This window comes from Cavia porcellus, unplaced genomic scaffold (genome assembly GCF_034190915.1).
Source record: "Cavia porcellus strain 051 isolate PalLab524CR breed Dunkin Hartley unplaced genomic scaffold, mCavPor4.1 scaffold_26, whole genome shotgun sequence".
Taxonomy (NCBI): Eukaryota; Metazoa; Chordata; class Mammalia; order Rodentia; family Caviidae; genus Cavia; species Cavia porcellus.
In genome coordinates this window covers 21,663,637-21,735,725 of record NW_026947509.1, presented here as the reverse complement: position 1 = coordinate 21,735,725, position 72,089 = coordinate 21,663,637, and the positions used below count along the sequence as shown (strand labels likewise).

The following is a 72,089-nucleotide window of genomic DNA, read 5'->3' as shown; positions in this document are numbered from 1 at the left end:
TGGTTAACTAAAAGACTGAAGTATACTGGCTAGGGGGGCATTTTCTGCTATACTTTCAAAGAACAAACTCTGCTTCATTGATCCTTTACATTCTTCTTTTAGTCTCAATTTTATTAACTTTTTTGACGATATTTGTAATTTCTTTCCATTAGTTTCAGATTTGGGCTGTTCTTGTTTGTTTAGGCCCTTAAGATACATTATGAAGTTATTTGGGATTACCGTATTTTTGTGTGTATGCATTTATAGCTATATACTTCTCTCTTACAATACTTTCATTGAGTCCATAGGTTTTGGTATGTTGTGCTCCCACTTTTATTTGATCATGGGAACTTTTTATTTTTTCTGTGATCCATTTACTATTCAATAATGTATTATTTAATTTCCAAGTGTTTGAATCATTTTTGTGGCTTCTTTTGCTATTGGTTTCTAGCTATATTCTACTATGATTCCATCATATGTAGGGGATTATTTCAATTCTTTCGTATTTATTTAAGCAGGCTTTATGGGCAATAAAGGATCTATTTTGGAAAAAGTTTCTTGTAGTATTAAGAAAAAATATATATTCTGCTGTTGTTGGATGACATTCTCTGTAGATATTTGTTAGGAACATTTGTTTAATTGTGTGTGCTCATTTGTTCAATGTTTCTTTTTTTTTTTTTGTCTGATTGACCTGTATAGTTGTGAAAGTAGGGTACTGAAGTCCCCCACCACTATGACTGTATTGAGGTTTAACTGTTCTTTAAAGGCCAGAAGTTTTTGTTTTATGAAGTTGGGTGTGCTGACATTCTGCACATTGTTATTTACAATTGTTATCTTTTCCTGTTGAACTGTTCCCTTTACCAGTAAGTACAGAAAGGCCATCTTTGTCTCTTCTGATCAGTTTTGGCTTGAAGTCTCCTGTGTCTGAAAATAAGATAATTATTCTTGATTGTTTTTGGGTTCTTGTTGGATAGAGTATTTTTTTCTCCAACCTTTCACCTTAAGTCTATGTATTTATTTCCTTTTGGATGAGGTGAGTCTCCTGTAGGCAATATATAGTTGTATTTTTTTTTTTTTTTTGGAATCAGGTATCGAATTTGTGACTTCGTACTTGCCAGACAGGCACTTATGCCGCTGAGCTAAATCCCCAGCCCAGTGGTTGCATTTTTAAACCAGTCTGCCAGTCTGTGTTTTTTGATTGGGGAGTTGAGACCATAGCCATTGACATTTATAATTACAAGGTGCTTGTTGAATTCTGCCATCACATTATTCTTCCTTTATTTTTTTCCTTTTGTTTACTCTCTTAGTAAGATACATAATTTCCTTTGGGCTCTTTGGTGCTGGTGTCCTCCCTGTCTCTGTCTGGGATTCCCCTAAGTATTTTCTGCAGTTCTGGTTTAGTGGTCATACATTTATTTAGGATTTACTTGTCACAGAAAGTTTTTACTCTCTGTCAATTTTGAAGGCTGAGTGGACAACTGTTTTCTTTTAGGGTTTGAAAAACTTTGCTTCAGGCTCTTTTGACCTTCAAGATTCGTGTTGAGAAATCTGAAGTTATTCTGATGGGCTTCCCTTGTAGATTACTTCTTATGTTTCTCTAAGAGCTTTTAAAATTTATTTTTCTTCTACATCTATTTTATTTTAAAGAGATAAAAGCCCCAAAATGTCAAAATACAATACTTAGGGGATGACAATGGTATACACATTGCATTATATATATATATATATATATACACACACACATAGTTTCTGTCAGCTTCTCACATCTAACAGCCTTTTATATCTTTTGTTTAGTTGAATTTCTGGAATTTTCATTATGATGTATCATGGTGAGGGTTTTTTTGGTGTGTGTGGCTATTTAGAGTTCTATATTCATTGAAATTTTCCTTTATATTTGGAAAAAATTCAGTGAATCAATTTTCAATAATTTCAGTGAATAAATTTTTAATGCCGTTTGAATCATCTTCCATTTTTGCTTTTATTTCTGTTATTCTGAGGTTGGTTTTTTGAGTCTAGCAGCAGTTGGTACCAAGCTTGCATGGTGCCTTGTCAGTTTTAGGGTATTATTGAGTTTATGATCTACTATATCCAACCTTAGCTTTTATTTCTGCCCTTTGTCCAGACCAAATCTGTCTGCTCATGCTTTCCAAAAAATATTTCATATCTTGTATTTCTGATTCCTTTATTTTCCTACTTTCTAGTTCTTTACTGAAGTAATCATTCATTTGTTATATTGTCTTTATTTTTAAAAACCATTTTTATTAGTACATATTTGTCATACATATTGATTGCATTCATCATAGAGAATTTGTATCTGTATATAATGTCTCAATTCTTTATTTCCATTCCTCATCCCACCCTTCAACATCTTTCCCCTCCCCATTTATAAATGCTTTGTTTCTATTTTTCCTTTCATTTTCTTTTTTCCTATGCTCCTCCTTCCCTTCCCCTCCCCATCCCTCATTCCTCTTCCTATATAACATTTTCTTCCTACTTCTCAATACTGTCATCCATTTTGCTTCTCATTTATGCTCTTGGTTTCTCACATAAAATAAACATTGTGATATTTAAACATTCGTCTGATTTATTTCACTTAAATGTATGGTCTCAAGTGTATCCACTTACTAAAATCGTTCCAAGTTTATCCTTCTGTATAGCAAAGTAGTATTTCACTGTATATAAAAACCACATTTTCTTTATCCACTCATCTGTTGATGGGGATCAGGGCTATTTCCAAGACTTAGCTATTATAAACTGTGCTGTTATAAACATGGATGTGTTGTGGTATATTGCTGTAGTATATAGTTGTGGTATGATGCTTTCAACTCTTTTGGAACGATACCATGAAAGAGAACAATGAGTCAAATGGAACCTCTAGTTTTAGTTTTTTGAGGAATCTCTATACTGATTTCCCTGTTGGCTATATTAATTTACACTTTCACCAACAGTGGAGAAAGGTTTTTCTCTACAGCCTTGACAGTATTTGCTGTTGTCTTTCTTATCTCAATCAGTTTATTGCTTCTTCTTCTTCTTCTTCTTCTTCTTCTTCTTCTTCTTCTTCTTCTTCTTCTTCTTTTGGTACTAAGGATTGAACTCACAACCTCATGCTTGCCAAGTAGGCACTTACCTCTGAGCTAAATCCCCAGTCCACTGTTTCTTCTTTAAGATCATAGTACATTTACTGTAAAAAATCCGTTATCTCTTTAATTAAATTCTACTTGATCTTGTTAAATATGCATTTGTTTATGTATTTCTTCATTTATCTCATTAAATAATTTGACAATCAGGTTTTTAAACTCTTTGTCTATAGCTTTCATTACTTTGATGTCTGGGAAGTCAGCTTTTGGGTAGAGACTTTGGAAAGTATTTTGTTGCCTGGTTTTCTAGCACTTCTGTTGTTTTTGAACTGTGTAATGAAGATCAACTGGGTTAGAGAAACTCTCATTACTGTGAAGATCTCTCTCTCTTTTTTTTTAATCGGTACCGGGGATTGAACTCACGACCGCCTGCTTGCATGGCAGGTGCTTATGCCACTGAGCTAAATCCCCAGCCCCTAGATCTCTTTAATTAGATTCTGTTTCTTCGTGATGTGTCTTTGTGTTTGGTTGTGTTTTGGTGTTTATAACCCTTTCTCAGCCTACTCAGCATAATATTTGAGGGTCTTCTTAGTGTCCAATCTTCTTCTGGGGGACTGATCCCCAGCACCACTCCGAGAGGAGAAAATAAACTACAGTAATGTAGATGGCCCAAAGGCAAACCAGTTAATGGCATTGGTTAAAACCAATTAAAAGCAACAAGTATGCCATTATTAACAATAGAAAGGAAATCACCAATAAGAACCAAACTAGTTAGTGACACACTGTAAGAACCAACAATAGCTACAGTTATATCATTCTAATAGTCAAGGAGAGATTTGCAGTAATAATGTAGACACAAAGACAAACTAAATGTTGACATATAGTAAATATCTCCTCAAAGCAACAATTATGACACCATTAATAATAGAAAATAATTCAGCAATAGTAGCAAAAACTCAACTAAGTAGCTAAAAATTAATAAAGCTTTAATAGTACTAATAAAAATCGAGCAGGTAGGGAAGGGGAAAATGAAAGAAGTAAAATTTGAAAATGAAATAAAAGGAAGAAAACAGATAAAAATCCAATTAATGAATAAAAATGTTAACAGAATTAAGTAGAAACTAGCAGGAAAGACAGAAAAGAAAAAGATAAGAAAGAAGAAAAAGAGCAAAACAGGAAAAAGAAACAAAAACACCCCTCCTTGAGAAATAAAAAAAAAAAAAAAATGAATAAAAAGATCCTCTCTGTGTCAGCACCTGAATTCTGGAAGAGACATATTCAAACCACTCAATGGGAATGACTAAGGTGTATAAATGAATAAATGTATAATGAATAAATCCTTTGGTGTGGCTTCTTGCCAGCTTTGGGGTGAGCTGTACAAATCCCCTTGCGAAGCAGACTTTCCTAAGGTCCTCCTGCTTTTGCCTCCTTTTCAGTCATGTTCTTTCCTTTTTTTCTATAACCACCAGTTTCACGATGCATGGGCATCATTGTTGTGTTTTCTATCTTTTCCAAAAGCTCAGGAGTTGCTTTCATTTCTAAATCTTCAGCCTCTAGCAGTGAGCTAGTGCCAGGAAAGTCCTCAATGGAGGTTTTTTGAATAAATGAGTGAATTCTTCTGAAGGTGAGGTGGGGTTGTGGATTGCTCAACAGAGATGCTCTGTGGGCTCCATTGCTAGTTAGGTGCTGGTAGCAACTGTTGACTGAATGTTTATTCTGAATCAGGTACCGCCCTAAGTGTTTCTCAGGAATTCTCTCTTTTCAAGATTATAGCTTTTCTTGTGCCTTTTTGGGTGTGGGGATTTGAGATTCCAGAAAAGAAAAGTCATGTGCCTGAACAGCTCCAGGGAAGCCTGTTTGGACAATACATAAAGAAGTACAGAAGCACAGGGTTAACACAGCAAGAAACAGGAGCAGGCAGGCATTGGCTTCTGTCTCGCAGGTGGAGAAAGCTGGAAGATCTTTTGGCTGTGTCCCATGGGGTCCTTCTGGAAGTGAGGCCTGTTGCCCACGAGCCCACTCCTCACTGTATCCTTATGCCACCTCCGCTTGCTGGTCTGCTCATTCTTTCTGGGGTAAGATGGAATCTCAGTGTTGTTTTAAATTGTATCTCTCTAATGAGTTAAGCTCTACTTTTGGAGGAATCTAATAAAGATGGTTACACTATGAAATAACTAATAAAGTCAGATTTTGGATCCATGCATCTGATTTTCTTTTTCAGTACTGGCTATTGAACCCAATACCCTTACACTAAGCTACATCCCTAGACTTTTTTTATTTTTTGTTTTGAAGCAGGTTTTACTAAGTCACTAAGTTGCCCAGATGGGTTTAAACTCAAGATCCTCTTCCCTCAGCCTCCTTGAGTGTTGCTATTTTAAGTGTGTGCCATCATATCCAGCTAGATTAAGGCCTTTTTGATTTCTTCTTGGTGAGAAGCCCCAGGAGAAACCCAGGATCAGTGGGAGGAGGCAGGCTGCCCTATTTGAGTATGGCAGTGAGTGTGACAAAGTGTTTGCTCTTGGGTTGGGCCACTAAGAAGCAAGCAGAGACATTGGGTATTAGAGGTAAAATTCTCTTGTGGTGACATCACTCCCAGCTTTAGTGCAGTAGCATTTTAAAAGAAATCACATTGCTGGGCTTTAAAAACAGGAATTGAATCAAAACAAACTCTCTTTAGAATTCGAGAGTGGAAAAGTGTCAAGAAATGCTTTGGAGCCTTTTGTCACTCTTGCTTTTTTTTTTTTTTTTTGGTAAGAGTAAGAAGCACTGTTTCTTGACCTGCCTGACTCGAGTTTAAAGTCTGATTTCCTAGGGGGAAAAGAAAGGCTGATCTGTTATTAGTCATATTCAAGCAGGCACAATTTTCTGATTCTTCTTGGAAAGCACGTGAGATTGGTGGACACAAAAGGCACTAGATGTCCAAGGAAGGTGAGGAGGTGGTTCCTGCCTATGAGGAAAAGTTAGGAAACACAGTTTTCTGGAACCCAGCTCACCCTGATCCAGTTGTGCAATAATGTTTTAGAAAGGGACTGAGAGGCTCAAAAAACTCCAGTTGTCTCCCTGCTGTATTTAAGCTTGAGCTGTGCTAAAGACTTGCAATTTGAAAGGCAAATACAGGGGGAGGGTAGAGAAATGTCTTCTAGACACTGTGAAGTCCAGCACAGATGTATTTGTTTTGCTGTCAAAGGCCCTACAAAACACAATTGTTTTGGGAAAGGGCTCTATTTTGAGGGTTATGAGGCCTCCACCTGATGGGGAGGTGACCTGGAGTCAGATCAGAGTGGGAAAGAGGCCAGTCTCTGAAGACTGGGGAAGAGGGGTGAGATGCCCGGTGGGCAGGAAGGTGCATGCTGTGGATCATTGAAAGAGCAGGTGTTCTGTGTCTCAGCTATGCTCTCCTGACTTGCAGTTTTCACCTGGTATAGCCAGGAATATGGAGTTGGCGTCTGCTACAGCTAAAAGGATGATGAATTCTCTTGTTAGATAAGCTGAGCCTCCTATGCCAGTGCAATGGCTGAGGAAACATGTCTGTCACCAGCAGTGACACTCTTATGACCTCCTCCCCTGTCAGAAGAGGCTTATTTCCCAGGAGTACTCCCATAGGCTTGTTTCCAAGGCCAAATGTCCTTTCTGCACAGATCCTTTTTATTGCCATGGAGACAATCTGCTGCTCTGTCCAATCAAGAGTTTGAAGCAGCAAGCACCATGACAACCTGTGAGGGTAGCAGTGATGCCTGGAAAGACGGCTTCAAAGCACCCCCAAGACCACAGCGAAAACTGAGACTAGAGACACAATGGTTCTCAGAGGTGTGGTTGATGAAGGGAAGGGTGGGCTCCCTTCCTATCTTTTAGAGTAAGCTAGGGATGGTGTGATGAGCAGAGCCTGGGACTGGTGTGGTTAGTCTTGGGCTGTCAAAGTCAGTGGGCTTTATTATTTTCTTAATGCATGTTTTGCTTGTCTCTGCTCAGGCTGGCTACTAGGTTCCTAGAGACAATGCAAATCTGATTAGTCCTGGGTGGGGAGGAGAAAGAAGCATGACCCCAATATGTATTTCACAACTGAACAAAGGTTTTTATAGAGAGAGCCCCACAACCCTCCCAGAAAGGCGGAGAAGGACTTGCTTTCAGACTGAAGTGCAAAGTGCTGATTTCTGCACTGAAACATCTGTGTCATCCAGTCAACAGAATTTGTTTATGGTAGGAACTCAAAGGCTTGCTACAACCTCCCTGCCTGTCCCCAGTGTTGCCTGACTCTTGCTGGAGCCCACTCAACACAAATGGATCTGGTCACCTCTGTATTCTGCCCATAGCTGTGCAGAGCTGGGTCAAGAGCTTTATTCTCTCCCTTCTTTTTTCTTTGGCCGTCTTGCAATGGCAAGATCTCGCATTCACTGTTGACCTGGGCTTTCTGACTCCCCATCCGATGCTCTTACTCCACTGCTCTGGCTTGTGTCTCTTCTATAGCCCTTATCTAGGAGGACTGGAAAGAAACAGAGTGGTACTAAGATCTACTAGTTCCTGGGATGGTGTTGAGCAGTGTAAGAAAGGCATGGGTAAGAAATAGGGCCATATCACTCTGCTTGGGGCCATCTTTGTGAAGACCATATCTCAGGGGACAGCCAGGAAGTGTTCACCAGAGTTGACTTTGGGAATCTGAGTCTCACAGGACAGAAAGAAGAAGTGTCTAGTAAAGACACTACGTGAGGAAAGGCCTTGGGTGGAAACAGTGAGGGTCAGCAATCCTCAGCAGCAGCAACTTGCCACTCCTTTCCTGCTGGCCAATTTCTGGGACATCGGCAGTTTCAAGCTGCTGCAGTAGAATCCGGTGTGGGACTTTTTATGCAAATGTGTCTTGAGACAGTTCTTCTAGCCGGTAAAGGAGCAACCTGAGTTCTCTGGGGCAGGAGTGGTTCTATTCTGCGTGTGTCCAATACCGCAGTTTGTTTTCTTCAGACCTGTTCTCCCTTGAAAGATAGGCACAGAAGATTTGTATGACTGATCTGTTTTTGCTATCAATTATATACTTCCCTATAAAATATGGATAGATTTCGCTCTGTTTCAGCAGGGAGGGAACAAAGCAGGGAGCTGTCACTGAACCAGACACTTGTGTAAGAAGGTGGATCTGAAGGACCAATGGGCTGTGGCGGTCATGCTCCCACCAGAAATGAGAGACTCAACAGTGTGCTGTCGGATGACAGGCTGAGAAAGAGGGCTGAGTGTGCAGCCTCTCTCCCTGTCTCCCAGGCAACGAATTCTCCTGATGACCCTGCCAACAATAATGGCATGAAAATGAAGAGCACTTCAGTATAATAACCATGATAAAAATAGAGATGTTGCTAAATAATGTGTCAGCTGTGGTGGAAAGGCAGGAGAAAAAGCCATCCCTAGAGAAGTGGACATGACTTCCCTGTCTGGCCTCCACCTAGTCCTCTGCTGTGTCACTGTGACTCAATTAGTCCTAGCTACTTCTAAGTCCCTGGGGTATCAGAGAGAAGGTGGGCCTGAGTGGTGGCCCCAAGCAAGCTCTATCTTGGGTCACTGTACTCCGGTCCAAGTTGGGGATGGGGGTCGTAAAGACGTGGCAAACACATGTTGCTAGTATGAATATTTTGCCTGCCAGTGAGTGTGAGAAAACAGTTTCAGAGTTAGTACTTAACACGTTTGCAGAATATTGAACCCCTTGTCTGGATAGGGCAGAGTGGAAAACACTGTTAATTATGTCTTTCTTCCTTGGTTTAATTGGTAGTTTGAAGTATTTGCCAGGAAAGACAGCCATTGCTGGGGAAGGTGCCATCCAGCGCCACAGGAACAGCTGCTGGTGAAGTCTTTTGGCACCAAGTTCCTCTGTATCTTTGCTTTAAAAAAATTAAGGGAAGGGGAACAAGAGATGGAGGGTAGAGGAGGGAGAAGGGGAAAGGGATATAAAAGGGATTAAGATGTGTCATGTGTATTCACCAACTCCCTATGAGGAATATGATCATTATGTACTGCAAACATGTACTAATAAAAATAAAAATTAAAAAATTAAATTAAAATTCTTTGAATAAGTAATGCATATATATGTAGTATAAAATTCACAAGGAAACTAAATAGATGCAACAGAAATAAATACCTATTTTTCCCACCCAGTCACCTAGTTTCCTTCCTCTGAGGCAACTACTACTAGCATTTTCTTGTACAGTTTTCCAGAGGTTTGCTAAGCATGAATAAATGCACACATGCACGTGCATACACATACACATTTTCTGTATCGCTCTCACTTTTTTCCAAACACAAATACTAACATGCTGCACCAGCCAAAGCCCTGAAGAAAACAGATGGAACACTTCAAGTGAGTCATCGGAATGAAGTGTAGCACATGCATTGTTTGCAGAAGAGTGGGCAGGCTGTAGTCAAAGCACAGGGCCAGGGCAGCACCTGGGGAGGGAGACAGGGCATGGTGATTTTGTGTGAGTCATTTGGCTGGTGAGGGGCATGGCAGGGAAGAAATTCTCATTCTTCTCCTCTTTTCTTATCTCCTGCTACAGGACCCCCTGTGCTGACCCTAGCCTGAGGCAGAGGATAACACAACCAGATTGTGTAGTTAACAGAGGCCTTTCTCAGGGAAGACCAGGTGGGTAAGGTGAAGTGAATGGGGAAGACAAACTGTGGGCATCCAGCACTCTGCCCAGCAACAGGATCTGCATTTTACCCTTTTCCATTGGCAATCTTTCTGCACGGTAGTCTCATTCTTTTTGCTGGCTTAGAAGAGTCTATCATACATGCTCTGTTGTGAAATACTAAATGCTACTCCATAGGCTGAACTGCTAATGCCAAATTTGGTGGTAGGATTAAGGAATTGTTAAGGTTACGTGAGGTTGTGAGGCTGGAGTTTAGGATTAGGCTCTAATGGGGGGCATCCTGTAAAAAGATACACCAAAGAACTCCAACAGCCATATGAACACAGCCAGAAGGTGGCAGCCTATAGGCTCAGAAGAAAGCCCTTACCAGGAAATCCAATCAGCAGGCAACTTGATCTTGGATTTCCCAGTCTTTAGAAAACAAGTGTCTTTGTTGAAGTCACTTAGTGTATGGTATTTTGTCTTGGAAGTCTGAGCTAATTTAGACACTACATATAAAATATGTAAATCACATATATAATAATATATACCACCATATATTTAAATAGTTCATCATTAACGGACTTTTGTATGATTTTAAGATGATTTTAAATGATTTTAAGATCATTTCAATTTTCTGCTATCACAAACAATATTTCAGGCAGATCCTTTTATCAAGTCATTTCACATGGCAAAGATATGAGCAGAATAAGTTCTCAGGGAATAAATTGCTGGCTCGAAGAATGTATTTAAAATTTTGATAGAGATGGCTGCTGCACCGGGCATAGAATTTACACCAGTTTCTATGTACATCAGCAATGTAGGAGATTCCTGCACAGTTTTTAAACATCTGGATTACAAATGTGTGAATAACTTACTAGAGTATCTTTCCAGCAATGTCTGGAAAGATACAGAACATAAGCATTTTTTTCACTGAAGTTTACAAAACTATGTACTTTTTGCTTTTTTTTTTTTTGGTCATCTCTTTTAGGGATAAGATTCCTTCACTCCTGATGAATGAAATTCTTCTGCTCACTCTTTGGGAATAGTCCTGTGTCAGTTGAGTCACAAATAGCCTGATTTTGGGAGTTAAGTTTCCAATGTATCTTTCTGAATTCATACAAATAATTTGTTTTACAATTTTTTTGAGATAAGATTTCACTATGCAGTTGAGGATGTCCTTGAACCCACTGTACAGCCCAGATTGGGCTCCAATTTTTGGTGATACTCCAGCTTCAGCCTCTTGAGTGATGGGGATTATAGGCATGCAGCACAACACCCAGCTCTATTTTATAACTTTGTGGAAAATGGTTGTGTAACTGTCGGAGGGAAATAACTGCGGTCATATTGTTTTAATCTGTTACCGTTTATGTCTGGATGTCCCCCCAAAGCCTCATGCAGTCATGGGAGGTGGACTTTCTGGAGGAGGCTGAATCTAGAGTTTATGATTGACTCATAGTCCAGTGCTAGAATTAAGGGTATGATTGCCTCACTCATCCTAGGGTGAGTAGTCTGTATACAATATAAAGGACAGAAAGAGGATTGTCCTTGTTGTCTGTCCTTTGATTTTGCTGTCTTCTGCCACCATGAACTGTTGCCCCTCTGCCATTGCCACTCTGTGTTGGAGCCAGCTGATTATGGACTGAAACATTTACAAACCATGAGCTGAATATATCTTTCCTCCTCTAACCTTCGGTGTCGAGTATTTTGTCTCAGCCATGACAAATGTCACTAGGACATTACCCAACATGGAGTTTGCAAAGGAAGAAAATTTTGTGTAACACTTTTGTTTGTGAACCAGATTCTTTGCAAACAGAAGCATTTGTGAACCTAGGTATTACTGTATATGGTAAGTCCATGACTTACCAGTGAGTTCTACTGGAAAAATTGTTCATAAGTCAATATGTTCATAAACTGGCAGAACGAATCTTTTAAAAATTAATTAGTTAATTAATTAATTTTTAATACTGGGGATCAAGCTCATGACCTGGCACCTGCCAGGCAAGTGCTTATGCTGCTGAGCTAAATCCTCAGCCCCCAAAATGAATCTTATACAGTACACCTGTGAAAGTTTGCAACTTGAATGTTTGAAAGGTAAAGTCTCTCCCTCTCTCCACACACACACACACACACACACACACGTGCGTGTGCGTGCATTTTGGAGACATTTAGGGAAGCTACATATGTGTCAGGTAGTACACAAAACTTTAAGGGATCCCCACTAATCCCACAGAGTTGCTGTGGCATGTATATAAAGGTCCCTATTCTGTGACGTGGTAGTCTGAAATATCCAGAATGTGAAATGCTACATGTCCTCAACCTCTTTTAAACACCAGAAAAAAAGAAACAAATAGAGTAATACCTTGGTTTGTGAATGCTTCTGTTCAAGAACAATTCTATTTGCCAACAGAAATATTTGTTAACATTTTGCTTCTCTGCTTGGGTGATGAACACGACTGTGGCCATCTTCCCCAGAATTGTGGAATGAATGAAGTTTGTGAACTGGGGCACCACTGTATGCAAATATTAACAGTTATTGCATTTTGATGATGAACACCCTTCTAAATTCCTCATAATAAAAAAAATCTATCCAAGATAGTAATCAGCACGTCGTGCTTGAATTGCAGAAGAGGCTTCTCTCTTCTCCTCGTCCTGCCTTTCTTCCTCTTCTTTGTCCCTCTTTTATTACTTGCCTGGGCCCCAGTGGTAACAGAATCTGTAGGGTGAGAAGGAGATTGCAGTCTTCTTGCCGGCCAAGGTTGAAGAGTGGTGGCTAGGGGACAGGATAGTTCTTACTTGGCTTACTCTCTGAGCCTGGCAGATGTTTAACAGACCCCTGGGTGACATGTCTTGGGTCCATCAGAACCTAACGTGGGCAATGGATTCTGTTCCTCCAGCTGCCATCTGCTTATCGCCACCTCCTGCCCTAATCTGGTGTTTGAGAATATACCGGTGACTAGAGTCCTTTACTCTTCATGTGGTCTTATTGGGATGAACTTAAAATGTTTCCAGCCTGACTTGGCTGTTTGTAGAGTGAGAAACATTCGCTCTCCAGAAAACCCTCAACTCTCCAAGAAATCCTAGAAATGTAGGTTCTGTGTCCTGCAGCTGCCAGCAGCTTCTACTTTCTCAGGCCTGAGTTAGAGCCTCGGATCCCCTCCCCATTGAGTGAATATACACCGACTCTCCAGAGGGTCCTGGACACTGTCTCAATAGGTGCGTGTTTTGTTTTGTTTTTTTTTGTCTTTTTCATTTTTATTGGTACTAGGGATCGAACTCACGACTGCCTGCTTACAAAGCAGGCGCTCATGCCGCTGAGCTAAATCCCCAGCCCCAGGTGCGTGTTTTAAAGGCGCTTCCTACCATCTTCCTGGAAGAGTGGGAATGAGAAAGTATAAGTACTCTCCAAAGATATAAACCTTCCTGATATATTGCGTGGATGATTCGCTTTCCCATGATATTTCTTGGTGGTATTAAACACTTTCTTTCATTATATGCACTTAGAGTTTTATTTATATTTAACAGTAAAATTTACTCCATTAAACTCCATAGTATTTCTAGAATACTATTTTATTAGTTATATATTGCTACAATGGCTAAAGATAACAGCAAGAGTGTCCACATTTTTGTCATAGGAGAAGTGAACCCAAACACTGGGAAAGACGGAAAGAAGGAAAGACATCAAAAGTCCACCCCCAACTTAAGACCTTCATAAAATTCACAGAGTCAGGGATGGACCTGATTTCCACCGTTAGGACTTACTCTCCCAGAAGGAAGGACCAAGGACAGGGAAAACTTCTTTTGTGTCTGGAGAGGAACTTTATACTTGGCATTTATACTTACTGAAGAAGACAAATAAATTATGTTTGGATTTCCACATCAGTTCCTTGTAGTTTTGGTTGCTATAAATTAGCAGATCTTCTCTTGGTAATTAGTTACAGCTGCCATTTAGTTCTGGCACTGTCATCTAATTTAGCCTCTTCTCAAGCTCAGTCCTTTTGTTTCAGAGATGAAGAAATGTACCCAGACAGCATAACTTATTTATGTTGTTTCTCTAAAACTCGAGAGGATGTTCAAGACAAGATGAGGTGAAACTCACAGTCTAACTGCGCTGGTAAATTGTCTCGCAGGTGCTGGAGATGGATGTTAGTCACGATTGCCATTTTCTTCACAGGCTGCCAACAATTGTCCTCCCTCAGGAACATCGTTCATGTTTTTCTGTCCAGAAGAGAAAGCCTCTGCGACCTAACCAGGGGCTAAATTGGCAGTTGACATCCACTAGCAGCAGGCATAGTCCTGCCAGTCTGTTGCTGCAGATACTGGCAATGGTGTGGGCTCATCACAGGGAGTCAGTCCCATGGAAGATAGGGGTAAAGCAAGAAGAATAAATGCGTGTTTTCTTACTTTCTTTGTGTCTTCTTCTTCTTCTTCTTCTTCTTCTTCTTCTTCTTCTTCTTCTTCTTCTTCTTCTTCTTCTTCTCCTTCTCCTTCTCCTCCTCCTCCTCCTCCTCCTCCTCCTCCTCCTCCTCCTCCTCCTCCTCCTTCTTCTTCTTCTTCTTCTTCTTCCTCTTCTTCTTCTTCTTTTGTAGCTCAGCCTGGCCATGAACTCACTATGTAGTCAGCTAGCCTTGAACTCTTGGCAATCCCACTGCCTCAGCCTCCCAAGTGCTGGGATTACAGGCATGTGCCATTATACCCCGCTTGGATGATACTATTAAAATAATTTTTTGTGTGTGTGTGTGTGTTTTTCAGACGGAATCTCTGTATGCAGTTCAGGCTGGACTCGAACTCACTATGTAGCTCAGGGTGGCCTCCAGGCTGGGTTTGAACTTTTGATCCTCCTGCCTCAGCCTCTCTAGTGCTGGAATTACAGGCATTTACCACCACACTCAGTGTGATTTTTAAAAAATTAGTTTTATTGTTATATTTTATATATACGTAATGATAACATGATTCATATGGAATTTGTACCTACGCATCACATATTTTGATTCTTCTTTTTCCCTTCCCCTCCCCTCCTTTCAACGCCTCTCCTCATTTATAAAGGCTTTGTTTCCACTTTTTCCTCCTAGTTTTTCCCTTTTCCCCTCCATCCTTTCCCTTGCTTCCTTCCTAGTTCCTCTTTCCATTTCAACATTTTCTTCCTATTTCATAATATCCATTATACATTTCAGTCCTTATTTATACTTTTGATTTGTCACACCAGAGAAACATGCAATATTTAAACATATGTGTCAGATTTATTCCATTTAAGAGTATGGTCTCGAACCAGCGCTCCCAAGATCCAGCGATGGTGGGACTTAGGCAGCTTATTCGCCCGCTATCTTGGTAAGCACCCCGGGCGTGGACCAGGAGGACAACCAGTGGCTCCTGTGAGCCTACCAGCGCATGGGCTGAAAATCAAGCACCCTCCCCCCACCCTGTAGCAACTGGGGGTAGATGTCTCAGCATCTCTTGGGAGGATGACCATATGCAATATAGCAAATATGGGGGATTTCCTTCTATCTTCTGTTTGAAGGCAAAGATTGTTTTCACTGTTTTGTTTTGTTATGTTTCTTTTGCTCTATTCAGTACTCTCAATTGGTTTTATAATGTTCTATTTTTGGTTTGATTTTGCTATACCCAATTGATTGGACAACTATTGTGAAGATAATGAGATATACCGTAGTATCTATTACTACCATTGCAGTATCCGACTGTGAAGTTCTGTACCAATTTCACTGCATTGTCTCAATTGTCTTTGTTTTGTCTTGTTCGGTTGAATTTTTACTACTTTCAAAATAAAATTAAACAAAAAGAGTGTGGTCTCAAAGTGTACCTATTTACCTAAAAATTCTTCAAGTTTATCTGTCTTTATGGCAGAATAGTACTCCACTGTATAAAAAACCCCTACATCTTCTTTATCCATTAATTGATGGATGGGCATTTGGGCTGTTTTCAAGATTTAGCTACTACAAACCATGTTGCTGTAAACATGGGTGTGTATATATCATTGTGCTATGATGCTTTTGATTGTTTTGGGAAGATATCAAGGAGGTGAACATCTGGGCTAAATGGAGCCTCTAGTATTAGTTTTTTGAGGAATTCCACACTGATTTCCATATTGTTTGCACCAGTCTACACTCCTACCAACAGTGGAGAAGGATTCCTTTTTCACTTACAACCTTGTTGGCATTTGATGTTGGTTGATTTATTAATACTAGCCATTCTTTCTGGAGTGAGATGGAATCTCAGTGTTGTTTTAATTTGTGTCTCTTTAATGAACAGTGAAGTTTAACTTTTTTTCATATATTTATTTGTCATTTCCTCTTCCTTTTCTGAGAAGTGTCTGTTCATTTCAGATGCCCATTTTTGGACTGGGTCTTTACCTTTTGAGAGATCTGACTTTTTGGAGTGCTTTATATATTAGTCTAGATATTAGTCCTTTGTCTAAGAAACCGCTAGCAACAATATTTTCCTACTTTGTGGGTTATCTATTCACTTTGTTGGTGATTTCTCATTGTGAAAAAGCTTTTTAATAAGATGAGATTGCAGTTATTGATTCTTTGTGACATTTTCTGTGCAATTGGGGCTTTGTTAATTAAATATTTGCCTACACTGATGTTTTCAAGAGCTCTCCCGATTTTATCTTATAATAGATTTAGTTTTTCCTTTTTAATATTTGGCTCTTTTATCTATTTTTATTTTAACCTAGGTACAGTGAGAGATACAGATCTACTTTTAGTCTTTGGCACATGGAAAGACAGTTGTTCCTGCACCATTTATTAAAAAAGCTATCTTTCTTCCAGTGTAAGTGTTTAGTTCCTTTGTCAAAGGTAAGGTGGTTGAATGTGTTTGTTGTTGTTTCTCTATCTTTAGTCTGTTCCATTGAGTCTTGGGTCTTTTGTTTTGTGCCAATATCATGCTTTTTTTTTTTAACACTACAGTAGCTTTGTAGTATAATTTCAAGTCAGGGATTGTGGTGCTCTCTGCCTTGCTTTTGCTGCATAGAGTTACCTTTGCTAGTCTATGTCTCTTTTGGTTCCAAATCAATTTTAGGATTGTTTTCTCTAATTCTGTGAGATGTGCTGTTGGAATATTGATCAGTCTCCCATTCAAGTACTAACCAAGCCCAATCCTGTTTAGATTCTGAGATAAAATGAAATCAGGCCCATTTGGGGTGGTATGGCTGTAGACTGGAATTTTGACTGGGATTGCATTAAATTTGTGTAGCAATTTTGGGTATATGAGTATTTAATTTTTTATTTTAAAAAACAAAACAGAAAAAAGAATAGAAGTGATACAGAATTTCAATAAAATAGAAAATTAAAACTAGTTAACATATTGCAGATATATTAAAAGTGGTTACAAGATCTAGGCACAAAAAATGATCAAACAATCAGACAATGACAGCACAAACTGTTCTTTTTGATGAATTAACAGAGATTGGTAGATTACTGTATGGTCATTTTTGCCATTTCATTCTTCCTCCCAAGAGCAAGGGGAGTCAATTTTATTTAATCTTTTAAGGAACCAATTCCTCAATTCTTTGATTCTTTGTATTGTCTTGGTCTCAACTGAATTAGTTTCTGCTCTGATATTTATAATTTCCTCCTTTGGGCTTGACTTGCTCTTCTTTTTCTTTTCTTTTCTTTTTTTTTTTTGGAGTTTTTAAAAATATTTTTTGAGTGTTTATTTAAAAAAGTCAAAAATTTCAACATAGACTAGTTTTTGGTGTACAAAGTCTGAAAAAGAACAGCAGAAATAAACTCCCTTATGAACTACAAAGAAAACACCAGTAGCACTCTGCAAAAAAATTCGTTACTTCAATTATCACACCTAAGGCAGTCTGCACACATGACAACAGTATATTCCACACACATGCAACCTTTACACTGGCAGCACATATCATTTGCTTTCCTGGCATATTTGACATCTCAGTGGTCTTGCTGTATTGTCAGGAGGTTATTATTATATTCTTGTAATTAACAGGAACATAAGATATCGATAAAATATATTATTAAATTCTCAATATGTATTGTGTATTTAGAATAGACATCATATTTTCACATCAAATGTGTACTTTGCTTAAAAAACCTAAAAGATAATGTCACAAATAAATTCCTTTATGAACTACAGTGAAAATACCAATAGAACCCTACCACAAAAATAAGCTTTGTTTCGACTGTCATACTCAAGGCAGTTTTTATAAATGACAACTGCATATTCCGTACACCAGTATCACTTACACTAATAATATGTATGTTTTGTCTACCTGTCCTTTCTTTTTTTTTTTTTTAAATTTTATTTAAGGAGAAAAAGAAAAAAAAACAGAAAAAGGGTACAAGTTATACAGAATTTCAGAAAGAATAAACAGTAGAAAATCACTAGTTAATAGATTACATATTGTTATCTTAGAAATAGTTGTTCAAGTTACAAAATTAAAGCATATAAAGTGGAATTTCAAACAGTGAGACTGCAAACAGTTTTGTTCAGTGATCCCACAAAACTCAGTGATAAGGTTATCTATCTTATACACTTAAATATAAATGCAGTTATATCCTTTAGAGCACTTTCTTTTCCTTTCTTTTGTACAATGGACAATTACACATTTTGGGTTTTATTACTCCCACAGTTCTTATTACAAGTTTTTGAAGACAGTAAAACCAAATGTGACATAACGGAACAGAGTCAGTCAAATCAAAAGGATGGACATAATAGATAGTGTAAAAACAAAATACAAGGTGATCAACAATGGTTACCATATTGCCTCTTGCTATCTTAAAAAGAATTGCCTATATCATCAGTTATAATAAAATTGAGCAAAACAGTAAAGAATAAAACCAAAACATTGGAGACATTACAGGACTTTAAAAGAAGATAATAGTCAACCAGAATGGGCGTCATAATGAAACTTATTGTCTTCACAGTTGTTGCCTATACTTTCAAACTGGGTACTATCAAGCAAAGCAGAATAGGGGAAAATCAGTCAAAACAAGATGGTGAGGGCAATACAGGGTTTCAAATCAAGTTAATAGGAAATCAAAGTGGGTTAGTATAATGTATCCTGCTATTTTTTAAATTTTTCCCTTAATTAAAAAGAAAAAAATAAAAAAGTAAATAATTTTAAAAAAAGGAGACTGAGATAAAAGAGGGCATAACAACAAAACAGCGCAGGTCAAAGCATAACCATTTAAGCAAAATAGTGTTTCACCACAAGATATCCTGACATAAAAGTAGTTACCATAGTGTCTCTTTCCTTGAAATCTTTGAGTATAACTTCGTATACTGTAGCACCAAACATATCAAGACAATGTAAAACCATTCAAGAGAATGACAGTATTACAGGGTATTTAGAACTAACTATCAGAAAATGAACAATGGGTTCCTGTCAGACGAGGGAGTCCAGTGGAGGCAGGGAACCCCGCCCCAGCCCAGTGAACTTTTTTCTTCACCTGGGGACCAGGCTCCAGCTCCCTGCGGGGATGAGTGGGTTTGGTGGAGGCCCATAACTCTTCTTCACCTGGGGGCCAGGCTCCGGCTCCCTGTCAGACGAGTCCATCAGAGACGGGGAACCCCACCCCAGTCTGGCGAACTCTTTTCTTCACCTGGGGGCCAGGATCTGGGCTCCTGTCAAGTCGAGTGGGTCCAGAGGAGGTGGGGAGCCCCGTCCCAGTCTGGTAGAGCTCTCTTCTTCACTTGGAGACCAGGCTCGGACTTCCTGTGGAGATCAGTGAGTAAGGAGGGGGCAGGGAACTTCGTCCCAGCCTGGCTGACCTCTCTCCCTCACCTGGAGCAACACTTGAAGCTGGAAAATACAGGAAAATTACAAAATGAAAGGCCAAAACGCAGTCTCAAACATCCAGCCCATCCCAAGACAGCCTAGGAGCCATGTGCATAGAAGAAAATACATGCCACATAACTGAAATACCTGAAATAATAGTAACTGAAATAAAGAAGCAACTCTGGGAAGCCTTAAAGGAATTCAAACTAGAAATAATCTCTCACATAAAAGAAGAAATGATAAAAGAAATGAAGGAGATGCTGAACATATCTAAAGAAAACACAGTTAAAAAATTGGAGGAGATAAGAAGATAGAATCCCTGGATGAACAATATAAGAAACAAACAGAATATATAAAGGAGATGCAAAGAGATATACAGGAAATCAAAAACTTCATCGAAAGCTGTAAAAACCGCCTCAATGAATGTGAAGATACAATCTCAGACCTCGAAGACAAGATTGCAGCCAGTGAACAGGAAAGAAAAGGTCTTTTAAAAATAACAAGAAATCAGGAAATAACAATTCAACACCTGCAAGACGACGCAAAGAGGAACAACATAAGGCTAACAGGGATAAATGAAAAAGAAGGGAACAACATAAAGGATGTCAAGAGGATATTTAGAGAAGTAATAGCTGAAAATTTCCCAAACATGAGATTGGAAACTGATGTCAAGATCAATGAAGCATATAGAACTCCAAATAGCCATAACCAAAATAAAACTACACCCAGACACATAATAATGACCATCCCAGAAATTGAACAAAAGAATAGAATATTAAAAGCTGTCAGAGAGAAAAAGACAGATAACCTATAAAGGAAAACCTATCAGAATCACAGCAGACTTCTCAGCACAAACAATAAAGTCAAGAACAGCATGGAGTGAAGTATTTTAGATCCTAAAGGAAAATGATTTCCAAACTAGACTGATATATCCTGAAAAACTGTCCTTCAAAATGGATGGAGAAATAAGATACTTCCATGACAAAGAACAGCTGAAAAACTACATGATCACCAAGCCAACCCTGCAAAGAATACTGAAAGACAGCCTAGATACATTTAGGAAAAAACCACTGAACAAAGCAGACAATTAAACAGAACTGAAAGACAAAGATGCAACAGCAGAAAGATAACATGTCAACAATAAACCAATATATAACAGTGATAAACATTAATATAAATGGTCTCAATGCACCAATTAAATGAAACAGACTGGCAGAATGGATCAAGAAACAAAATCCAACCATATGTTGTTTACAAGAAACCCATCTAACCCAAAAGGGTACCCACAAACTGAAAGTCAAAGGATGAAAAACAATACTTCATGCAACAGAAACCCCCCCAAAAAGTGGGGGTGGCTCTTCTGTTTGCAGACAATGTGAACTTCCAGCCAGTAATGATCAAAAGGGATAAAGAAGGTCACTACATACTGGTTAGGGGAAAACTCCAAGAGGAAGAGATAACTATCTTAAATATATATGCACCAAATTCCAGAGCACCTAGTTATATAAAACAAGTACTAACAGAAATGAAAAACCAAGTTAACAGTGACACAATTCTAACAGGAGATCTTAATACACCATTGACACCAATGGACAGATCAACCAGACAGAAAATCAGCAAAGAAATAAAAGAACTGAATCGCACCTGTGAACAAATAGGCTTAATAGACATATACAGAGTATTCCACCCCAAAACAACATAACACACATTCTTCTCAGCAGTGCATGGGTCGTTTTCTAAAATTGACCATATATTAATTCACAAAATATATCTAAATAAATGATGATTTGAAATCATCCCTTGCATGCTTTCAGACCACAGCACTATAAAATTAGAAATTAATGATAAAAGATACTACAAAATTCCCACAAACACATGGAAACTGAATAACACACTCTTGAGTAATCAGGGGGTCACAGAGGAAATTAAAGAAGAAATTAAACACTACCTACAAGAAAATGAAAACACAAATATGACTTACCGGAATCTGTGGGATGCAATGAAAGCTGTCCTCAGAGGAAAATTTATTGCACTGAGTTCCCACATCAGGAAAACAAAACGAATACAAATAAATAACCTGATGCTACATCTCAAACAGTTAGAAAAAGAAGAGTAAGTCAAGCCCAAAGCCAAAAGAAGAGAGGAAATTATAAAAATCAGAGCAGAAATTAGCGCAATAGAGACTAAGAAAACAATCCAAAGAATCAACGAATCAAAAAGTTGGTTCTTTGAAAGAATAAATAAAATCGATAAGCCCCTAGCCAACCTTATTAAAAAAAGAAAAAGCTCAAATTCATGCAATAAGGAATGAAAGAGGAGAAATCACTATAGACCCTATAGAAATACAGAAAATCGTCAACACCTATTTAGAAAACCTCTACTTTCAAAGGTTTGATAACACAGAGGAAATGGACAGATTCCTAGAAGCATATGAAGTACCAAAGCTAGATCATGAAGATGTAAAACTACTGCAGAACCCAATTTCTACTAATTAAATCAAAAATGTAATTAAATCCTTACCTACAAAGAAGAGCCCAGGCCTAGATGGATTCACTGCAGAATTCTACAAGAAATGCAAAGAAGACCTAATGCCAACACTCCTCAAACTCTTCAATGAAATTGAAAGGGAAGAAATCCTTCCTAAATCGTTCCTAGAAGCAAATATTACTCTAGTACTAAAACCTGAAAAGGACCCAACTGAAAAAAGAACTACAGACCAATCTCCCTAATGAACATAGATGCAAAAGTCCTCAATAAAATATTGGCAAATAGGATGCAGCAAATCATCAAGAAGACCATACACCATGACCAAGTGGGATTCATCCCAGGCATGCAGGGATGGTTCAATATATGTAAATCAATAAATGTAATCCATCATATCAATAAAGCCAAAAGTAAGAATCACATGATCATTTCTATAGATGCAGAAAAAGCCTTTGGTAAGGTCCAACATTCATTCATGATAAGAACTTTACAGAAAATTAGAATAAATGGTCTTTACCTCAATATAATAAAGGTTGTCTATGACAAACCAACTGCCAATATCATACTAAATGGCCAAAAATTGAAGGCCTTTACTTTAAAATCAGGCACAAGACAAGGATGTCCCTTATCACCACTCCTATTTAATATAGTACTGGAAATGCTAGCCAGAGTAATTAGACAAGAGAGAGAAATAAAAGGTGTAAAGACAGGAAAAGAAGAAGTTAAGCTGTCATTGTTTGCAGATGACATGATACCCTATATAGAAGATCCCCAAAACTCCATTGAAAGACTGCTAGATATAATAAATAAATTCAGTAATATAGCTGGATATAAAATCAAAACTCAAAAATCAATAGCATTCCTATACACTAACAACAAAGTCACAGAGAGAGAAATAAGAGAAACCACACCCTTCACCCTAGCAACCAAAAAAAAAGAAATATCAGGGATTACTCTCACGAAAGAAGTGAAAGACCTGTACAAGCAAAATTATAATACACTGAAAAATGAAATTGAAGATGATCTCATAAAATGGAAAGACATCCCTTGCTCATGGATAGGAAGAATAAATATTGTGAAAATGGCCATTCTCCCAAAACTTTTATACAGATTCAATGCAATCCCGATAAAAATACCATCAACATACCTCATAGATCTAGAGAAATCACTCCTAAAATTCATCTGAAGTGAGAAGAGACCTATAATAGCAAGGACAGTTCTAAGCAGCAAAGGCAAGGTAGGAGGCATCACAATCCCTGACTTCAAGTTATACTACAAAGCAACTGTAGTAAAATGTGGTACTGTAACCAAAACAGAGCTGAAGATCAGTGGAATAGATTAGAAGATACAACCACAACTACAAACACACTCAACCACCTTATCTTCGATAAAGGGGCCAAACATGTCCACTGGGAGAACGACAGTCTCTTTAATAAATGGTGCTGGAAAAACTGGCTCTCCATACGCCGAAAACTAAAACTAGACCCATGCCTATCACCATGCACTAAAATAAAATCTAAGTGGATCAAAGATCTAAATATTAAAACAGAAACACTAAATCTATTGGAAGACACATTGGGTAGAAACCTTGAAGATATAGGAGTAGGTAGAGAATTCATGAATAGGACTCAAACCTCATGGGAAATACTTCCCAGAATCAATAACTGGGATCACCTCTTATTAAAAAGTTTCTGCACGTCAAAAGAAATCTCCAGCATAGTGAAAAGAAAACCCACAAACTGGGAAAATATCTTAGTGAACTGCCCCTCAGACAAAGGACTTCTGTCTAAAACATATAAAGAATTAAAAAAAATCAGACCCCCAAAATTCAAAGACCCAATCCAAAAATGGGCATCTGAGATGAATAAACAATTCTCTGATGAAGAAATGCCAATGGCAAATAAATATATGAAAAAATGTTCATCATCATTAGTCATTACAGAAATGCACTGAGATTTCATCTCACTCCTGAAAGAATGGCCAAGATCAAGAAAACCAACAACAACAAATGCTGGAGAGGCTGTGGGGAAAAAGGAACTCTCCTGAACTGTTGGGGGGAATGTAGACTAGTGCAACCATTGTGGAGGTCAGTCTGGAGATTTCTCAGAAAACTGGGACTGGAAGCCCCATTTGACCTAGGTATACCACTTCTAGGCATATTTCCAGAAGAACTGAAAGCATCATACCACAGTGATATATGTGCATCCATGTTTATAACAGCACAATTTGTAATCGCCAGATCTTGGAAACAACCTCAGTGTCCATCAACTGAAGAATGGATAAAAAAGTTGTGGTATTTTTTATACAATGGAGCACTACTCAACTATAAAGAATGATCACATTGAGATATTTATAAATAAATGGGTGCAGCTTGAGACCATACTCATAAGTGAAATAAATCAAACTCACATGTACAAATACTAATAGTTTCCCTAGTGTAAGAAATGGTAAGAATACATAAAAGTATGTGGTAATGCATGATTCCTAATCATATTGGTTTGAAGCCATATAAATTTTCACTCATTAACTGCAATAGTTTTAACCTGGGTTGTCTGATTTTAGTATCTATGATAGTACAAATAGCTATTTTGAAGAAAACAACACAACATAAAAGCTAGTGCTGATTTAATATCATCTTGTTTTGAAGTCCCATCAAGCTGTGGTACATCTGTTTCCACTGGTTTTAACATGTTGTATCTTACTATATTTCACTACATGCTATAGTATAAACAAAATCCTTCTCCTTTGCATTCAGCTTTCCTGGATCAGTGTTCTCAGGATTGGGGCCTGAGGACCCTTTCTCTTTGCTTCCTCTTCCCATACTTTTTGTTCCTTCCATACCAGTGAATATAGGAGGCCCAGTTTTTTTTCTCTTTGTCTGTTACAGTTTGCTTGAATTGCACCGGCTAGGTGTTCCCGCCCACTGCAGTGTACTAGGGAGACACAGACCTGGATAGCTTCTGCTGGGCCCGTCCCTCCAGGTCAACCTACTGAAGGCTTTACTGCTAGGGTGCACCTCCAGGTGCTGGGACCTGGTTTGGGCTAACTTACTGGGTCTTAGTCAGCAGCGTCACGTAGGCCAGGCACTCCCACCAATCCTGCTTGAGAGGGGAATATGCGACTAAAGTTACTGCAGCGTCCTGTTCCAGCAAGTCTGCCCGGTCCCAGTATGTCTTTTGCCAAAGCCTCCTACTCTATGTAAGGGTCCCCGATCCACTCAGTCACCGCAGGTCAATGCAGAGCTCTCTGCCAGTCCCCTTCTTAACTCCATTCACCCATTCCCACTCTGAGTTTTTGCGCATCTCTCTCCCTGCCGTGCTGATTTGGATGCAGCAGCAGCAGCAGGAAATTCAAATCGCGGCTTCCAATGGCACGGGATCCAGCTTCTGCACTGAGATTTTATCTGTTCCCGTTATAGCACCGGAATTGCATTTCCAGTTGGTTTCTCTAGCTTAATTCATTCTTGGGTTGGCAGGGTGTATCTCCCCTTGCTTAGGACTCCTCGCACCGCCCCATTCCTGGATTCTAAGTGGGGTATCTCAGAGAGCCTCTGTAGCTGCTGCTATCTATCTGCCATGTTCTTACACGTCCTTTCTTGTAGAGCACAGCTGACATCTTTTTTGTTTTCTTGTTGTAGTAGTTTTTGTGACACTGTGCCTGTCTGCTCACCTGTCAGCTCACTAGTGTGCTCCACAATTTTTTGTGTTGTTCTCCAGACAGAAACATTTTGTTTTTCCTCTGCTCCAGTCCCAATCCTTTAAGAAAATTTCTCTGTGATATTTTTCATTTGTTATTTTCTTTGTAAACTATCAAACTATGCCATGCCTGTTTAGCAGTAAAACACAGCCATTGGCCAGGGCTTTGTGTTTCAAGTGACATCATAGTTGCTTTATAACTCATCAAAAACATCTACTACACTTGGTTTTGTTGTAGAAAGTTTCCATCTAGGCTTCCATTTTGTCAAGGCTTCCCTATCAATGTTTCCATCCTGATGAAATGTTGACAAAAGCGGTACCAGGTTTCGAAAAATTGTTTTTGCTGTATATGAGGCCAACATTATATTTTTCTGAAATTCAAAGATTGTACTATACAAGTCTCTGCTTTGAAACTGTGACATTTGATTTGGAATTTCTACTTTGTTCCTGTGTATAGTTTCTGTGTTGGTCAACTCGTGCTCTGTTAGCAAGTGTACCATCAATTGGAAACTGGTAAACCAATTGTCCAGTGTCACATCCAATTAGTCTGGGAGATGGGAGAAACATGTCTGCTCACAACATAATTTGGTTTACTACTATATGAATGAGGAATGACTTGATGGCTGAAGTCCAGGATAAATGTCTAAATTGGAAGCATAATAAATCTTTGCATGTACAAGGGTATAAATTGTTATGTCATGTTTTGACCACTTTTCTGTAGGTCTTTTATATACCTGTGAATATCATGAGAAATCTGTGCTAAGTACCAAAGACCTATGAATGCTTTCAGTTCAGCTAGTAATAAATACATTTTTGAATATGGCCATTGATATATATAGTGTTTTACTTGCATTTTAGTCTCTGCATATTTCACAGCATTTTGTAGCATTTTATCTGTTACAGTTTCCAACACTGAATGGCAGTGTTGGCATTTTGTCCAATACAGTTCACCCCTGTGAAGACTCTCACTATATTTTCAGACTTAGTTCTAACATTGGATCTCTGCTATGCCTTTCACCATATTTTTAAGCCTAGTTTTAATGGAGTATTGCATTTGGCGCTGTGGTTATTTTGCAGCATTTCAACTGTAATCACATTGCTGTTTTCTTCATGATCTGAATCAAGAAAGTCTGTATGCCATATGTCTGCATAAGTTGATTCTTGCTCCATTTCACGGTCACAGGAACTTTGGCTCACATGACCAACATCAAAGTCATCACCATCATTATCATCACCCACCTGTACCACTCTTATAAGGTTAGTGGGCTTCTTGGATGCTGTGCAGTGCTGTTTATATAGAAAGAAGTTTGGTTCATTGGTAGCATTTTCCAATGTGAAGTAAACATCTATGTTTTATAACAATCCTTAATTTGACCTCTAGGCTGCTCTTGAGCCCAGCGCACCTCCTCAGAGCCAGTCAGGGATGAGTCCACTCTGCCCCATGCCTGCTTTTCTTTTTCTAGAAGTTTGAGGTTGAACATTAGGTTATTTTAGCCTGTTATGTTTTTCTGATGTGAAAGTTTACCTCTGTAAATTTGTCTCATAAGACTGTTTTCATTGCATCCTATACATTTGGATATGTTATATTAGCATTATCATTTAATAATAGATATTGTTTAATTCTTCTTTAATTTCATTTGTAACCCATTCATTGTCAGGAAGGTGTTATTTAATTTCCATGTGTTTATGTAGTTTTTTTGCCATTGATTTCCATTTTCATTGTACTATGATCAGATATTATGCATGAGATAAGTTGCATTTACTTAAGCACGTCCTATGGGGTAGTATCTAGTCTATCTGTTTTGGAGAACATTCCATGTTCAGTTGAGAAGAATGTGTACTCTGATATTGTGGGGTGGAACACTCTGCAGACATCTACTAAATCCATTTGTTCATAGGTTTGGTTCAGTTTTTTGTTGTTGTTGTTGACTTTTTTGTCTAGTTGATCTATTTGTGACAGTGGTGTATTAAGATCTTCCATTACAATTATGCTAGTGTTTATTTGATTTTTCATGTCTGTTAATGTTTTATATAGTTGAGTGTGCCAGTATTTGGGGCATATATATTTATGATTGCTATCTCTTCCTCTTGAAGTTTTCCCTAATAGGTAGATAGTGATCTTCTCTTTCTCTTTTGATCAATCTTGGCTTGAAATTTACTTTGTCTGCAAATTGCATAGTTGCCCACAATTTTTTCCTGATTCCTGTCATACTAAATATTGTTTTCCATCCTTTCACTCATCCTTTCAGTCAGTCTATGAATTTCTTTTTGAGTTAAGTATGTGTCTTCTATGCATCATATTGTTGGATCTTGTTTCTTGATTCATTCTACTAGTCTGTTTATTTTGATTGTGAATTGAGACCATTTACATTGATGGTTATTACTGATATATAATGGCTTATCCTTGTCATATTATTTTCCTGTTGTTGGTTTCCTGTCTTTTCCCTCTGTTTAATTGCTTGCCTTGCCTGATGGATTCTTTCTACTGGAGTTTTTAGAATTGTGGTCTTAGTTATCTCTTTCTAAAATATCCTTCAGAACATTTTGTAGAACTGATTTGGTGGTCATGAATTTTTTTGTTCTTTGTTATGGGAGTATCTTATATTTCCATTGACATGAAACATAGTTTTGCAGGGTACATCAATCCAGGGGAGAGTTTGTAAGTGATTTGTTTCTTTTTTTCTAACTATGTTTAATATTTTGTTCTTGTATTGAATTTCTGGAGTCGTAGCTATCATATGCATTGGAGTAGATTTTTGGGGGGTGATCATGGTTATGGACTTCTATATACCTCACTTATCTGTATGTCAAATTCTTCTTATATGCCTGAGAAGTTCTCTGCCATGACTTCTGTGAACAGGTTTTTATGTCATTTATCTCCTGCTTTTTTCCCTGACTGTGATCAAGCTTATTTTATTCTTCTTTGCCTTGTCTGGCATCTGTTGGATTTATTTTTTGTGGTCCCTTACTATTTTAAAGAAATCTTTCTTTTTAATGATTACTAACACAATACTGTCTTCTATATCTGATATTCTATCCTCATGGTGGTTCATTTTGCTGTGTATACTTTCAATGGAATTTTTTTAGTCTCTTAGATATCTGATTGAATCTGTTTCATGGATTTTGTTTCTTTCTTATGTTGGGAATTCATAGTTTCCATAATTTCCCATGTTCCTCTATTTTTTTTGCATCCTTAGCTGCTCTGAAATCACTTAGTGTGTCTTTCATTTTGGTCAGCATCTCTGAAGATATCTGAGAAATTACATCTGATTTTGATTTTTTTTATCTTATTATTTCCACTGTTAGTACTTTAGAGAGTCCATGTGAATGACTTTCAAATTGTTCCACATGTTTGCACTCTGTGTTTGCCTGGAAAACTGAGGTTGCATCTTGTTTAAATGTCATCTCATTTTTTATTTTTTCAGTTAATTTCTGCATTGATGTTTATAAATTATTTATGGTAGATATCTTTATTGGTAGTCCTGAGAACAATTAGGAAATGGCTTACTTCTCAGAGATATCTTACAGGTGTAGCTGGCTTTGGGTTTTGAGACAGTTACAAAATATTACCTCTCCAATTTATTGGGGATGAGAAGTTGCCACCTACTTGGCCTAGCCCCTGGTTGTTTGGCACTGGCCTATAGTATTTTCTTTTTATGACTCTCAGGAAATCTCAGTCTTGGCATACAAAGAAGAAAAACTGATTAGAACAATTAGGTCACTTTGGCTAAAGTAGTACAATCAGTAATAGCAATAGCATCAAATACCCTCTAAAAATAACAAACTGTAGTGACTATTAATTGCCATTTTTAACTATATGAATACGATTTTCAGTTATATAACTAAATCTAGAACAAACCAGCAAATTGTGTACATAATCTTTCAATATAGCGATTTTATCTTCAAGGGAGAAAAGTTAAAAGGGGTAGGGGGAAAAACAAAGAAACAGAAGAGAAAGGGATTAGAAGGAAGGCTGAAGGTCAGAGGAACATTATGTAAGCTTTGGGAACTGAAACACAGGAGGGAAAGAAAGAAGGAAGAGTTTCTACAAGAACAGAACAAAATAAACAAAACCCAGAAAACTAGAAACAATGTTCTTGCTCATATAAAAACAAGAACAAACAAAGAAGAAAAAAAGAGAGAGAAAAAGAAACAGAGAAAGGAAGAAAAGCAGGAAAAAAAATGACCACTTTAGATTTGTTTCTGCTGTCACTGGTTGACTGAGGTGGCAGACAGAGCCCAGATCCGTTTTGGAAAGCGAGGAGTAGGATTATGATGGTGGTGGATAATCTGAGTAGACTGGGCTTTCAGTTCATCTCAAGTTCAAGCTGCTTCTGCTTTTTGTCTGTGAGGCTGGTGCCTGAGTTATTCACCCCACAATACTCCAAGCAACTCTTGCCAGTTTGAACTCAGCTCCTTGACCTCTTGCAGACTTGAGCCTTGGTTGTGCCTCTCAGTGACATTAGGAGCCACTAGATACAGCTGGACCACAGCTGTTCTCAGTCCCTAGTCAGTTGGTCCCTCTCCAAGATGGCTATCAGTTAGTTGCCCTTTCCTGGGGGATGTCCGAACCCAAATAATTCACCAGCCACTGCAGTCTGTTGCATCACTGCTCTGTTCCACGGGCGCACTTTTCTGTGGAGGCCTCGTGAGTCACCAGTAATCACTGTGCTGAAGGTTCAAGTCCCCCTGCCACACTGGGAGCTGGAGCTCAGGAGGAAAGCCCCACTTGCCGCCTCCCTCCTCTGCACTGTAGTCCCTCTTTCTGATTTCCCTGTGGGCTCTAATTCTCACTTCAGATCCTTCCAGAGTCTGGGGGAAACCCACTTTGCTCCTCCTCCTCTTCCTCATGTTGCTATATTCTAGCTTCTCAATTCCAAATATCAGAAAGGCTGTTTCCCTGATGCTCACCATTTTGTTATCTTCCCAGAAGTCCTTTGGAATACTTTTTAAAAAACATGCATATAACTTTTTTTCTGTCAGAATCAGAAGTTAATTAAAATGGTAACACTCCTCATACTTTAAAGACATAGAATGTATTAATTTCCTCCTGCACCATTTTTTCATAAGTTCCACAGCACAGTTGTCTAGAATTTTAGTTCCTCCCTGTTTTTAACTTCTCGGTAGAGTCATCCAGCCTACTTTAAAGTGTTTTGCCAATTCTTTTTTTTTTTTACTTTTTTGTGGGAGAAATATTTTGTCTGCAGTTCTTCATTCTGTAAATCAGAAACACAGGAATATGCCTACAAAATGTTTTATAATGTAAAGCTTCAGATAAGATGTCAATAAAAATTTTGAACCCCATAGGGAAGCTGTCTATTTTTTTCTGTCTATTTGAGACAGGGTCTCACTCTGCAGTTCAGGTTGGCCTTGAACTCACTTTGTAGCTCAAACTGGCCTTAACTCACAGAAATTCTCCTGCCTCAGCCTCCTGAATGCCGGGATTACAGGTGTCCACCATTGTGCTCTGCCATTGTGACTTCAATTCTTAAAAATTAGAAATAAAAATAGATAATTATATTAAACACTTAGGAAATGTCAGGCACTGATCTAGATGCTTTAAACGTATTGAGACATTAAGTTTCCCATGAGATAGATACTATTATTGTAAGTCAGACTCAAATGAGGAGACTGAGGAGGATGAGGAGTGCCTTACTCCCAGCTCATCAAGGAGTCATTGGTGGAGCAGGGATTCAGTATTGAATAGTGGTCTGACTCTACAGTACTAAGTAATTCAGCAAAGTGATAGACTGGAAAAGATGACATAGGAAACAAGAAGCAATGGTACTCAATAAATTATGTAAAATATTTTGGTAAGTATTAAAATTGACAGCTCCTTGATTTTTTTTTGAAATCAAGTTTTGCTAGTTCAGGCAAGCCTTGAACTCACTATGTAACCAAAACTGGCCTGGAACTCAGTGTGATCTTTTTGTCTCAGCCTCTCAAGTGCTGGGATTATAGGCATGCATCATTGCACCCAGATCCCTTGGATTATTTTGACTATATAATAAGATCTCTAAACAAGTGCCCTCCAAAATGGAGTGTGTAAACCCCAGAAACTTAGTATAATGATTTCTTGGTATTCAGAAGAAATTATTAGAACTTTTGTCTTTTTATTTTATTTCTCCATCTGCATATATTTTATGTTTTATAATTTATCTAACATGTTGATAAGTAATGCATGTCTATAATTTGTACTTAAGTGATTATGAATGTACATATATTACACAGGGCTTCTCAAAATCTATTATTTGGATATTGAATTTTTTTTCTTTCTTTTTTTTTTGGTAGTACAGGTGATTGAATTCAGAGCCTTCTCATTGAATGACATCCTCAAATTTTCTTTTTTGTTTAAATTTTGAGACAAGGTCTTACTAAATTGCCTTGGTTGGTCTTGAATTTGCAATCATACCAGCTCAGACTCCAAGAGTGCTGGGACTATAGGCATGTGCCTGCCTGGGTATTAGAAAGTTTGAAGACCGCTGTAGTAAAAATAATAAGACAGGTTGGGCTGGGACTAAGTCATTGAGTAATAAGAAATGCTAATTTTTAAATCATTTTTAATGAGAGAATAAATACTGAAATTTTTGGATTTTATTAGAAATTTTATGGATATTTATATATTATGATATATGAATACTTAGTAAATTAATGTAAATTTACATATCTTTTTGTTGTATAAATTTCCCAGAGAAACATGAAAGACTTAGACAAGTCCAGCTTGGTGAGTGAAGAGGAGTTTACTTGGGAGTCCTTACAAAGTTAGTGTGTGACTTGTGGGCTGTGGCACTACCAAAATCACTGAAGTCCCTGTGTTGAACTTTTGTTTTTTTTTTCTTTTTTATGCAGTACTGGGGATGAAGCCAAGGGCCTTTGAACTGAGCTACATCTCAACTCTTTTTAAAACATTTTGAGACAGGATCTGGCCAAGTCACTAAGTTATCTGAGCTGAGTCTGAACTTCTGATCCTCCTGCCTCAGTGCTGGGATTGTAGGCATGTACCACCACATATAGTTTAAACTATTTTTATAGAGCACTAAGTAAAACAAAAGCTGGGTCATATGAGGAAGAACTACTCAGCCATAAAGAGGATAAATTTGAGTCATTTGCAGGAAAATGGATGTACCTTGAGACTGTAATACTAAGTAAAATAAATCTAACAGGGAAGATCAATTATCACATGGTTTCTCTTATACAAGGAACTCAAAATATAAATAATTTAAAGAGTAAAATAAAAGATATATGATAGACATTTTAGATACTTTCTTGTTGCAAAGACAAAATTCTCAACCCCCACAATTTAAAAAAAGAGAGGTTTGTTTGAGTTCATGGTATTTAGAGGTTTTGATTCAAAGTTGGCTAGTTTCAAGACAGAGATGGTGTGGCAAAGAGGCGTGGTGGCAGAAGCTGCTCATGCTATGACAGCCAGGAAGCAGAGAAAGAAAAGAGGTGAGTCCACCCGTACAGGGAGTGCACGCAGCGCGGATTTCTGACTGCTCCGCACCGTGCCGCGAGTGCACGCTGCGCAGGTTTCCGACGGTTCCGCACTGAGCCGGGGCTGCACGCAGCGCGGATTTCTGACCCCTCCACCTGTACAGGGAGTGCACGCAGCGCGGATTTCTGACTGCTCCGCGCCGGGCCGCGAGTGCACGCCGCGCGGGTTTCCGACGGTTCCGCACTGAGCCGGGAGTGCACGCAGCGCGGATTCCTGACCGTTCCACCCTGTACCGGGAATGCACGCAGCGCGGATTTCTGACCACTCCGCACTGTACCAGGCGCTGCGCGGATTTCTGACCATTCTGTGCTGTACCGGGAGTGCACGCTGCGCGGATCTCTGACCGATCAGTGCTGTGCTGGGAACGTGGGAAAGGTGGGCGGCGTGGACCCTGGTGAGTACTACTGCGACCCTGGTGCGACTGCCGGGGTTGGCCAGAGAACATCTTGGAACGGGACAGTGCCCGCCACCACGGGGACATCAATAACACAGAGTCTGGTGGCAGCCATTTTACAGTTGGGCAGAACCTACAGCTCAGTGGCGTCACTGAGCCCCCTGTAGGGAGGGCTAGTGGAAGGCATCTTGGAATTGGGCAGAGCCTGAGTACGTGTTGGCTTCAGCCTCATACAGAGTTTGGGCAGTTCTGCTGTGCTGGTGCTCCTGACACAGAGAGGTCTGGGAGAGAACAGCTGAGATTTGGGCAGGACCCTGTGCCATAGTGACATTAGTCAGCTGCTTCTGGTACAAAGAGAACTGGCAGGAGATACTGGGGCTAACCCAAGCCTCTGCTTGGGGCCCAATGAGCGGATACAAAATAGTCACAACTCAGTGACAACCAGAAAGTACAGCCTAATTTAGGAACTAACTGGCACAGAGGCTAGAGACTAGCCTGTACTGCCCCTGCAGCCCAGTCTACCCCAGATAACAGTAAATTGGGGAGGACAGCAAAAACTCAAACCAGCACGCTTCTGAAAGGGCCTAAGCAATTCGGAGAGGGCCAGAGAACTCCAGGACAGTCTAAAAGAAACCAGAAACATGACAAGAGATAAAAATAAAAAAAAATCTCCAGCTGCCCAACAGGAGAAAATAAGCCCAGGAGAAGTAAACACCGAAGAGAACAAGCACAGTAACCATCCATTGCTCAACACAGCATCAGCCGAAATTAAAAAGTACCTACATGATCTCATAGAGGAATTTAAAGCTGTACTCCTGATCCAAGTGAGGCAAGATATAAAGAGATTAATTAAAGAAATGACAAGCCCCGCCCAAGAGAACACAGATGGAAGAACTGAGGAAATCAGAAAAGAAAGAGAAGCATCTGAAGAAGAATTTAAGCGTAATCTAAAATACATGAAACAGATCCAAAGAGAATATCAGGAAACTAAAAACTCCATTGAACATTGGCAAAATGCCTTGACAGAAACTAAAGATAGCCTTCTGAAACTTGAAGAGAGATTTAGGACATATGAACGTGAAAGAAAAAGCCTCTTAAAAATAACAAGGAACCAGAAAGAAGCAATTCTAAAACTGGAAGATGACAAAAAGATACATAACCTAAGAATAAAGAATGTGAGTGAGGAAGCAGGAACATCCAAAAATGAAATACAAAAAATATTCACAGAGATATTAAAGCAAAATTTCCCATGTATAGCAAAAAGAAATGATATCCAGATAAAAGAAGCATACAGAACACCAGCTACCTACAACCAAAACAGATTTACGCCTAGACATATAATAATCGAGATCCCAGAAATCCACCAAAAAAACAGAATATTAAAAGCAGCCAGAGAAAAGATGCAGGTTACCTATAACGGGAAATCTATCAAAATAACAGCAGACTTATCAACACAAACTCTTAAGTCAAGAAGGGAGTGGGGAGAAATATTCCAAGTCCTGAAAGAAAAAAATATGCAACCAAAGTTCATATATCCATCAAAACTCTCTCTAAAAATTAATGAAGAAATAAGATACTTTCAAGACAAGGAGGAACTGTGGGAGTTCGTGACCACCAATCCAACCCTACAGAGAGTGCTGAAGGACATTACAGAGAAAGAGAGGAAGAGATACCAGGATTCCAGCAACAGTGGCAGAGAGGCCTCAGTGAACGGGGCAGACAATGGAATGAGGGAATAAGGTGGACAAATTATAGCAGAAAAGTGTAGTAGCAGACATGAGGCAGGGACAGTAAGCTAGTCTTTAGTATAGACAGCTCTGAAACTATATTTTTTTAAAAAAAAAGCAGAGGTCATTGCTAATGGTGTATAATGATTTAAAAGACACAGTAGCCCTAGTGCCATATTTAGATTGAATTTAATTTGTTCTGGTCTGTCCGCTCATGTCAGATTTGAGGACACAGACATCTTGACCCAAAAATAGCAGGCTATACCATGGTAACTATCCTTACTTTCCTATTAACTTAAACTGAAATCCTATAATACTTACATTGTCTTACTATGACTGATCTTAATTGAATCTGAATCGTAAGACTATGGGTTGGCCATGGCTGATTTTATTTGAAATTGGTATGCTTGTCAGTATCAACCCTAAAAGTAGAGGCAACTACTCTGAGGATGACAAGTTGTAAAGAATATCCATACTGGTATTAATTAGTAACAGCTTCCAAACCCTACAATGCTGCCAAAGTTAAGTTTTTATAAAAATAATTGATACTATATTTAACTATAATAAGCCAGTGTGGTGGTCAAATCTATTGAAAATAACAAGAGGAAACATAGTAACTATGGAAGATCATCTATATTGTGGTCTTAAATGTTTTATCCATTGCATGTTTTTCTAGGAAATTGTTTTGCTGGCTTGCTATGACTTGGTATTCCCTATAACACAGAGAGGATAGATATATATGTAGAAATTCACACATGGGTTCTTTTTTTCTTTTTAATTATTTATGGGAACAGATTATATAATGTAAGATGTAATGAACAGATACTCTGAGGAAGAGACACTAGGAAACTTGAGGCTAATTTAGTAGCATTATGATAGAAATTCTAGCAATACTAATGTTTGCTGATTAGAATGACATTGGACTGGTTTCTTGAGTTCAATTTCAGCATATGTAGAGATGGGGACAGCTATCACAAAGAGAAGGAGAGATGAGTTGGTAGTTACTATTGTCTTCCCTAATTTGGTACTTGAGGACCTAAAAAGTCTTCAATGATTTGATTAGTTCTATAATATAAACTAAGTATATAAGGTGGATGAAGATGGGGACAACTATTTGTAAAAAACTAGAGACAGTTAGGTAGACAATCAAGATCTCCAGTGGGCTTCCTATGAAATCTGTATTTCTTTAAATTGTTTTTTTAACTGCTATGTTCTGTTTTGATATGTTTAATCTTACCCTCTTTGAGAAGTAAAACAAATGTGTAGGACTGATAACCATGTTACTGAGCTCTTGTTCGATCATAGAGCAGAAGGGTTTGTAGTGTCACTTTATGAATGTCATTCTAAATGCTTTAATTCCATAACATGAACAGCTACCTCTAAGATGACAATGTGTAACTTATCAACCAGCAATTTCTTACCGTTTGTTTTTCTGTAAGTTTGTATCATTTCTACCCTTTTTTAAAATCTCCATGTATTCTTTTGTTTCCTTTTCTTTAAATAAAAAATTAAAAAAAAAAACACAAGAAAGGAGGTGAGATATACCCTTCCAGCAATATCCCTTGTTACCAGTTTCTTTGGACAGGCTCCCGCATCATAATATCATAGTCAAGATCTAATCACCTTTCCAAAGCCCTATCTCTGAGTGCATGAAAACTTTGGGGGACAATTTAGATCTAAACTACAACAGGAAATGGGAAGGTAGACTTTCTGGAGATAGGCAGGGGATCTGGGAATTGTGGGGGAGACAGAAGGGGTGAGGAGAAGGAGAAGTAAAAAGAATTAATTTGATATGTACATATATCAGTTCTCCAAGATGAATGTAGTTATTATATATCACAAACATATACTAATAAAAAGAGCAAGATCAACAGTAAGAAGGGGTCCTTGGGAAAAATGTGTACTTTTCTCCCATCTCATCCTTATCAGCAGACTCCACCAGCCTCAGCCATCACTGCCTAGCCAAAATGATAGACGACCTTGTATGGCAGCCTGGCACACAGCTTCAGCATCTGGCGGGGGTCCCATTGGACAACTTGATGGGGAGATGAGATCATAATGTGGAAGTATTTCAGCTAGCATTTGGAGGACACTGTTGAACAAACAGCAATAAACCTTGTCAATAAAGGAGAAAAAAGAAACAGAGAATATGGAATAAAAATGTTACATTGTCATGAGTTCAGTAGTGCCTTTTGTTTCCCAAATATATCCAAAACCTCATCCCTGAAGTGTACAAATACTTTGCACATGTAATTAAGAATTCTGAGGTGGGGCTGGGGATTTAGCTTAGTGACAAAAGGGCCTGCCTGGAAATGCAAGGTGCTGAGTTCAATCCCTAGTGCAAAAAAAAAAAAAAAAAAAAGAATGCTAAGATGGGCAATTATTTCAAAGATAATGAGATATATATTATGGTAGGCATTTTGGATTTACTATTTTCTTGTTTTGAAGTCCTGTATTGCATTCTTTGTTTTGTTTTTATTGATTCTATTCTGTTCTGTTTTGTTTGATTTTTACTATGTCTGAAGGTATCTGTAGCGGTTTAGAAGACAAAAGGCATTGTAGCAACCATTGTTGATTTTGTATTGTTTTGGAGTCCTGTATCACTTATACTTTTTTTTTTTCTTTTGGTACTGGGGACCGAACTCATGACCTCGCACTTGCCAGGCAGATGCTTATGCCGCTGAGCTAAACCAGGCCCACTGGTTTGTTTTCATCAGATTTGTTCTGTTTAAATTTGCTTGCTTTTATTCTCTTTAAAATAAAAATTTACATAAAAAAGAATTCTGAGATGAAAATGAACCCTGGGTCCACCAAAGCTGCATGCTGCTGCATCTCACATCTAGCACTTGGGTCCCACTGCGGTCGCCACGCCCAAGAGAAAGGCTGAAGGGGAAGCTAAAGGGGATAAAGCCGGGGTGACGGATAAAACCCAGAGAAAATCTGCAGGGTTGTCTGTTAAACCAGCTCCTCCAAACCAGAGCCTAAAAAGTCCTCTGGAAAGAGGGGAGAGACGATACCCAAACGGAAAAAGTGAAAAACTGATGCTGGCAAGATGGGAATAACCCTGCAGAGAAGAGAGAGGCCAGAACAGACCAGGCACAAAAAGCTGAAGATGCTGGAGATGCCGAATAAGTGTGTGGTTTTTGGATAACTGTGTACTTCTGGTGACTGTACAGTTTGAATTACTATTTTTATCAAGTTTTATAAACATGCAGATTTTTTTACTTTTCTTAAAAGCTAGGTTGTCAGCATACAGAACACTTCATTGTTTTTTGGGGAAGGTGCATATGTCATTGGTACAATGTCTCCAATGCTGGATTGAAGTTGGGAAAGCACTTTTCCTGCTAGTTTTCAGAGACTTACTCTGGGCTCACAGGAAAAGGGATTTCCTGATGTTGACACATGGCCATCTTGACGTAAATGTCTTGTGGTATGGGACAACTCCCAGTTCATTTTATGTCCTCATTTACTCTGCCATCCACATAGGCTTAACTCCCTTAATCCTAGATACCTATTGGGACCTAATTCTTAGAAATTGATGTTACCATTGTGTCAGGCAATCTGGACTTGCCAGTGACATTGAAGATGTTGTCCCACAAGAGCAGTGACTTCTTTTTCTAGATTGTGAATCTTCAGATTGATAATTCAGCCATTTTCATTTCCTGAAAATCAGGGTTGGCCTGTGAAAAATTATCAAACAACATGTGAAATGTCAACCCTCACTATAAACTTTCCGTACTTCAGCGCCTCGAATGAAGACTTCTTTGGATTTTATAGTGGCTTTCTGATTTTTGATAGTCCATCCAAGAAGAGAGTTGGTCCAGTTCAACAGGAAGCTGCAAAATTCCCTGTCCAGTCCGAGCAAGGGTCCCAAACTAGCTGGGCTTTGGGGGGTGGTGCGGGAACATTCACCCCAGGCTGCCCAGCCTCTGGAATGGATGGTGCTAGCAGGCCCAGAACTCTAGAGTCTGCCAAGCCCAGCAGGGAGTGGCAAGACCTGTCTGCTCTTCTTTTTTAAATCTATATCTTCAGATATGCTGAGCATTTCCTTCATTATATTTGTCTTTCGTTCTTTTACCCGAGATATTATTTTTGATCTGATTACTTTTACGGCCTCATGAAGTAGTTTCTTTACTTTGATGGCTACTCTTTCACAAATTTTAGATGTGCAACTTAATAATTTTTTTCCATTTGTATGTCTCTTAGCCTCATTCTTTGTGAGCCAGAGGTCTGAGATTGCTTTTTGTTTCTTTCTCTTGACATTTTCCTTGGTTTCTCCAAATAAGCCAGTTGTGGCATCCCAGGCACTTCCCATGTTGTTTGTCCATCCACAGGGGAATGGGCCAGATACCTAGGTTTCTCCTATTGTAGGTTCCCAAGGAGGCAGTGGGGTGCAGGGATGGCTGCTGTAAATACACACAACTATACCAAGGTTCCCCTGATGGCAGCAGGTGCAAGGAGGTTGGTTGGCTGGTTCCCTCCACCAGCGCTGGCTGCCAGTCCCGATGGTAGCTGGCAGGTTCATGGAATGTCCACATTCAGTTTCTTCTTCTGGTGTTTACAGTTTTATGATAATGCCTGTTTTATCTATGTGTCCCAGAGATGTGCTGGGTAAGGATCTGATTTTGGCCTCTGGATGCAGGCCCGAGGTTGGTGTTCTGTCAGTGGAGTTCTCCAGATTCTAGCCACTGTTTCCTCCCTGCTGCTTCAGATGCTTTCACATTACTGGTCTCACTGATTACTTCACCCTCCAGAGATGCATGTGCATTGGTGCACTGGGCTGCTGTCCTGAGTCTTGGGGTTCCTGTCAGTCTTACACTTTTCCAGCTGGCCTGCCCTCTGGGATGCAATGGGTGAGGCCTGGACCACAAACTCACTGTCTTCCAGCTGGCCAGCCTTCTGGGATGTAATGAAGGGCAGAAAGAGTCCAAAATTTAACTATTATAGGCCAACCCTCTGGGATGTGATTATACCTTTTTGAGAAATTGATCCCCAGTTGGGTGTGGTGGCACATGCCTGCAATCCCAGAATTCTGGGAGGTTGAGGCAGGAGGATGAAAAATTTGGGGCCAGCCTGAGCAATTCAGTGATTCAGTGACACCCTATATCACTCAATTAATCAATCAATAAAAAGGAATGAAAGCCAAGGATTTAGTTCAGAGGCATAAGCATATACCTGTCAAGCACAAGTTCAATCCCGAGTACCAAGAAAATAGATAAATAAAAATAAAAAAGAATGAGGTTGTAGCTCAGTACAAAGGGGTTTGTTTCAATTCCCAGTTTTAAAAAGTCCCTGTTTCACTATGTAATTTTCCTCTTTATTCCTGGCAGTGTTCTTCATTCTGAGTCCACTTTGATCCTCCTGCAGCTGCTCCTGCTTTCTTTTGCTTTGTGTTTGTATGACACACCATTTTCCATCTTTCCATGATATATCTTTGTCCACTGTCTAGCTTTTAACTTATTTATCTTTGTACTTAAAGTAAGTTTTCAGTAAATAATATATTAGTTGGGTCATATTTTGTATCTAATCTGATAATATCTGCTTTTTAAATTTTGGATTCTTTCTGCCCTGTTTTGCCCCTTAACACTTGGTGGAGGCTGGTAGGAAGAGCTTGTGAGTAAGTGCAGACTCCCCTATGACTGGGCTTCCACTCTTCCAAATCAGTGACCTTGCCTAAGGGAATTGCTGTTGCTCAGAGATATTTGACAAAGTCTGTGTATATTTTTGGTTGTCAAAATTGGGAGAAGGAGTATTGCTGGCATCTAGTAGAAAGACATGAGCTATCATTTTCTCTTTCTGTTTCTCTTTCTCTTTCTCTGTCTCTGTGTCTATCTCTCCCTTTCCCCTCTTTCTCATCTCTATCTCTATATCTATGTATCTATAAAATCAAGGTCATGTTAGATTTATTCCAAGAATATTAGAGTTGCCCTATAATAGAAAACCTACAAAAACCTACATTTCTTCAGTAGATCAAAGAAACAGTCCATGTGATCATGTCAACAGATACAAAAAATGTTATACAGACTTTTAAAAAAACTCTCTCTTTGAAAAAACTCTTAAACTAGGACTAGCAGGAAATTTTCTTGGCCCTGTGGAGAATCCTATAAAATAGTTACAACATATACCATTTAAGAATGAATCCTAATTACATTCTTATTCAAGAACAAGACAAGAATTCCTTTAGTTCACTACTATTCAACATTATACCAGAGGCCCTAACCCATATGTTGTAGTCAGGGGTTGCAGGGAGAACAATTACATACAGGACACAGAATTTATTATTTTATGATAGTCACCCAGAGTTAAATACAAAAATATGCAGGAAATATGTCCACAACACTAAAGACCTAGAAAATTCAACTAAGGGCCTGCATGAGTCCAGCTGAAGACATAGAGCCCATGACAATGCCTCTCATGAGTCCAACTGGAGGTCTAGAGCCCACAACAAGGACTCATGCCAGCCTGTTTTACCCATCTGCACTGGAAAGGCCCAAAGGTGAGCAGTGGAAGTTAGAAAGTCTATGCCAGTGTTATGAAGAAGTTGTACCAGAAGGTTTGAGAATTCTATACTGGAGCCAAGAAGTGACACTCAAAATAAGGATGAGTGCTCCCTTGAAAAGTACCACAGCCATCCTCAGTGACAGTGAGGTTCCAAGCTCTTCCAATGATCAGAACAGTTGAGTACATGCCAGGAAGCCAGCATGACAAGTTTCTCCTGGAAATTAAACAACACACACTTTTCCCTCCAGAGCCAGGAAGTGATGCTCAATGTAAGGAGCAAAGCTCCAGCAAAGTGAACTACAGCCATTCTCAATGACAGGGTCTCAAACTCCTTCAAAGATAATGGCTGGATTCATATCAGAGAAATCAGCCATGACAAGATCCTCCAGGAGAACCAACGGCTCCAAACAGCAACATTTAGGAGAGCCCACAATGCCCCACTCTTCCTCTCCACATCTCTTTTTATGCTGGCAACTTTCCTCAGGTGTGCCATCTGCACTCAGCACCATGCTGATTTAATTTAGCTAGTGCTAAGTACCAGTTTTTAATCTGCAACACCATACAATAAGAAAAAGAAGTAAAAATAAGAACTCATAAAAAAGAGAAAAGCTTGGAGATACAGCCATTGTGGGACCTAGGCAGCTTATTCACCCACCCTCTTGGTAAGTGACTCCAGTGCACACCAGGAGGAGAACCAGTGCTCCCAAGATCTGGCCATGGTGGAACTCAGGCAGCTTATTCTCCAGCCCTCTTGGTAAGCGTCCCCGCCATGGGCCAGGAGGAGAACTAGTGGCTCCCATGAGCCTATGGGCATGCCAGCTGAGAGTTAAACACTCCCCCTTCTCACCATAGTTACTGGGGATAGATGTCTCAGCATCTCTTGGGAGGATGACCATAAACCATGTAGCAAATATGGGGGATTTCCTTCTATCTTCTGTTTGAAGGCAAAGGTTGTTTTCACTGTTTTGCTTTGTTATGATTCTTTTGTTATATTCAGTACTCTCAATTGATTTTATAATGTTCTGTTTTTGGTTTGATTTTGCTATACCTAATTGACTGGACAACTATTGTGAAGATAACTAGATATACCATAATACCTATTACCACCATCCCAGTGTCCTGTTGTGAAGTTTTGTACCAAATTTACTGCATTGTCTTGATTGTCTTTGTTCTGTCTTGTTCTGTTGTATTTTTACTACTTTCAAAATAAAGTTAAAAAAAGAAAAAAAGCTTAATATTTGCTGATGTATATAGTCTATGAAAAAGTATTAGAGTCTGTTAGACAATTCAACTATTTACTAGTTTCAAGATCAACATGTAAAATCAATAATGTCACTACACAATGCTAGTTAAAATATTAAAGCAAATGGGCCATATATAATTTATATATAAATGATATAATTTATATATATGTATATATACATTTTATACATAAAATTTTGTTTTAAAGTATACTTACAAAGGAAAAAAACATATAAAGCATTTTTAAAAGTTGATATGTTTGCCATACATAATGATCACATTCACTGTAGGGAGTTTGTACCTGTACATGTTATATGTTCATTCTTCTTTTATCCCTATTTCCTCTCCTTCAATGCTTCTTCCCCTCCTCATTTACAAAACTTCTGTTTCCATTTTTCCTTTTATTCTTTCTCTTTTAAAATCCCTTTTCCTTTTCTTCCCTTTACTCCTCTCCTGTTCCCCTTCCCATGTGAACATGCTCTTCCTATTTCCCAGTATCTATTCTCCATTTTGCTCCTCAGTTACCCCATATAAAGCATTTTTGAAGAACAAAATGAAGATCTGAATAAATGGAGAGACATACTACACAGGGACAGGCTCAATAGCATAAAAATGTTGTCCTCACTTTAATATATAAAGCTAATGCTGTTCTGATAAAGGTCTCAACAGTTTTCTTTTCAACAATGGAACTCATATACAAGAATGAAATTTTAAGAATAGTGAAACATTTTTATGAAGAAAAATAAAATGGGTATATATATATATATATATATATACTTAGCACAAGCTGTGATAAATAAAATACTGCATTATTGGGACAAGGAGAGAAAAATAGACCAGTAGAATGAAAGAGTGAATCCTGAAACAGATCCTCACATAGGTGAAAATTTAAAAAATGATATAAGTGCTATTTCTAGTCATAAATTGAAAAGAGAGACTAATTAATAAGTAACAGTTGACATCATTGATTTTCTACATGAAAATAAATTAGAACCCCACAATCTTAAACTATGCAAAAAAAAATTGAAGTTGAGTTAAAAACTAAATAGAAAAAGCACAAAAATGTAAAACTTTCAGGAAAACAATTTGTTCATTCATTCAGCAAATATTTAATGAGCTACTGTTAAATGTGGAGAACTGAATGAAGCAAGGTCCTTGCACCTTTGATATTCCACATTCACAATGAACAAATACAGACATCCTATCTCCAGTTATGAAAAGTGCCATGAAGACATAAATAGCAGGGTAGGGTGTAGAGAGAGATTGTAGCATGGGGTTGCTATTTCCCAGGCATGGCTAAGAAGGCTGTCCTGGTAATCTGACAACTATGGGGAGAGCTGAAGGGACTGAGTTTGGTATATGAGTATCTGGAGAAGAAAATGTCAGGCAAGAGAACTAGCCTTACAATGGCCTGGAGGTAGATGTAACCTGGGGTCTTTTCAGAACAACTAGAAGGCCAGTATGGCCAGAGTGGGGAACAGACTGATAGAAGATGAAATCAAAGAGGAAGGAGGGAAGCAGGGGAGACAAGGCCTAGAAGGTTGAGACAAAGATACACAAAGAGCATGGGAAATCCCTGGAAGACCTGTGTTGAGTGGCAGGACATGACTCATTATTTACAAAGATTGCCCCAGCTGTCCTGTGTAGAAGGTACATTGGGGAGGTGTGACAGGGAAAGAAGGATCCCAAGAAGACTATTTTGATGCCAAGGCAAGGCATGATGACTTGTCCCTGGGTGGCAGTGGTGGAGATGTAAAAACTAAATGTGTTCTGATGTATTTGAAGGCAGAGGAGATGTAATTTGGTGGCATTGAGAATGAGAAAAGAAGGCTGGGTGTGGAGACTCCAAAGCCTAAGCGGTGGGGTGAAGGATGGTGCCTTTCACAAAATGGTGAATTCTATGGAAGAAACAGGTTTTTGGGAGAGCTGAGCAAGAACCTGGCTTTAAATGCGTTAACCCTTTGGAAATTGTGGCTGATCTGAGAGACAAAAACCCTTATAATATATTGTTAAGAGGTAATACCTGACCTCCTCTCTCTTCAGGGGTAAGTGAGAAATGCATATCAGACATCAAAGGATGAAACCTGAGACACTGATCTGAGAGTGATCATTTTATAGACACAGAACAGGGTGACATCACCCAGGGAGTTAGCGTTCATGGAAGAAAGAAAGTTCTGAGGCCTGAGCTCAGGGAACTCCAGTGTTAGAGCTAGGAAGAAGAGAAAGAAATGTTAAGAGAGACTGGGAAGGATCATTCTACGATATTTGAAAAGAATTACAAAGAAGATGTTTTAGGAAGGAGGGAATGTTTGTGTCAAAGGCTGAGTAACAAAAGGGCTGAGCATTTATCATTGGATTTGACGAAGTGGAGATTATCCATAACCCTGATGATAGGTTCAGGGGAGCGGTGGTGATGGCACCTGTTTGAGGTAGGCTGGGAAAAGAATAGACGAGCAAAGGGAGAATGTGTGTTTATACTCTTTTTGAGGAGTTTTTCTGCAAAGGGAGGAAGGAAAATAGGGTAGTAGTTTGTGGAGGTGGCTATATGATTTTTTTCAAGTTAGGAAATATACAGAGTGTTAGCATTTTTCTGAGAATGATTCAGTAAAAAGCAATATTTTTGCCAGGTGTGGTGACACACATCTGTAATCCTAGCACTTGGGAGTCTGAGGGAGGAGGATCACTGTGAGTTTGAGGCCAGCCTGAGCTATAAAGTAAGTTCAAGGCTAGCCTGAGCTACATAGTGAGTTCCTCTAAAAAACGAACAAACAAACACAACAAGAAAGTAAAACAAAACAAAACAAAAAACAATATTGTTGAGTAGATGAAATGAACAGGACCCAGGGGAAAAGTGGAAGCATTGGCTTTCCACGGGAAAACTGAGTTTATTACTTTAACAGACAGAAGAACAGAATATTTGGAACATGTGTAAGGTGTGGGTTATACTCTTTAAATGCTTTTATGTTTTCAGTGTAAGCAGAAGGAAGATTATCAGCTAAAAGGAGAAAGTGAGAGGTGCTGGAAGTTTGAGGAAAGAGGAAAAGTTATAAAATTATTGTCCTTAAGAAACAAGTAAGTGAAGGAAATTGAGGCAGGATTGAAGGAGAGCCTGAGACAATCTCCTAAGATTGTTGGTCATGAATTTAGAGAGGGCTCTCTCCAGGCTTGTGTTTTCCCCAGTGAGTATCACTTGGTTGTGTGGTGGAGAGTAGATGGAGAATTACATTTATTCAGTATTAGAGTTCCCTAGTAAAGGTCAAGAGAGGGAGAAAAGTAAGAGTATTCATACAGTGAAGCAACTGTAAGAATGGAGCATGGATTCTGAGCTCAACAGTGTGGGAGATAAGGATAGGAAGGGGAAAGGGAGATGAAAAAAACTGGCAAAGCAATGCATAACAGTTTCTATGTGGATTGAAAAATTGTTGAAATCAGACTATTGGAGGGAGTGTGCTGAGGAGTAACAGATGACAGTGAAAGAGCCAGATACTTCCTGTGAAGGTAATGGTAGCAGTGCTGGTAATGGTGTATGTCCACAGTGTTTTATTCCATGGTGGCACAAGTCAATCGACAGGGTGCGGTTGGTTCAGATCCTAAAACTGAGGAGAACTGAAAGCTTCATAACAAGAGGAATAACATGTAATACCACTTTGGATAAAGTTTAAAAACAAGAGGTTATGCACATTTATAGGCATATATTGTTGTCAAAATATGGACAAAAAGGACACACACACCTTTTGGGGAGGGAAAAGAATGGGATTTGGAAGAAGCACAAAAGGAGATTTTACTCAATTTTTGAAAATTAATTTTATTTGTACATTTTGGGTATGCATAATGATAACATTCATGATAGGGAATATGTACCTGCACATGATATATCTTAATTATTTTCCCTTTTCTCCTTCCCTCCCTTTAACCCCTTTTCCCCTCCTTATTTACAAAAGCTTTGTTTCCATTTTTCTTTTTTTCATTTATAGAATATTTATGTATTTATTTTTATTTAAAGAAAGACAAAAAAATAGAAAACAGGCAGAAATAGTACATACTTTCAAAGAAAAGAAATAAACAGTAATAAATCACTAGTGAATGTATACATATTGTCTTCCCACAAGTAGTTGTTCAAGATACACAAGTGGAACATATAAATGGGAATTCAACTAGGGAGACTGCAAACAGTTCTGTTAACTATCCAACAAAAACTAAGTATTATGGTTATCAATCCTATATACTTAGGCATGTATGCATTTATCTATACCTTCATTTATGTTGAGACATAACGAAACTTATTAGATTAAAATCCTTCTGAACAAAGATTAATAATATTGCTGGATTTCACATCATAACACTCCAGAATCAGCACTGGGTACTGTAGTGCCCCTTTCTTTCCTTCAAAGTATTTGTTTATTTCATCATGTGTCATAAGATCAGTTCTCATAAACTGTTTATAGGTTTTATGCAAGCATGAGTCTTTACATGTATTTCTATCCTTTCTGTAGTAGAGGGAGAAACAGAACAAAGCAGGACAGAATTAAACTTTTTCCTATAGACACATAAAACTAAAAAGACATATAAATCTGCTGTATAAGGATTTCTACCATGGTCACTGTGCTGTTTCTTGTTATAATCAATAGAATTGGCTATATCATCAGATAAAGTATAATTGAACATATCAGTACATAACAGGATTAACAGACATACAACTTTGTAGATAGTGTAGAGCTACAAAAACAGGTAGTAATCAAATCAGAATGGATACTGTGGTGAATCATTGCCATTTTCAGTATAGTTGTCTATACTCCTCAACTTGATACCAGCAACCTAACAGTTTTGAATAAAATCTGTCAATAATAAGCAGCAATCAAACAAGTCAGATTTAACTAAGACCAGTCATGATACAACAGTATAAGTCATACAGGGATCCTGACTGAGTTAACAGAATATTAAAGATGACCACTGTGCTATGTCCTGATATCTTTGGGACAGCTGTCTGTGCCCTCAGATCTAGTGCTTGTATACAAACTAGGACAGAACAAGTTCCAACCAAGCAGAGTGGTTCGAGGATTAGGGGTTTTAATTCCTGATACACTGTTAGCTATATCTTCTGCTGTTTTTTTTAAGACTATTCCTCCCCCTTTTCCCCCCAGAATGAACTGTGTATTTTTGGGTCTCCCCAACACTCATGGTTTTGTATGGAGGGGCAACCTGTTATTTACCTAAGTGTTTCCAAACTTTCTCACTCCTGGGCTGGATTTCTAGTTATATTTCTTTGTTTATTAAAGCCTGTCTGTTCAACCTATCCATAAATACTGTTCTAGTTACCCCTATTACTCTCTGGTTCCCTATCACATCAAGCTCTGTTTTCTCATGTTTGATTTTGGTCCACATAACCTTCTTCAGACTAATATGTCCTATAAAGAGCCTCTCGGTGGACTTTACCTCTTGATCCACTCTGCCTGTGATTCTCTCTTTTTTCCCTTAAGTTAGTGTATCTAGGCCATCTATACTAGAAATTATATCCAAACTTCTTTGCCTCATTTCTGTTGAGCTCTTTTTCTGTAATTAGTTGTCTGTCTTCTTCATTTTGCTTTCTGCATTCTTGTGGCCTCTCTGCCACTGTTTCTGGAATCCTGGTACTTTTCTCTTTTAGAATGTCTTGCAGTATTCTCTGTAGAGTTGAATTGGTGGTTGTGAATTCCCCCAGTTTCCCTTTATCTTGGAAGCACCTTGTTTCTCCATTAATTTCTAGGGACAGCTGTGCAGGTTATATCAATCTTGGCTGGAGGTTATTGTCTTTCAAAGCTTGGATTATTTCACCCCATGCTCTTTGAGATTTGATGGTTTGTGCCAAGAAGTCTGCTGTAATCCTGATGGGTGTTTCCTTGTAAGTGATCTGTTTCTTGTCTCTGACAGATTTTAATATTCTGTTCTTATACTGGATTTCTGGAATCTTGATTATTCTATGCCTGGGTGTGGTTCTGTTTTGATTGTAGGTGGTTGGAGTTCTGTATGCCTCATACATCTGAGCATTTTTACCCTTTCCTATGTTTGGGATGTTTTTCTTGAGTATTTCTGTGAATAGTCTTTGTAGTTCCTTTGTTTGTACCCCCTGCTTCTTCATTTACATTCTTTATTCTTAAGTTATAGATCCTCTTGTCTTCTTCTAGCCTTTGTATTGTTACTGCTTATTTCCTTGTTATTTTTAAGTTTTTCCTTTCATGTTACCACATTACAAATCTGCCCTCCAGTTCAGATAATCTATCCTTAGTTTCTTTCAAGCTGTTATTCCAGCTCTCAATAGAGTTTTTAGTTTCCTAGTAATCTCTTTGAGCCTGCTTCATGTATTCTATGTTTTCTCTATTTTCTCCATCAAACAATTCTCCCCTTTTTTTGTTCTTCCATTCTACCATCTGTTTTTTCTTGGGAGGTGCTTAGCATTTCTTTAACTATTCTACTTATATTTTGCTTTACTTGGTTAAATACTTCACTTTTGAACTCGTCTATGAGGTCCCAAAAATATCGCTTTATGTCTATTTTTGCCATGCCTGATATTTCATGTTTTCTGTCCTCATTCTCCTTTGCAATTACCTTTCCTGGATCTGTGTTCTCAGAATTGGGGACTGAGGACCCTTTCTTGTTGCCTCCTCTTCTCATATTTTTTGTTCCTTATTAGGAGGCATATATTAGGCGTATATTAGGAAGCCCAGTTTCTTTCTTTGTTGGTTTCAGTTTGTCTGAAGTGCACTGACTAGGTGGTCCTGCCCACTGCAGTGTACTAGGAAGTACAGACCCGGGCAGCCTATGATGGGCCCGCCCCTTCAGGTCAACCTACTGAAGGCTTTACTGTGGTGTGATGCACTGCCAGTTGCAGGGACTTGATTTGGGCTAGCCTATTGGACCTCAGTCCGTGACATCACCCATGTCAATCACTCCCCACCAATCCCACTTGAGAAGGGAATATGTGACTGAAGTCACTGCAGTGCCCTATTGTGGCCAATCTTCTTTGTCCCAGAATATCCTGTGTTGGAGCCTCTTTTTCTGTGGAAAGGTCTTTACCCCTCTCACTCACCTCAGATTGATACAGGGTTCCCCGCCAGCTCTGCTCTCAATTCAGTTCACCAATTCCCTCTCTCAGAACATTTGCATCTCCAGCAAGTTGAAACCAATTCAGACACAGCAGCAGCAGCGAGTTCAATCTGCAATTCTAGCAGCAGCACCAAGACTTTAGCTGTTCCAATCATAGCACCTGAACTGCATTTTCCAATTGCTTTCTCTCAGCTTAGTTCATTCCTGGGTCAGTCAGCAGAGTATATCTCCCTCTGCTTAGGATTCCTCACACCGCACCCTTCCTGGAATCTAAGCTGGCTATCTCAGAGAGCCTCTGTAGCTGCTGTTGTCTATCTGCCATCTTCTCTTGATCTCCAACAGCTCTGCCTTTACAATGGAATACCAAGGAGCCTCCTGTCACATTGTTCCCAAGTATTTACTATCATTCACTGTCACAGTAGGAACATTCTCTGTATGCTTCTTAGTATAAATATGCTGAAGTTGGTTCCAGGATATATCTGATGCTTTGGCCATGAAGGCTGCTAAATGATCCCACAGACAAGAGCCACAACACAGGTGTCAGACTTCTTCTACCAAAGCCCATCATACAAACATCCCAGCTAAAACTTTCATCCACTACTTCCCAACTACAGCCACAGTCTGCTCGAAGAAGCCAGATCAGTCATCACCCTTTCCCCAATAGCAGTTGGATATTTTCCCAGAGGGGAAAATGTAGGAATGGGGGTGAGGTTGTGTGCCAGGGTGTGTAGATAAGGAAAAGATAAGATCACAGAGGTAATTTGTTAGATTATGAATTTTTCATGGGTGTTTTCTCATTTCCACTACTTTCCTAACACTTCTTCTCAGGACTACCTTCAAATGAATTATTTGCTGTCTAGTATGCTTCTGAGAGTAGTTAGCCTAAGATAACTTTTATTCCTTGATGTTCACATTAAGTGGCTAGGGTATTTGAGATGCAATCTGGGTCAAGCATCATTTATTTCACGTGTGAGGTGGTGCTGATTTAGTTAAAATGATTCAAGATGTCAACATGGGCAACAGGGCTGTGTATCAGGAGAATCTGGGGTGGGGATCCTGGGAAAGTTTTGGAACTAGAAGGGAATGGCTGCACTTTATTTGGAGTAAAATGAGAATTGTGTGTGATGAGGGGAAGCAACTTGCCTGTCAAAACATGCTGTTTTAATATCTCTGAAAATTGTGTTTGTTTTAGATGAGGACTTGAGGGAAAAGAAGATTGCAGCAGGCTGGGAAAAGGTCAGAAACTGGAGATGTTTAGAAAAAATTGCAAGTTCTTCCTCAGCTTTGTGTCCAGGAAGAAGGAATCCAAATATCCACTGCTATGTTGAGTGGATAGCATGTGCTAGGTCCTGGGTTCAGTATTCAGAACCCCCAACACCAAAGGGAAAAATAAAATTTGTGCTGCCGCCGCCGCCCCTGCTGCCACCCCCGCTGCTGCTGCTGCTGCTGCTGCTGCTGATGATGATGATGATGTGTGTGTGTGTGTGTGTGTGACAGTCTATTTGGTGGTATGGATGTAGTTTAAGCAAGGGTCCCTTAGGCTCAGCACCAGGTTTGGCCTTGTCAGCTGTGGTCATGTATTTCACTATGGTTACGGAGAGCCTGCTTGGAGACTAAGTCACAGAACACATGGCTGACTCTGTGCTTTCCTGCTATGTTTGTTGAATATCTATAAGAGATTTCCATGGAGGTAACACAGGTTCTAATGCATCCTATAATGTGATTGTCTCCCCAGTCTCTTCCCCAGCTTTAGATCACGAGTAAGAAAACCAGACATTGACTCTCATGTTCAAGACTGTATTGTGGGAATGGTGAGCAACCCAGGGAGAGAACCAGCCAGCCAAAGTCTCCCGAGATCTGCACCATGTTGGAACTTAGGGCGCTGGGCAACACAGAAATCTGCTTGTCTCCCTGGTAAGCAGCCATGGCTTGCGTGAGTGGCAGGTGACTCCGGGAGAGGACCAGCTAGCCAGCATCTCCCAAGATCTGCTCCATGTTGGAACTTAGGGCACTGTGCAACAAAGGAACTTGCTTGCCTCCCTGGTAGGCAGCTGTGGTTTAAGCAAGCAGCAGGTGAATCAGGGAGAGAACCAGCCAGCTAATGTCTCCTGAGGTGTACTTCATGTTGGAGCTTAGGGTGCTGGGACACAAAGCAATCCACCCACTTCCTTGGTAGGCAGCTGTGAGCCTGATGGTGCATGGGCTGAGACTCAAACATCCCTCCCCACCCCATTAGCAAATGGGAGCCAGAGGTCTGAGCATCTCTTGGGAGGATGACTGTATGCAATATAGCAAATATGGGAGATTTCCTTCTGTCATCTCTTTTAATATTGTTATCACTGTTTTGTTTTGTTGTGATTAATTGTATTACTGCATTCAATTCTCTGTTTTGATAGGTTTTATGGTGTTCCGTATTTGGTTTGATATTGCTATACCTTGTTGAAAGGACAACTATTGTGAAGATAACAAGATATATTATGGTACCTATTACTGTTATCCTGGTAACCTGCTGTGAGGTTCTGTACCAATTTCATTGCATTGTCTCAGTTGGTTTTATTCTGTCTTTTTCTGTTGTATTTTACTACCTTTAAAATAATTTAAAAGAAGAAAAAGAAAAAAATAGACTGCATTGTGGGCCTTTTAGGGGTTTTCACTGCTCCTCAATCCCTCTCAGCTAGAATGCTTTTTCTTAATTTTAAAGAGAAAAAAGGAAAAAAAACCCTAGAAAAATCAAGAAGCAAACAAACCAAAACAGCAGCAACAACAAAAGTAAAATGACAATAACAACAACAACAACAACAAATAACAACAATAGCTATATAGCTTTTCAAAACAAGTTGATAAAAATTTAATAATAGTTTTTATATTGCATATTGTTATTTTCAAAATAGTTGCTCAGGTTACCAGACACAGTTGTAAAACAAAACAGTAAAATGGGAAAAAAACATTGGACTTCAAAAACAAAGACCAAGATGGTACAGTGGTAAGCAGTAAAGAAAACAGTCTTTCAATATAGCATCATAAGAAAGGCAAGAAAGAGGAAAGTGGATCCACTGGACCTGCGAAGAATCTGAAGTGCAAACTGAAGTTCACAGAAAGAATGAAGAGAAAAACTTCAAAGTCAAAGAAGGAAGTAGCTGGCAGTGCCTTCTCCCCAAGATGGGACTCACTGCCCAGGAGAAGTGGTTGGAACCTGCAGATGCAAAGTCACGGTGACAGTTATGGCTGGCAATCTGGAGGCCTCTGCAGAGAGATGTGGCAGTGGAGGGGAGCAGCAGATGTGAAGGACTGCACTGGCCGGTTGTGAGTGCAGAGGACTCAGTTCTTCCACCAGAAAGAGCGATTGGCCAGGAGCCATCTTGGAGATGGGCCAGTTTCGTTTAGAATGCAGAACTGCTTCTAGCTCTATCTAACAGCTCCCAGCTGGGATCAGACCCACAGAAATTGTTTGTGTGGCAGCAATCCCAATGTGTCTGGCCTAAGGGCAGGCCTGCTGAGATGATCTACTACTCTGCCAAAGTCTACTGCTAGTTTGCTGGGATAGATCAGCATGATTCAGGACTCTGTCTCCACAGGTTGTCTACTAGTGAAACTAGAGTGAATCCTGGAAATGGACTGTCTGTTCTTTTTCATTTTTTCTCTTACTCTATCATTGTTATTATATGACTGTGAACATGGTTCCTAGCCTCTTTGTGGATGTGGTTCTGTTCTGTTCTTCCTCTTATCTCTTCTGTCTCTCTTTTCATTCAGACTTCTGCACCAGTTTCCCAAAGTTGGTGTGATCCTCCTTTGTTCTTCAGCCTTACTTCTAATCTCTTCCCCTTCTTCAGCTTCTCTATTTTCTCCTTAATCCACTTTAAAGTTTAACTCCTGAGGGAAAAATTAACACATTAAGGACTTATATACTGCATATAATTTTCTGATTTGTTTTACATTGTTTTTACATAATCATAAAATCTAGTTTTTATGGTTTATATCTAGTTTATATGGTTAAAAGTGGAAAATTAAGGGTAAACTCAGTTTGGCATTTTCTAGGCTGTGTTTGATGCTGTTGGTATCACTACAGCCAAAATTGACATAATTTTTCTAAACAGCTGTTGGCCTTGGTATTCCATGTCTGAGATTGACTAAGGGGTCACAGAAAATGCTGTGGCACAGTGCCAAAGAGCCAGGGACTAGGCCAAACAAGCAACACCTTCTCATCTCCAGCAAACTGAAGAGGTAAGATCTTCCAACAGACTCGAAACCCAAAAACCAGCTACATCTGGAAGATATCTCAGAGCAGCAGTCATTACCTAAGAGTCTTAAATACTAGCAATAAAGCAATTCACCATAGGCAACTTACAAGCATCACCCCAAGAATTAAATTAAAAAAGAGAGAAAACAAAATGAGAAGATACTTAAACAAAATGCAACCCCAAACAACCAGTTCACCAAAGACAAATCCAGGGAGCAATGAGATGGGACAATCCTAACCCCCACCCCCAGGCCTCCCTGAAATGGTAACAACAAAGGAATTGAATGAGGCTCTGAAAAAATGAAATCAGAATTAATCTCTTACATAACTACAGAGACTACCAAAATACACACCATGCTTCATGTCATCAGAGCAGATATGGACAAAAAAAAAAAAAAAATAAATGAGCTTGGGGCTGGTGATTTAGCTCAGTGGCATAAGCACCTGCCTTGCAAGCAGGTGGTCATGAGTTCGATCCTCAGTACCAGAAAAAAGAAAAAAAAAAAAAGACGGAAAAAAAGTAAATGAGCTTAAGAAAATTATGGAAGCTCAGCATAAGAAATGAATGGAATCCATAAAGCAGATTCAAGTAGATATCTAGGAGAATAAAAAGCTCCACTGAAAGTATTTGAAGCATAGTAGGCCAATGTGAAGATAGGATCTCAGATATTGAAGATAGGCTTGCAGTTAACAATCAGGCAAAGAAAGATTTCTCAAAAATAGCAAGAGGCCACGAGAAATCAATCCAGCAGCTGCTATATGAGATGAAGAAAAATAACTTAAGATTGATTGGAGTCAATGAAAAAGCAAGAGATAACACAAATGACATTAAAAATGTTCACAGACATCATGGCAGAAAACTTTGCTGGTAATGAAAAAGAATTTGAAATACAGATAAATGAGCCATATAGAACTCCAATTAGCCATGATCAAAAAAATCTACAGCCAGACATGTCATAGTCAAGATTGACCACAACAGAAATTCAACACAAAAATAGAATCTTAAAAACTATTAGAAAAAAAAGAAACAAATAACTTACAAAAGAAAGCCCATTGGAATCACAACTGACTTTTAGGCACAAATTCGTAAGTCAAGGAGAGCTTGGAGTGAAGTACCCCAAGTACCAGTGGATTTCAAAAACAAGGCAGAATGAAAACCTCCACAGTTTTTATAATGCATGTTGTTATCCTCCAAATAGCTGCTCAGATTACCAGCTTTAGACCTACAAAGCCAATCAAACAATACAAGCATTAAATTATTATTATTATTATTATTATTATTATTATTTTACTTTGATTGCTATCATCTCAGCCTGAGTTTCTCTGAATCAGCCAGTTGCTTCTGGGGGTGCAGTGGGGTGTTGCTTTCCTTGTCTCACAGCCCATGCACTGGCTGGCTTACTGGGAGGTGTGGTTTGTCTTCTTGATTCTCTTCCTATTTCCTATGACTATCCCTGATTCATGAGAAGGTTTGGTTTCTCCTGTTCCCCATGTGTCCCTGGCTCATAGGAAGGTGTGGTTTCTCAGCAAGAATGTCTAGCAAAAGAGCAGATAGGAGTCCAGCTCTGTCTGATAGAGTGGTTGTGATTGCTATATCTACAAAAGAGTGAATGAATAGAAATTCCTCTTGGCTTATGACCAGACACTGGGCTTTGTCCATCTCATTCACCTTTGAGTGATGTCCCAACCTCATTACATAGCTCCAATATTGCATCTCAAATCTCCTAAAGTATCTATTTTTTGGGCTCCAACAATGGTGTAGTTCAAAAACCAGATACTCTGAGGCAATTGGAGCTTGTTTATGGTCTCCATCACTTCTTAGATGTTAAATTTTTAGTGCCAGGATCACTCTCTTGCCTCATCTTTTACAGACACCTGGTAATGATATGTTAGGGTACTAATCTAATAGCAAAAAGCTTGACATTTATTGTGCCTCAGACTCAGGAATAGGGGTTTGTTGATTGCAGAATGCCCACTGGCACCAAGGGAATGGGTAGGATAATGTCTCACCACCAGCTCAAAGTTTTCTCAAGTGAATCTCTACTCACTGTCACATTTTTTTCTGTGTCCCTTCAATTCCACTTACCCACAGGCTGCCATAATGAGCTACCATATATAATGTCTTCCCTGCTGGTGGGAGGAGAGAAGTTTTTGTGCTACAGGGGTATTATCTGATTTTTGATGTTTCACAGTCTGTAACATCATTAATTTAGGCCTTCAAACCTGTTTAGTAATTCTAGGCTTCCTGGATCCCTGTGATGTTTTAAATCTTTTTTGTGTGCTGCTATTGCCCAGGTTTATAAGAACTGAATATATGTGAAATCCCAGCCACCCAGACAGCTTTCTAAAAGACAGTGGAAACATGTCATCTGCTCTTTCTTTAAGACAAATGACAGGGGCTTAAGTTAGCCCCAGTGAAGAGTGCTCAGACATTCTTAACTAGGGAACTGCAGAGGGGGAGCATGCTCTTCAGCAGAAAAGTTTCTAAATTGCAGAGGAAAGCTGTTAGGCTTAGAGAAAGTGTAATTTATACTAGAGCCCTCTGGCTAGAACAAAGGGAAAAAATGCTGTGCAGTTTAAAAGATTCTGTACAATTTAGGCCGGGTGCTTGGCAAGTTTACAACTGTTCTGTTGGAACACTATTTCTTAAAGTTTTTTTTAAACAAAATTGATATGAAAATATCCTTATCTATAAAATATTGCTAAATACATAAATTTGTGAGGATTAAAAGAGGTCTCTGTTGTGAGGACCACATATTCAGCAGGTACTCAATAATTCCAGAAGGACTTGGAGGCTGATATTCAGTAAAATCAAGTAATTCTGCATAAAAATCAGGGTCCAGGGAGCTGGATAGAGAGCGCTGCCTGAAGCATTGGCTTTACCATTGACTGTCATCAGGCCCAGGATGGAGCCCATATTGTCATCAGCTGGCAGAAACAGTGGATATGGACCAGGCTGCGCTATAGACCCACAACCTCAGATATGGTCACAGCTGAACTAGAAGCTGCAATTCCAAAGGCCCCCAAAGGATCTGTATCCATGTTAAAGTCTGAATGCACAGCTCTTGTACCCACAAGCGTTGGGCTGGGAGCCCACTAGACTGCCCATTGAGTAGAAGCAGTACATTCTTACTTGAGCTAGAAGAGACAGGTCATGAAATTGAAGGAGCATGAAATGGGTGGACATTGTGTCATAGAACAGGCACTCAGTGAGTCAGACCAAAGGAGCTTTACAGTGTGGTGGAAGGACAGAGAGAGAATCAGTTAGAAATGAAATATTTGAAATTAGGGTTATCTAGTGAGCGAAGATGTGGATGGGTAGGGTCCAGGAATCAAGAAGACACTTTTCAGGGGGCAGAAACTAGATGCTTCCAGGAGGTTAGAGCAAATATTTTACTCAACCTGTGAATGTAAGGTTCTTATTCTGTGGTGGAACATTTATAGAATGGCCAAACAGAGCTTGGTTATTTTTGTCCAGGTCATTACCCCTTACTCCATTCCTTCACTCACAATTCTGCCGTTTTCTTCATAGGTACTAGAACATTGTGGGGGCATGGACTTCTTGCTGTATGTAGAAGGGATCAGTTCCCTGGTGGGGAGTACTCTTAGAGCTGGTGAGCAGATCTGGAACAAGGAAAGGTTGGGAGAAGGATCTTATATGCTCCATCTGATGCACTGTCACCATGTTTTCATGTGAACATGAGCGCACACAATGCATAAGTTTCCATTGTCTCATCAGTACTAGCTCTGATAGGTGTGGAAGAGGCTTGCATTAGTCAAACTGCCAATCAGTGGGTTTATACACCACTAACTATACCAAACCTATAGGAGGCTCTAGCAGCCTCCTCTACATCAACTTTCCTTGTACTGGTCACTGCTAAGTCAAAGTCCTGAGTTGTCAGTGAAGATTTGGGGTCTGTCCATGACAGTGAGTCCTTCTGCCAAACATGTCTGAGGATGTCATGGTCTGGACACACTGGCACCCTGCTTTGGACCTTGAAGTCTATATGTCCCATGGCGGCCCTTCTGGGCTGTCACAGGGACCCCTCTCACTTGCCTACAGACAGTTGACAGTAACTGTTGCCCAGCACTGCCATTCTAGCCAAAAACAATTGACTTCCAGAGGCTCCTGCTGCCTCTGTAGACTCCATCTCTGTTGTCCTTTTGGGCCCACCTGGGACAGGACAGTCTTGGGACCCTCTTGACCTGTGATTTGGGTGTGCATTTACTTCTTTTACATTTTTTTATTTTAAAGAGATTAAGATAAAAGAGGACATAACAAAGCAGATCAGAACAGAACAATTTAAGCAACATAATATTTCACCACAAGACAACCTGATATAACAGTAGCTACCATAATGTCTCTTTCCTTGAAATAGTTGAGCATACCTTCATATACAATAGTATCAAATATAACAAAATAGTATTAAACCATTCAAGAGAATGAAAGTATTACAGAGCATTCAGAATAAAATAATAGAAAACAAACAATGGTTACTATATTATCTATTGTCCATACAAAATTTGTTTATACTACCACACACAATAAAATCCAATAAGATACTATATGACAGAACTAATAGAAACAGAGGAACAAAAGTATAGTTGGACTTCAAAACAAGATGTTATTAAATCAGCACTGGCTACTATGTCTTATTTTCTTCAAAATAGCTGTTCATACCATCACAGATAATAAAATCAAACAACCCATAAAACCATTCTGGCTAATGAATGGAAACATTATGAGGCTTCAAAGCAATGTAATGGGGAATTATGATTACCATAAACTTTTATGTACTCTTACCATTTCTTATACTAGGGAGACTATACAGTATTTATACATGTGAGCTTGATTTATTTTTCTTATAAGTATGGTCTCAAGTTGCATCCAGTGCATTTAATTCTTAGGAGATATTCTTTGTGCTGACTATTCCTTTCCTTCTCTCAGGTAGTATCTGCCTTACTCTCTGTGGCTCTCACATTCCATGGTCCTCCTCATCCTTCAGCCATACGCAGCTTTTTCCAGATTTTAAGAGAGGAAGAAGTCTGGTTTGAGCCCCAGTACCACAGAAACCAACCAACCAACCAACCAACCAACCAACCAACCAGCCAGCCAGCCAGCCAACCATACATCCATCCAACTATCCATCCATCCATCCAGCCAGCCAGCCAGCCAGCCAGCCAGCCAGCCAGCCAGCCAGCCAGGGAGTCAACCAATTGGCCAATCAACTGAGCAAGTGAAAACCAGCCCTGGTTCTATACATTTCCTGACATATGTTAGATGCTGAATGTAGGTTCTCTTTCTCTCACCTGCCCCTCTCCCTGAAGGTAGTGACTATGTTAAACAACTTGGCCTGATTTCTTTTTTTACCCTGCCTCCTTTCTGGAGAACAGTATTGACTAGGGAGTGTTTGTGTGGGGATTGATGGTGTGAGGGTCCCCTAAACCCCACAGAGTATTATTGGTTACCTTATGACCTGAGCAGATCAGGGACCTCAGAAGCCTAAATGTGCCTTCAGAGTCATTCTCCCAGAAGATTCCATATTTCACGCACGGTAAAGGAATATAATTTTCTGAGCACTTACCACAGTTGTAAAGCTTTGTTGCTGCTTTGGCTACTGATCTCCAAGTGAACAGTAAGAATGGTCCCACATACACAGTACCTCTATATCCCCTGCCTCTATGTTCTTTCTGGTTTTAGATCCTGGATAGAAATGTGAAGTCCTTGGCCCTACTGCTGAGTCAGCTGTTGACCTACATGGAGAATAGAGGGTGAGGACTAACATACATTGATCTTTTCTACCTTCAGGAAGCACTTGGGGGTAGTGTAGGGAGCTTTTGAAGCTGGAGCTTGATCACATGAGTGGGGCTAAAGCAAGGCCAGCCCAGGAAAAACAGAAAGACCAAAACAAACTATGTAAACAAGTTGTTCCAGCAGGAGATGGCAAGGGGCCCAGGCCTGCCAGGCAAACACGTTGCTAGGCAGTGGGGTTGAAATTGACATTCTTCTTTGGAAGATATAAATAAACATGCTGCTCTGGTTGAGCAGTTCCTTTCCTCCCATCAGGAGGATAAAGGCTCCACCTGACCCCAGCTTTCTTTTCTTTGTTTTTCTCATCCTCTCACAGTCCTTAACCCCAAGAACCTCAGGAGCTGCACTGGATCACAGCAGGGTAGGGGTGCAGGAAGTGGAAGAGGGTGGGATAGATGATAAATGTGCCCTTTGCGAAATGTTCTCTATTTTCATCCTTACCTTCTTAGGTGTGAGACATAACAGTTATGATGAAGGGAAATATTTTCTGATACAGACAGGAGTGGTGTTTCAGCTCCTTCACTGACATTTACTTTTTAACCTCAGGGAATGGCAGTGAGTTTGCCCCTTTAGTGGCAGCTGCAGGGACAAAGCATTCAGGGTAGAGCTATTTGGGGTCCCTAGTTTGATTCTTTAACTGTTGCCCTCCTCTGTGGTCTATCTCACCTATTTTCTTTCTGGACAGAGACAATGAGTTCACCTGTTATTTTTCTCTGCAGCACCTGGCCCTGGTATGTCCTATTGCCACCCAGAGGCAGGCAGTGTGGGGACTCATTAGTGATGCCCTGCTCCCACTGGAGCTTCTAGGATACATAGATACTACTTGAGCTCTGCCCTCTAGAAGTGCTGTCTCTCAGCCTTGGGTTTCTGCTGAAGAAGACACTACATTGGCTGTATTTACGAGGTAGCGGTGACCTTAGTTACTTGGTATTTTGGAGATTCAGCTTCTCCACAGTGTTACAAATAGATTCCTGTTTATGCTTTTTGTTTTATGCTAGTTTTCTCTTAGCATGGAAGCACAGTTTCCTGGTTTTCTGTCTCTTAATTTGGCTCATTTTTCATGCCATTCAATCTCCTTTTCTTATAAACGAAGCTCCGTGGTTCTGGTCTCATCTATGGTGGCTTATGTGCCAATACCAGTGAATACAAAGTCCTCCTGTAGGACTAGGTGAAGGCAAGCTGAACTGACTTTTTGTGAGGCCTTAAAGTGGGATACAGGACAACTAGCTGTCATCTTGGACAAAATGGAACTAAGATGTATAGTGCCATAAAAACTAAATGCTACAGACCAGATATCGTAATCTCAGTTCACCATATCTGGGAAGCCCAAGGACATTAAGCCATTTCTCCAGGGCTGGTGAATTCAGCTTGAATTACTGAAAGGGCTGGGCTCTGGGTCTTCTACTACTACTTTCCTGTCTGAATGTTCAAAAGAATAGTACAGCTTTCTCTATGCCAAGCATGGACACACATGACAGCAATTAGCTGACATTTCTCTAAGCTTAGAAAGTCTCCTCCATCTCAGAATTTCACTTCTTAAAAATTATTGTGGCAGTGGGGGAGAATTTTTTTGAGCCTAGAGTCAGGGAGCCTCTTAGTCTGTGACCTAGAGTGACAAGTTTTCCTCTTGGTAACAACTCTGGCCTCAATTCTTTTGTCTTTAGCTGAACTGCAGTGTTTGGGAGTAAGTTATATGAGTATTATAATTTCTTAAACTTTGTAACACTTCAGACTTTACTGAATTATTTTTTATTCTGCTCTTTACTCTTCTCTCCTTGTGGAACTTCAATTATGAGTTATGTCACTTTGTGTTATCTCAGGTTTCTAAAGCTCTGTAACTTTTCCCATCCTTTTCTCCCTATACTTCATTTTAAGGATAGTCTATTGGTATATCTTAAAATTCATATTGAACAACCTGCTGTCACTCCTGTCATTAATGGAAGACTGGTTCACAGTTTTCCTCTTTATTCTTACTCCCACACTCATCCTGGGTGATTCATTGATCTTATTTCTGAAGTGCCTAACATGCTATTAATCTTTTAAAGAGATTGTACTTTTTGTCTCTCAATATTCTAAACTGTATCTAATTTCTAGGAAGACTCTGAAATATATACCATCTATATGCTCAGGAAGAAAAGGAAAATGTTTTGGTGAAGCTTTCAACTCCTGATACAATGGTTCATTCTGGATTCACTCATCTCTCAAGTCTTATGTAGTCTTCTTCCTGCTTACCACTTTGATTTTATCTCTGACCTCATTCCCCTGATACATCCTATTCCACTGACATCAGACATCTTATAGTTTGTGTTAGATTTTTGTTGCTGCAACCAAGTAACTGAGAAAAACAGGTTAGGGAAGAAAATATTTTGACTCAGGATTTCAGAAGTCTCAGTCCACGGTCAGTAGACTCCATTACTTTAAGGCCTGTGGCAAGCCAAATACATCAGACCGGAAGGGCTTGGTGGAAGGAGGCTACTCACTTCAGAGCCAGGGAGCAGAGAGGGAAAGAAGGGGCCAGAAACCATGTGTAGCCCACAAGATGACACACCCATGACCCATCAGGCCTTCAAATAGGCTTTGTCTCTTAAGTTTCCATCTTAATAATTTCATCAAATTATGGGTTTCATCAATGGATTAGTGATAAAGTTAGAGTCCACATGATCAAATTGCTTTTTGAAAGCTGAACCTCTGAACATATAAGACTTTAGGGAGACATCTAAACTGTAACACAGTTTCTTACACAGAATCTTTTCATGCTGTAGATGATTAATCTTGATTGTCAATTTGAGTCCCTTGAGAGACACCTATGAGATTAATAAATGTGAACACCCCAAGTGGAAGATCACCAAGACAATATGGTAGGGCACATTTAGTACCTGTCATCTCCCTGGAACGTTGATCGTGGTAAGTGTTCCATGAATGCTTGCTGATTGAATAACCTGCTGTAATTCCTTTCATTCATAAAAGACTGGTTCACAATCTTCCTCTTAAATCCAACCAAAACTCTTGCCCTGGGTGACTTCACTGATCACCTAATTCATTATTTAAACTTACAATGTTTTGACATCCTCAGTTCCAGTGAGCTTCAGTTCAACTTCACTTCAGTGACTCCAACTATAGACTTTTTGTCACTCAGGCCTCATTTTAAATTAATAAATATATATCTCCTGGCCATAAATCCTGTTCTTCCAATTCTTTCTTTTTTCTGTTTTTTTTATTAGTACATATTTTCAGCACATAATGTTTACATTCTATGTGTGGAGTCAATACATTTACATAACACATTTTAATTTCCTTATTCATCCACTTTTCCTTCCCTCTCTCTCTCCTCCCCCTATCTCTTGATCTTCTCATTTGAGGAAGGTCTAACTCCCTGCTTCCTATTATCTATCTTTTTTTGCTCTTTATTTGTAATTTGTGTTTCTCATGTAAGGAAAACCATGAAATATTTTCCCACAAATGATTCAAGTTTTGCTCTATGACAGAGTAGTGCCATTGTGTGCAAATACCACTTTCCTCTTACATTGGCTCTTCAACAGGATGAAGATTTCCTGCTTCCTGACTCCAGCATTATCCTAATTTATAAATTTCTTACTTCCTTGGTTTTCCCCTTAATGCAACTTTGACTGCACAATGTAGCACTTTAAGGTCTTGTCAGTTACTTCAGTTATTTTTCTCACTGCCTTTTCACTGCATACTTTTGGGAAAACTCTCTCATATGGGCAACACAAATATCTTCTTTTTTTTTATTTAAGAGGAAAAAGAGAAAAACACAAAACAAACCAAAGCGGTGTAAGGGTACACGTAATACAGAACTACAAAAAAAAAAAAAAAAAAAAAACACATAACAGTAAGAAATCACCTGTTAGTAGATTACATATTATCATCTTGAAAATAGTTCCTCAAATCACAGTATCAAAGAATACAAGGTGGACATTCAAACAGGGAGACTGCAAACAGCAACACAAATATCTTCTATAGCTAAGTTGTGGAAAGTTGGAGGTATTCACTAAAGAATTGTGATTTCCTATATAATTTTCCCTTTTAATACCTTTTGGCATTCTTTATACACAAACCTATATAAGATCATCTCTCTCTCTCTCTCTCTCTCTCTCTCTCTCTCTCTCTCTCTCTCTCTCCTCAACACATATTTAAAACTTCACCAATCAAACCAACTTGCTAGGCCTACCATGAAAAAGTACATTAAGCAGTAGCTTAGAGTACGTGATTAATTTCCTCTTGGTTTTAGAGGCTAGAAGATCAAGGTGTTGGCAGAGTCTATTTCTTTTTTTTCCTGGATTTTTTAATTTTAAAAAACAAATCAGAAAAAAGGATAGAAATGATACAGAATTTTAAAAGAATAGTGGGAAATTAGCACTAGTTAATATATTGAATACTGTTGTCTTAAGAAGTAGTTGGTCAGGTTATAAGATATAGGCAGAAAAAATGAGCAAACAAACAAAGACAGCACAAACTATTATTTTTGATAAACTAACAAAGATTAGTAGAATTATCTATCCTGCATATACACATATATATTATATACCTACATAATATAAACTTTCCTTTTCTTCCTTTAAAAAATAATAAAAATAAAAAACTGAAAGAGTAATAAGATCCAAAATGTACAATAGATATTGTAATAATGAAAGGTTAAGATAGTGCTCAAGAGAAAGAACAACTGGGATAGGGGAACAGAGTCTATTTCTTGTAAAGCCTCTCTCCTGGTTTGTAGATGGCTTTACTCTGTCTGTCTGTGTCCTAATCTCTTCTTTTAAGGGCATCAGTCATTTTGCTTCAAGTATCTCTTTAAAGACACGACTTCCAATACAGGAGCATCCTGATGTATTAATGGTATGAACGGGAAGAGGACACAATGCAGCCTGTAATGTGACCTGTCTTACATCTACTTCCTTGCTATCTCAACCTTCGTCTTCATAAAGGAGAAAGAAGTAATTATCTGCCCCCTTCATTATCTCACGAATTTGAAGAGTTTTCTTTCCTCACATAGTGAAGGCTGTTGCTATGCTTTGAATGTTTGTATCCCTGCAAAATTCATGCTGAAATTTAATCATGAATGAGACAACACTAGGAGGAGGGTTACTTAGACTATGGTTAGGAAATGAATACTGGGTTGTTACTCTGGATGATGAGTCTGGGACAGGTTCCTAGATTCTTGTGTGTGAACAAAGAATTGGACATGGTTACAATGATAAGAAAAAGGCAGAAAAGTGTATTAAGGTGATAGTACACTCAGAGTGAACAGGCTTGTGCCAGTGAAAGAAAAATGACACAGTGCTGAGGGCATAAGGAAATCCACTTCTATGCCTGCAGCTCCTGGGACTCTGGCACCCAGTTCCCCCAGGCCACCAGGCCTCTGGAATCAGTGCTGTTCACCTGCTTGCTTAGAACTCCAGAGTCCCAAAGAAGCTGGGCTCCGGGAAAAGTTGGCACCTGTCTGCTCGCTTAGAACTCCACAGTTCTCCAAGCACAGCTGGAATGGAGAGGCAGTTGCAGGCGCCTCAGACCCACCTAGCTGTTCCAGTACACTTGGAAGGCTCGAGGGTCCCAAACAAGCTGGGCTCAGGGGAAAGTGTGTGGGGCAGTTACCCCAGGATGCCGGGCCTCCGGAACCGGTGGCACTCGCCTGCTTGCTTAGAACTCCACAGTCCTCCAAGCACCCGGGGAGGTAGATGCAGGCGCCCCAGACCCGCTTAGCTGTTCCACTGCACCCAGATGGTGCGAGGGTCCCAAACAAGCTCTATTTAATTTCAATATACATGAAGGTGTGGACAGCTATTTTTAACAGAACAAGAGACATTATGGCAGCCATTGTTAATTTTCCTGTTGTCTGGTTTTGAAGGCCTGTAATGTCTTCACTACTCTGTTCTGATCAATTTTATACTATTTTGTTTTGTATAAATTCATTGTGTGTGAAGATATAGACAACTTTTTAGAAGAAAACAAGAGACATTATGGTAGCCACTGTAGATCTCTTGTTGTCTTGCTTTGAAATCTGTGCCACTTACATTGTTTTGCTTCTGATCTACTTTATTCAGTTTTGTTATGTTTAGTTTTACCTTTTTTTAAATAAAAAAATAGGAAAATAGAATGCAAGTCCTCAAAGAAAAAGTGCAGTATTCTCTGGAGCTAGGAAGAGTTATATATTTTTGGGAGTGGAAATCTGGAATTTGTGAATCTATAAAATGTTTGGAGTTGGTTTACAGGACAAATGTGATGGTCTACCTACAGGATAGAAAAGTAATTGTTCATTTTATGGATGAAAATGTGGCTTAGTTTACAGAAGAAAGCCCCAGGCCTATATATGTATTATTATTATTATTATTATTATTATTTTTATTTAAGAGGAAAAGGAGAAAAACACAAAACAAAACAAAGCAGTGTAAGGTTACACATAATACATAACTACAAAAAAAAACATAACAGTAAGAAATCACCTGTTAATAGATTACATAATATCATCTTGGAAATAGTTGCTCAAATCACAGTATCAAAGAATACAAAGTAGACATTCAAACGGAGAGACTGCAAACAGCTGTGTTCAATGATCCAAAAACATTAATATAGTCAGCTATTTAACATCCCTAAACACACTTGTTGTTATATCCGTTAGAGCTCTTTTTTTTTTCCCCTCCCTCTCTTTTTTATAACAAAATTTATACATTTTGGATTTTATTACTCCTCAGTTCTCATTACTCTCTTGGGGGGGAGAGAATAAAGTCAAATATGGCAAAACAAAGCTGTAAGTCCAAACCAAGGATAGACATAGCACATGATGTAGAACAGAGTACAAGGTCATCAACAATGGTTATCAACATTGTCTCTTGTTTCCTTAAAAGGAATTGTCCATCTCATTAGATATTATAAAGTTGGACAAAACAGTGGAGAACAAGACCAATAAAACGTAGGCATTGTGAACATTACAGGACTTCCAAAGGAGACAATAGTCAAACCAGAATGGGCATCTTTGTGAATCTTATTGCCTTCAAATTAGTTGCCTATACCTTCAGACTTGCTACTATCGCACAGAATGGAACAGAGTCTAATCAGTCAAAACAAGATCTTGGGAGTATTACAGGACTTCAAAACAAGTTAATAGGAGATCAAAAAGAGTTACTACTATATATCCTAATTTTTTAAGTTTTTCCCTTAATTAAAATAAACATAAGAAATAGCTAAATAATTTTTTTTTAAAGAATAGTAGTTACCATAGTGTCTGTCTTTTTCCTTAAAATATTTGGATAAAACTTCATATACTATAGCTTCAAATATTTCCATATCAAAAAGCCCAGAGTAAAGCCTTTCTAATTAATAAGTGAAAATTTTATAAGGCTTCAAGGCCACATAATGGGGAATCATGATTATCACATATTTTTATATATTTGAATCATTACTTACATTAGGGAAACTATTCGGTATTCATACATGCGAGATTGATTTATTTCACTTATGAGTATGGTCTCAAGCTGCGCCCATTTATTGATAAATATCTCAATGCGATCCTTCTTTATAGCTGAATAATACTCCATTGTATAGAAATACCACAACTTTTTTATCCATTCCTCAGTTGATGGACACTTGGGTTGTTTCCAAGATCTGGCGATTACAAATTGTGCTGCTATAAACATAGGTGCACATATATCCCTGTGGTATGATGCTTTCAGTTCTTCTGGGAATATGCCTAGAAGTGGAATAGCTGGAATAAATGGGATTTCCAATCCCAACTTTTTGAGAAACCTCCAGACAGATCTCCACAAAGGCTGTACCAGTCTACACTCCCACCAACAGTGCAGGAGAGTTCCTTTTTCCCCACAGCCTCTCCAGCATTTGTTGTTGTTGGTTTTCTTGATCCTGGCCATTCTTTCAGGAGTGAGATGGTATCTCAGTGTGGTTTTAATTTGCATTTCTCTAATGACCAATGATGATGAGCATTTTTTCATGTATTTATTTGCCATTTGCATTTCTTCATCTGAGAATTGCGTATTCATCTCAGATGCCCATTTTTGGATTGGATCTTTGAATTTTGAAAGTCTGAGTTTTTTTAATTCTTTATATGTTTTAGACAAGAGTCCCTTGTCTGAGAGAGAGTTCACTAAAATCTTTTCCCAGTTTGTGGGTTTTCTTTTCACTATGCTGGAGATTTCTTTTGACATGCAAAAACTTTTTAATAAGAAGTGGTCCCAGTTATTGATTCTGGGAAGTATTTCCCGTGTAGTTTGAGTCCTATTCATGAATTCTCTACCTACTCCTATGTCTCCAAGGTTTCTACCCAATTTGTCTTCCAATAGATTTAGCGTTTCTGTTTTAATATTCAGATCTTTGACCCATTTAGATTTTAATTTAGTACATGGTGATAGACATGGGTCTAGCTTTAGTTTTTGGCAAATGGAGAGCCAGTTTTTCCAGCACCATTTATTAAAGAGACTGTCGTTCTTCCAGTGAACCTGCTTGGCTCCTTTATCGAAGATAAGGTGGTTGAGTGTGTTTGTAGTTGTGGTTGTATCTTCTAATCTATTCCATTGATCTTCAGCTCTGTTTTGATTCCAATACCATGTTGATTTTACTACTGTTGCTTTGTAGTATAATTTCAAGTCAGGGATTGTGATGCCTCCTGCTTTGTCTTTGCTGCTTAGAATTGCTTTTGCGATTCTAGGTCTCTTCTGGTTCCAGATGAAATTTAGGAGTGATTTCTCTAGATCTATAAGGTATGTTGATGGTATTTCTATTGGGATTGCATTGAATCTGTATAAGAGTTTTGGGAGAATGGCCATCTTCACAATGTTTGTTCTTCCTATCCATGAGCAAGGGATGTCTTTCCATTTTCTGAGATCATCTTCAATTTCCTTTTTCAGTGTAATATAGTTTTCACTGTATAAGTCTTTCACTTCTTTCGTAAGAGTAATTCCTAAATATTTCATTTTTTTGCTTGCTAATGTGAATAGTCCAGTTTCCCTTATTTCCCTCTCTGTGGTTTTGTTGTTTGTGTATAGGAATGCTATTGATTTCTGAGTATTGATTTTGTATCCAGCCACATTCCTGAATTTATTTATTGTATCTAAGAGTCTTTCAATGGAGCTTAGGGGGTCTTCTATGTAGAGTATCATGTCATCTGCAAACAATGACAACTTAACTTCTTCTTTTCCTATCTTTACCCCTTTTATTTCTCTTTCTTGCCTAATTGCTCTGGCTAGTACTTCCAGTACTCTATTAAATAGGAGTGGTGATAAAGGACATCCTTGTCTTGTGCCTGATTTTAAAGTAAAGGCTTTCAATTTTTGGCCATTTAGTATGATGCTGGCTGTTGGTTTGTCATAAATGGCCTTTATTATATTGAGGTAAAGACCATCTATTCCAATTTTCTGTAGAGTTTTTATCATGAATAAATGTTGGACCTTATCGAAGGCTTTTTCTGCATCTATAGAAATGATCATGTGATTCTTATTTTTGGCTTTATTGATATGGTGAATTACATTTATTGATTTGCGTATATTGAACCATCCTTGCATTCCTGGGATGAATCCCACTTGGTCATGGTGTATAATCTTCTTGATGATTTGCTGGATCCTATTTGCCAATATTTTATTGAGGATTTTTGCATCTGTGTTCATTAGGGAGATCGGTCTATAGTTATCTTTTTTAGTTGGGTCTTTCTCAGGTTTTGGTACTAGAGTGATATTTGCTTCCAGGAATGACTTAGGCAGGATTGCTTCCCTTTCAATTTCATTGAATAGTTTGAGGAGTGTCGGCATTAGGTCTTCTTTGTATTTCTTGTAGAATTCTGCAGTGAATCTATCTGGGCCTGGGCTCTTCTTGGTGGGTAAGGACTTAATTACATTTTCAATTTCAGTAACCGAGATTGGGTTATTCAACAGTTTTACATCCTCTTGATCTAGCTTTGGCACTTCATATGCTTCTAAGAAACTGTCTATTTCTTCTGTGTTATCAAACTTTTGAGAGTAGAGGTTTTCAAAATAGGTGTTGATGATCTTCTGTATTTCTATTGGGTCTGTAGTGACTTCTCCTTTTTCATTTCTTATTGCATGAATTTGAGCTTTTTCTTCCCTTTTTTTAATAAGGTTGGCTAGGGGCTTATCGATTTTATTTATTCTTTCAAAGAACCAACTCTTTGATTTGTTGATCCTTTGGATTGTTTTCTTAGTCTCTATTGCATTGATTTCTGCTCTGATTTTTATAATTTCCTCTCTTCTTTTGGCTTTGGGCTTGACTTGCTCTTCCTTTTCTAGCTGTTTGAGGTGTAGCATCAAGTTATTTATTTGTATTCGTTCTGTTTTCCTGATGTGGGAACTCAGTGCAATAAATTTTCCTCTCAGAACGGCTTTCATTGTATCCCACAGATTCTGGTAAGTTGTATCTGCATTTTCATTTTCTTTTAGGTATTGTTTGATTTCTTCTTTAATTTCTTCTGTGACCCACTGATTACTCAAGAGTGTGTTATTCAGTTTCCATGTGTTTGTGGGATTTTTGCAGTATCTTTTATCATTAATTTCTAATTTCAGAGCGCTGTGATCCGATAACATGCAAGGGATGATTTCAGCTCTTTTGCACTTGTTTAAATATGTTCTATGAGCTAATATATGGTCTATTTTAGAAAATGATCCATGTACTGCTGAGAAGAATGTGTATTCTGATGTTGTTGAGTGGAACATTCTGTATATGTCTATCAAACCCATTTGTTCACAGGTATGATTCAGTTCTGTTATTTCTTTACTCATTTTCTGTCTGGTCGATCTGTCCCTTGGTGTCAATGGCGTATTAAGGTCTCCCGTTACAATTGTGTTACTGATAATTTGAGTTTTCATTTCTGTTAATAATTGTTTTATATAACTGGGCGCTCTGGAGTTTGGTGCGTATATATTTAAGATAGTTATCTCTTCCTCTTGGAGTTTTCCCCTTACGAGTATGTAGTGACCTTCTTTGTCCTTTATGGTCATTGTTGGTTTAAAGTTCACGTTGTCTGCAAACAGAATGGCTACTCCTGCCTTTTTTTGGATTCCTGCTGCATGAAGAATTGTTTTCCATCCTTTGACTTTCAGTCTGTGAGTATCCTTCTGGGTTAGATGGGTTTCCTGTAAACAGCATATGTTTGGATTTTGTTTCTTGATCCATTCTGCTAGTCTGTTTCTTTTGATTGGTGCATTGAGACCATTTACATTAATGGTTATTACTGTTAAATGTTGTTTAATTGTAGGATTCTTATCTCTCTGCTGTTGCATCTTTATCTTTCTGTTCTGTTTAATTATTTGCTTTGCTTAGTGGTTTTTTCCTTTGTGTATCTAAACTGTCTTTCAATATTTTTTGCAGGGTTGGTTTGGTGTTCATGAAGTTCTTCAGCTGTTCTTTGTCATGGAAGTATCGTATTTCACCATCTATTTTAAATGATAGTTTTGCAGGATATATCAGTCTAGGTTGGAAATCATTTTGCTTTAGGATCTGGAATACTTTACTCCATGCTCTTCTTGACTTTATTGTTTGTGATGAGAAGTCTGCTGTGATTCTGATAGGTTTTCCTTTATAAGTGATCTGTCTTTTCTCTCTGACAGCTTTTAATAATCTATTCTTGTGTTGGATTTCTGGGATGGTGATTATTATATGTCTGGGTGTAGTTTTATTTTGGTTATGACTATTTGGAGTTCTATATGCTTCACTGATCCTGATGTCAGTTTCTGATCTCATGCTTGGGAAGTTTTCAGCTATTGCTTCTCTAAATATCCTCTTGATATCCTTTATGTTGTCTCCTTCTTTTTCATTAATCCCTATCATTCTTATGTTATTCTTCTTTGCATCATCTTGCAGTTGTTGAATTGTTGTTTCCTGATTCCTTGTTATTTTTAAAAGATCTTTCCTTTCCTGTTCACTTGCTGCAATCCTGTCTTCAAGGTCTGAAATTCTATCTTCACTTTCATTAAGGCGGTTTTTACAACTTTCAGTGGAGTTTTTTATTTCCTGTATATCTCTGTGCATC

The 72,089-nt window shown here is 38.8% G+C and overlaps 1 pseudogene; it reads left to right on the top strand.

Annotated features, from left to right (window-relative positions):
* Positions 1–26,794: 26,794 nt before the first annotated feature.
* Positions 26,795–38,345, top strand: LOC134473359 (non-histone chromosomal protein HMG-17-like; annotated as a pseudogene).
* Positions 38,346–72,089: the final 33,744 nt, after the last annotated feature.